This window comes from Polypterus senegalus, chromosome 11, assembly GCF_016835505.1.
Source record: "Polypterus senegalus isolate Bchr_013 chromosome 11, ASM1683550v1, whole genome shotgun sequence".
In the NCBI taxonomy this organism is placed as follows: domain Eukaryota; kingdom Metazoa; phylum Chordata; class Cladistia; order Polypteriformes; family Polypteridae; genus Polypterus; species Polypterus senegalus.
This window is the reverse complement of record NC_053164.1, coordinates 111954628-112026716: the sequence shown is the minus strand read 5'-3', so window position 1 is coordinate 112026716 and position 72089 is coordinate 111954628. Positions and strand designations below refer to the sequence as shown.

At 40.2% G+C, this 72089-nt stretch overlaps 1 protein-coding gene across 1 annotated transcript; it reads right to left on the bottom strand.

The window, feature by feature from the left end:
* Positions 1-31910: 31910 nt before the first annotated feature.
* LOC120539801 (uroplakin-3a-like) lies at positions 31911-61011 on the bottom strand. Its single transcript, XM_039770178.1, has 7 exons — positions 60824-61011; positions 60212-60379; positions 42445-42697; positions 38694-38770; positions 38096-38228; positions 33276-33419; positions 31911-32001 (listed from the first exon to the last, which is right to left on the bottom strand). Exons 1-6 carry the CDS (start codon positions 60879-60881, stop codon positions 33299-33301), a joined length of 810 nt encoding a protein of 269 aa, XP_039626112.1. The 5' UTR covers positions 60882-61011; the 3' UTR covers positions 31911-32001; positions 33276-33298.
* Positions 61012-72089: the final 11078 nt, after the last annotated feature.

Here is a 72089-nt window from a genome sequence, read left to right as displayed (position 1 = left end):
GGGCCTTACGAGGTTAAGGAGAGAAAGGACTCGCCGACTATTTGGTGAAACAGCCCAATCGCCGATCGAAAGTGAGAGGATCTATCATGTCAACCTGTTAAAGCCCTGAGAGATAGAGAGGAGCTCCCAGCCCCGTGAGGTCACTCTCCCTTTCGCAAGCACAACTGCCCTTAACCTCGGCGAAGAGCTGACCCCAAGCAGCGGCAGGAGTTAGCCCAAACACTCCGAGCCATCCCGAGGTAGTGAGCGAGTCACCCGCCGGACCGCTGATTGAGCACGATATAGTCACGGAGCCCGGGTAATCGTCCGGAGAGGCCCTACCGACTCCGGAGGCAAAACGCCGCAGAGGTCGAACTGGAGGTGAAACGTATGTTGGACATGGACATAATTGAAGAGAGCCATAGTCCCTGGTCCAGCCCTATTGTCCTCGCCTCCAAGCCAGACGGCTCCTGGAGGTTCTGTAATGACTTTAGACGCCTGAATCAGATCTCCAAGTTCGATGCCTACCCCATGCCCCGCATTGACGACCTCCTTGAGCGGCTGGAGTGGCTCGATATCTGACTACCCTTGACATGACAAAAGGGTATTGGCAAATTCCTTTAACGGCATCCGCAAAGGAGAAAACGGCCTTTAGCACCCCTAGCGGGCACTGGCAGTACAAGGTCCTCCCATTTGGGCTGCACGGGCCCGGCGACCTTCCAACGCCTGGTAGATAGAGTGCTGAAGCCCACCAGTCCTATAGTGCCGCTTACCTGGATGACGCTGTCATCTATTCCGCACCTGGGAGGAGCATCTACTGCAGGTCGCAGCTGTCCTCCTAACACTGGCTAAAGCCGCCTCCGCATAAACCCCCGGAAGTGTTTTTTTGGATTAAAGGAGGCCAAATATTTAGGCTACCTCGTGGGACAAGGACAGGTGCGGCCACAGAGCTCCAAAGTTAAAGACATCTTAGAATGGCCCCGTCCAGTACCAAGAAACAGGTGCAGGCTTTCTTGGGGCTTGCGAGGTTACTACCGCCGGTTTGTTCCTCGCTTCTCCAAAGAGCAGCACCCTTGACTGACCTGACAAAAGGGCGCCCCTAACGTGGTGTGGACCGACAAAGCAGAACACGCGCTCAGTGACCTAAAGAAGGCCCTAACGCCGGCACCTGTGTTACGGACGCCGATTTTGGGCTCCCGCTTATTCTCCAGACCGACGCCGGACACAGGCCTGGGTGCCGCGGCTGAGCCAAAGCGCCGATGGTGTCGAGCACCCTGTGATGTACCTTAGCCGAAAACTGATGGACCGGGAGACCCGGTACGCGGCAGTGGAGAGGGAGGCCTTGGCCATTAAGTGGGCAGTGACCCACCTCCGTACTACCTGCTGGGTCGCGACCGCTCTGGTGACTGATCACGCTGCACTTCAGTGGATGTCCCTACACAAAGAGTCGAATCCAGCTGGGTCACCAGGTGGTTCCTGGACTTACAGCCGATAAGTTCACTGTCACTTATCGGCGGGCACCCTTCAGGCCAATGCCGATGCCCTCTCTCGTATTCACGACCTCTCGGTTAGGTCCGCCCGACCTGACGGTCCTGGGCTAAGGGGGATCGTGGTCACGCACGCGAGTAGGAGGCCGCGGATTGATTCGATAGCACCTGGGAAACCACTCGCCAGGGAATGGTGGGGTATTAACTTTCTCCCTCTGCTTCCTCATAGAAAAAAAGACCTTCCTGCACCATAGGCCTGGATTGACCGCAGTGCGATACTTCCGCCCTTCCTCCGCCATCTTGCCCTGACGCCATCCTTCCCATCCTCCCTTGCGTCCTTCCCGCATTCCTCCACTTCCGCTCCTCCCCAATAAAATGGCGCGACGCCAGGAGTCGGCGCCGCGATATGAACTGTTTTGTTTATGATTTTGACCTTTTGTTTTTGTATTTTACAATATACGGGGCCGGAAAACCCCAACCCTTGCTACTGTCTCCTCGGTCTATTACAATATATATATATATATATATATACTCGTGCTTGGCAGCGGAGAAGTAGTGTGTTAAAGAAGGAAAGAGAAAGAAAAGGAAAGATTTTGAAAATAACGTTACATGATTGTCAATGTAATTGTTTTGTCACTGTTATGAGTGTCGCTGTGAGATATATATATATATATAGCAAAATACCAAGGCAGCAGATGTCATGTGTTTAAGAAGTTATGAAAAAGAAAAGGAAACATTTTAAAAATAATGTAACATGATTGTCAAAGTAATTGTTTTGTGTATTTGGCGGCAGCGTCACGAAAGTTGTTTTCGGTAGCTGCATCAGAAAATGTACCACATCGCCTGACACTCCTTTTAGTGTTTTCTCACAGCTTGGATTGCTGCTGTCATACATACACACACACACACACACACACACACACACACACACATATATATACACATACATATCTTCATATCTACATATCTATATACATATCTACATATACACATATATATATATATATATATACATACCTATCTACATTTATATATATACATACATACATACACACACACAAATTATATATATGTGTGTATGTATGTATGTATGTGTGTGTGTGTGTGTATATATATATATATAATGTAGATAGGGGTGTGTGTGTGTGTATATATATATATATATACATATACTTGTGTGTATGTTTGTATGTCTATATGTGTGTGTATAACTTGGTCACTGAGTGCAAGGGAAAAATAATAAAATATAGTCTATAAGTTATTAAACAGTAAAACATTAACGTTTTAAGAAGTACAGGTACACTGATCACTACTGGAGTGGTTGCGGGTAAACTACATTTTAAAGACTGTGTAACACAACAGGTAAGTAACTAACAGCAGCTAAAATATATATGGATCATCTCTCGGTAGTAGATCCCTTTTGAAAGGCGCTACACACTGCTGTGGTATAGAAATTACATTTTCTATGTGAACGTTCAAATTTGTGCCTCTGGTAATGTGCCTTACGGCATTTAAAGAAAATTAGTTTTGTGTCCTCTGCACTGTTAAGAGAGAAAGGCTTTGGTTTGGGATAAAAGGTGTAAAGAAAGGAAAGTTGCCTTTTTCTTTTATATAGTATAGAGAGATGTGTTCGCTGACGCTATGATCGCTTTTGGGACAGTCAGTGGGTCTTGTGTAGACTGGTGAGACGTCCTCGCCATTAATCGGCTGTGATGGCACTGTCAGTCCTCCACTCCTGTGCGTGTCTTCATAATCCGAGGTGATGACATCATAATCGTATACGTGCAAAAGATAGTGTGAATCGCCTTAATATTATTTTTCCGTGGTGTAGAAAAGGGGTCCCGTGGTTTGCACTTGTCTGGGCTATAGCGCAGGGGAGGATGAAAAATTAAAAGTGCTCACTTTGACTTAAGGCAGAAGCGCAGTCAGCGTCTCAAAGGCCGGCACAGCTATGCTGCAGCTGGCTGCTCGACTTTTGCTGGGCAGGAGACCCAGTTTTGCAGACACGCTCATGATATCAAAAGTCTCAGCTCTTTGGAGGTCATTCATATATTATATATATAGCAAAATCCCGCCCTCAGCGGAGAAGTAGTGTGTTAAAGAAGTAATGAAAAGAAAAGGAATCATTTTAATAATACCGTAACATGATTGACATTGTCATGAGTGTTGCTGTCATATATATGCCTGCCTAAATAAGTCACCCTCGCTTTGCTCTTACTTTATTTGCATCGCTCATTTAATCATGGCTATTGAAAAATTATAAAATGGAAGGAGGATGGCTTTACCAAAACAATTATTGATGGCTTAATCGATTATTCATAAAGCTTGAATTGGTGATCTGTTTTTCTGTGTTAACCTCATATTTTTCATACTTCTTCTCAAACTAAGGTGGTGCGAGGGTAAAATGAATCGGATGCTTGATCAATGTAATCGTGTACCAGGAAATCATGCATTGACAAAAGCTCCCCTTTGCTTGTAATGCAAAGTGTGATTAAATGCATTATTTTTAAGCGTTATGGAGCACATGCATCAAGCTTCTCAGCTGTGCTTGTGCTAAGAAAAGGAAAGATTTTAAAAATAACGTAACACCATTGTCAATGTGACCTTTTGTAAGTAGTGCCTGGAGGATTCAGTGTGGAGAAACTCTAGAGACAGCGTGTGTATTAACTTGTGGATTTTTCTGTGAGTATTTGGTGGCAGTCTGACAAGTTGTTTCGAAGACGGCATTAGCTGGAGCTCAGCTCAGACCGAAATTAGATGAATGGGAGGGGAGATGATGACGTGACTCCCCCACCTGCCTTAACTGTCAATCCCCCACAAACACAGTCAATTTGCATACCCCTTCACCTACAATTTTAACTTAGTTACAAAGTGATCAAAACTCTCGTTTATATCCCTGCCCTCTCATTAAACTTGTATCCCGCGATTACCTGTGGGCATGTGAAACGCCAGCGGTAGCCTGTCTATGAACTTAATTTAAAGTTTAGGTTTACACCTTTCTTTCTTTCCGAGGCAGCAACACTCATGAATATGGTAGTATATGTCACTCGCCGCTTCTTATTGTTTTCGCTGCCTTCTCAATTATATAATGCATGTTTTCTTAAGCTTTTGGAGGTCTTCCTGGTTTTCTACGCACTGCGGCGTTGACAATCAGTTCACGGATTGGCGGGAGGCGCGATGATGTCAACCAAACTCCGCCCCCACGCCATTCCAGCTCAACTCCATTACAGTTAATGGAGAAAATACCTTCCAGTTATGACCATTAGGCGTAGAATTTCGAAATGAAACCTGCCCAACTTTTGTAAGTAAGCTGTAAGGAATGAGCCTGCCAAATTTCAGCCTTCTACCTACACGGGAAGTTGGAGAATTAGTGATGAGTCAGTGAGTGAGTGAGGGCTTTGCCTTTTATTAGTATAGATTGTGAACTTGGACCCGGACACAGGCAGACGGACAACATAATTCCACCACACAGTATTTATTTACAACTATTATATACAATTTTAATGTGCACACAAACCCCAGTGCCTCTTGCACCGATTCCCCCAATGTCCAGGCCACACAGTTTCTCTGCCTTTCTCTCGACCGCATCCCGTCCTCTCTTCAGTTCTGTCCTCTTCCACCCGACATCCACCGCTGACTGGAGGGAGGCAGCCCCTTAAATGGGAACCTGGATGGGCTCCAGCTGCTTCCCAGCAATCAGTCCTGGCCACACCCCAGTGTGGGGGAAGTGCCGGCTGCGCACCCGGAAGCCATCCCGGTGTCCCCTGTCGTTTCCCAGCACTTCCTGGTGTGGCGGAAGTGCTGGGCTCCAGGGTTCCTCAGGCACCAGGGCGCCGCTTGGCGGTGGCCACGGGCCCCTACAGGGTTGGGCTTCCAAGCCCCCTACCCGTGGCCCCCAATACAACCAGGGCGATCGCCCCCTTGTGATCTGGAGGAGGCACAAGCCCTCCTCTGGTCCTCCTGGGCGTCCCGGCTGGGCTCCAGCCCCAACCGGGTCCCACACGGGATACTCTGGCATTGAGGCATTGCCTGGCGGTGGCCACGGGTCCCTACAGGGCTGGGCTTCCAAGCCCTGTACCCGAGGCCCCCAACATAACCAGGGACGGATGCCCCCTCGCGGTCTGGAGGAGGCACAAGCCCTCCTCTGGTCCTCCTGGGCGTCCCGGCCGGGGTGCCACAATATATATAATTACATACACATATACATATATATACACATACTGTTTTGTCTTGGTAGAGTATGATATTGCTCTACTTTCCCTTTTTGTATTATTAATAGGTAGAGAGAGAAGAACCATCAGCTCAGTTGTGATCACGTGATACGGACTACTCGTATTACAAGACCTTGTTTGTTTATTAAGTCAAAATTTATTAAAAATTTTAGCTTGTCTTGCAAAACACTCGTAAACCAAGTTACTCGCAATCCAAGGTCCCACTGTATTTATCAACTTGTATGCAAAATTTCACATCACAACACATACATACATATATACATACATATACATACATATATATACACACACACACACACACAGACACACGGGCCCGAGATACTGAATTATTCTCCACAGTAAACAAAAATTCCAGGTCAATACATAAATCAAAACAAATACATATGCACGACACCGAAAATGGCGTCGATGGCCATTTTATGAAGGACGAGTCGGAAGTGGTGGAATGCTGGGAAGGAACCGTGGGGGAAGATGGGATCGATGACGTCAGGAACAATGGAGGAGGAAGGGCAGAACTAACGTGCTGCGGGAAAATGAGGCTTATGGTGGCGAAGCGTCTTTTTTTCTGTAAGAAAGCAAAGGAGAAAGGTTAGTACCCCACCACTCCCCTGCCGGCGAATGTCTTCCCAAGCGCAGTTAAGGTCCGGCCCACGGTCTTCTATTTGTGTGTGTGTGTGTGTATGTATATATATATATATATATATATATATATATATATATATATATATATATACACACACACACACATATACACACACACACACACAGTGGTACCTTAGTATATGTCCGCTTTGGAATAAGTCCAACTTGGTATACGTCCTGTCTGAACGCGAAAAATTTTGGTTGGTATACAACCTTTGTTTGGAATACAACTTGCGTGCTAGAACACCACGCACTACCCTTGTTTACCTCTCTCGAGACAAAGCTACAACTTCCCACGAGCGTCAGTGTGCCAGTTGCTAGCATTCAGTGAACAACCCGTGCTATAACTCTGTGAATTTTCACGTGTGTGGTATAGCGGGTCCACAGCTCTTGTGAAAGGCCAGTTTTAAAATAAATAATCACGCGCTTGCGGCTTGGTAAGGGGGCGTGGCGGTTGTGTGGCTGAAGCGGTTCTCAGGGCAATTTGGGCTGCCGATTTCAGCTGCCATGCCCTCTTGATAAACAGAAGCGCGAGTCAGCTAGAAGGGGAGGAAAAAGAAAAAAAGAAAGAACAGACGGATGGGAGGTTTCAGGAGAAAGGAGGAAGCGAGAGAGAGAGAGCGAGCGAGCAAGCGCAGGTTCGCGTTGCAGCTGAACAGGGAGCCAGGGAATAGTAGTAGTTGTCACTCTCACTTCGCACTTTTTCACCATTCCCTTCTTTGTTGTGCCTCACTACAAAGCTCATCGGTAACATTATCAACGGTGTAGGGTTAAGGGATCCCGGACAGCAGATGGGAGCATACAGCAAACCTGCATCGTCACAACGCGATTTTGTGTTTTTTCACGTAAATTTAAATCGATTGTTGAAAAGAATGAAGGTGTCATGCGTATCCGGGACATGGCTGCTGCATACCGTATGCCGAGAACGACAGTATCTACGATTGTGAAAAACAAAGACGTTATTAAAAAGTAAAGTGAGGTTAAATTTTCATTTATTTCATCTAATTGCTTTTGTATTTATGTATTTTAGTATTAAGCAGTGTTTATTTTATACAACCTCATCAATGTATAATATGCCAATAACAATAGGATTTTTTTTCATGGGAACGAATTAATCATTTTCCAATTATTTCTTATGGGAAAAATTTGTTTGGTATACGTGGAACGGATTAAGGATGTATACCGAGGTACCACTGTATATTTTATATATATATATATACATACAGTGGTGTGAAAAACTATTTGCCCCCTTCCTGATGTCTTATTCTTTTGCATGTTTGTCACACAAAATGTTTCTGATCATCAAACACATTTAACCATTAGTCAAATATAACACAAGTAAACACAAAATGCAGTTTTTAAATGATGGTTTTTATTATTTAGGGAGAAAAAAAATTCAAACCTACATGGCCCTGTGTGAAAAGTAATTGCCCCTTGTTAAAAAATAACCTAACTGTGGTGTATCACACCTGAGTTCAATTTGCGTAGCCACCCCCAGGCCTGATTACTGCCACACCTGTTTCAATCAAGAAATCACTTAAATAGGAGCTGCCTGACACAGAGAAGTAGACCAAAAGCACCTCAGAAGCTAGACATCATGCCAAGATCCAAAGAAATTCAGGAACAAATGAGAACAGAAGTAATTGAGATCTAGCAGTCTGGTAAAGGTTATAAAGCCATTTCTAAAGCTTTGGGACTCCAGCGAACCAGTGAGAGCCATTATCCACAAATGGCAAAAACATGGAACAGTGGTGAACCTTCCAGGAGTGGCGGCCGACCAAAATTACCTCAAGAGTGCAGAGATCGACTCATCCGAGAGGTCACAAAAGACCACAGGACAACGTCTAAAGAACTGCAGGCCTCACTTGCCTCAATTAAGGTCAGTGTTCACGACTCCACCATAAGAAAGAGACTGGCAAAACGGCCTGCATAGCAGATTTCAAGACGCAAAACCACTGTTAAGCAAAAGAACATTAGGGCTTGTCTCAATTTTGCTAAGAAACATCTCAATGATTGCCAAGACTTTTGGGAAAATACCTTGTGGACTGATGAGACAAAAGTTGAACTTTTGGAAGGCAAATGTCCGCTACATCTGGCGTAAAAGAAACACAGCATTTCAGAAAAAGAACATCATACCAACAGTAAAATATGGTGGTGGTAGTGTGATGGTCTGGGGTTGTTTTGCTGCTTCAGGACCTGGAAGGCTTGCTGTGATAGATAGAACCATGAATTCTACTGTCTATCAAAAAATCCTGAAGGAGGATGTCCGGCCATCTGTTCGTCAACTCAAGCTGAAGCGATCTTGGGTGCTGCAACAGGACAATGACCCAAAACACACCAGCAAATCCGTTTCAGACTCTACCGTGATAAATGAATTTTCGTGAAGTAGGATTCTTTATTTATAAATCAAATATTTTCGCAGTTAGAGTATAGAAAACCTGTTTACGACCTTCTAAATACGTTTAACATTATTAGAGCCCTCTAGACATGAAACAACACCCTTTAGTCACCATTACACTCGTATTAATCAATATATTAGACAAAATAAGAGAAAATAAGACATATTAGACATTACAAATATCATATTATTAGGCGACTCGCTTTTTAAGGCTTAATCACTTATCTTCAATTATTGTGCGCTCCATGTGTACATCAGGCATGTAAGTGTAGAGAATGAGAACATCAAAGTGCCCATTCATAACATCTTTTTTTTTTTTATCCCCTCAAGTGCCTGTCCAAAGTCGTATTAAATGTCAGCCCGAATCTGTACGCTAAAGACGGAGTTTCATGCACTAAATAAGTTATAGATGAGAATAAGCAAGCACCATCTCCCCTGATATTTACTACGCGGTGAGGCAATTGTACTCCATCAACATTAATTATTTCCAGAGACATAATTTTTTCTATTTTTCCAGCACATCGCGCACAAAAGCAAGGGAACGATGAGAGCACCAGAACTCTGCTCACATCGCTTCGCTTCATATCTCAAGCCGCAAGTAGTAAGTCTGTAATAAGCGGAATACCGCTACGCTTTGCACTCACGGGATGGAAGAACAATCCCGAACGCTTTTATATAGTAGATTATTGTACTGTACATTTAATTACACACAACCACTAACCTATGAAGGCACGACCTCAGTAGGAGAGTCTTCAGAGGTGGTGCAGTATCTTCAGCAGGTGCGTTGTTGTCTTCAGTGAAGAAGTACTAGGAGTAGGCAGTGGGTGTCTGGGTGCGCGCTGAAGAACATCTTGATAGGCAGTTGCTGGCTGTCTTTTCATATGCGTGAGGAGGCTTTTGTAGGGTATTGCCATCTTTAATCATATCCAAGAGTTTCACCTTCTCCTGGATAGTAAGCATCTTCCTCTGGCGTTTAGTTTTATTGTCAGAAGGCTTAGAAAAAGCAGCATGTTTAGGAGCCATCGTAGGGCTTAGATAAACGTTCTCAGAAAGCGCATGCGTAGTGACGTAAGCGTGTATGAGAAAAAAAATCGCGATAGAGTGAAGCCGTGAAAGTCGAAGCGTGATATAGCGAGGGATCACTGTGTATATATATATATATATATATATATATATATATATATATATATATATATATATATATGTCACACACGCATGGGAGGCAGCTAAAGGGCTTGAGTGAAGGCAGTTCGAGGCATGCCGGGTGTGGCAGAGTGCACTGACTCTTTTCTCCCTTGCCTGTAGACCATCCCCGGGGGATTTCACCTGGATCTCCTGACATCACTTCGGGACTGAGCCAATGGAAGTCGGCCACACCAGCTCCAGTCCCTCTGATGTCACCTCCGACTCTGAGCCAATGGTGGAAGACCACGCGCCAGATCCATACGACCTCACTTACTGTCTCCCCTTTAAAACCTGCCCCTTTTCCTTTGTTTCTTTAGTCTTGTTTTGGACTCGGTTGTATGCACTTCAGTGCTCTGTATTTTGCTAAGAAAAACAACTTTGGCAGCCAGGATACCACAATATACGGGTGGCTGCCCCAACTCTTTATCTGTCAATGTCTCGTTCTTGTGACAATATATATATATATATATATATATATATATATATATATATATATATATATATATATATATATATATATATTGTGGAACTAACCCGGACACAGACAGACGGACAATGGTTTCTCACCCACCACACTCATTTTATTATATACACTACTTACAAAATTCAGTGCACAGCCCAGTGCATCCAGCACCAATTCCCCAAAGTCCAGGCCTCACAGTCACCTGACTGTTGCTGATGAATGAAGGGAGTTGGCCCCTTAAATACCAGCCCGGATACGATCCAGCTGCTTCCCGGCAATCTTCTGCGGACACACCCCCATGTGGAGGAAGTGCTGGCTGCGCACCCGGAAGCCCTCCGGGTGTTCCCAGTCTTCTTCCCCTCAGCACTTCCGGGTGTGGCAGAAGTGCTGAGGTCCAGGGTTTTTCAGGCACGTGGTCACCCCCTCGTGGTCTGGAGGAGGCACAAGCCCTCCTCCGGTCCTCCTGAAGTCCCGGCTGGGCTCCACCCCAGCCGCATACCACTATATTATTTATATATATATATATATATATATATATATATATATATATATATATATATATATATATATATATATATATATATATATATATATATATATATATATATATATATATATATATATATATATATATATATATATATATATATATATATATATAAATATATATAAAATGTACCAAGCAGTTACAGTATATGGGAGTAATGTATTTTTTTTCTTTTTAACAATATTTTCATCTTGATTTTCATTCTACTTTTCTAGGTGTTCTAATTGTTTAATTAATCCATTATTTACTAATTAGTACACTAAAGTACTTGCAGCCTTTGATTATTTAGTGTTTGCCAGTGTGTCTGCTCTGCTCATTTTTAATTGTCATTCATAAGATACAACGAAGGGAGAAAACTGCACAGAGAAGCAGCAAAATATAATGAAATCAACAAAAGAGAGTTAAGCATTTAAATCTACAGCAAAAGCAGAAATATTTCTTAAATGTCTTATAAATGTAATAATCATGCTGCTGTGGTTTTCTGAATGTCGAATAAGGTAAAAAAAAAAATACCAGCTAATTCAATGAGATCAGTGCTATCAGATGTTGTCACTGATAATGAATCTTGTTGGAACAAAAACCTGCAGCCACAGTGGGACTCCAGGACCAAATTTGAGAACACCTGTTTTAGAACATAAGGGAGCAAGGTTAGTGCTATAGGAAAGGTTTTCAATATTACTATTTCAGAATCATCTGTTGTTTTGTAAAAATCAGGATTTGCATTAAAATTTTCTAAATCACAACATTTGGATTTTGCAAACTTTTTCTCAGCTTCATGTCTTGGTTAATGTAGCTGGTGTAGGATAGACTAATTGGTGACTGTAAACTGGCTTGGCGTGTGTAAGTGTTCAAAGAGATGGACCCTGGTCTAGAGTTAGATTTGGCTTTCTGCCCGAATCTGGAGGATTAAGGTTTAGCCTCAATTACCTAGATTCAAAAATGGATGATATGCAGAATGTATATACAGTACATCCCTCAATCATTCTATGAAGACTTTCTTATTTTCATAATATCTGTTTTGGAAATAAATTTTATAACTTACTGTACAAACAAAATAAATAAAATGAAAGATCTAAATAATGCATTTAATACATTGAAGCCAGGAGTGATTCATCCCCCTGTACAACAGGAGGCAGTGTCCCTGTAAGTCATCCCAGTTTGGACACCTACTGGACTGCATGTGATTTGGAGTGCAAAATCTCTGCCCTGTCAGGGTCCACGGGTGCCGCTGCTATGACAGGACCTCCCTGGTTTCTAAATGACCTAGGAAAAGCCATGATACCGAAAGAGTTTCCGGCTCCAGCACTCCAGAGTTGGGAGGCAGCAGGCGATACTCACATGGAGGAGCGCAAGTAGAACAAGAGCATTCACATAATCTGGACTTGTGTTGATATTGGCTATGTTCACTTGGAAGGTTGTGGTGACTAAAAAAAAAAAAAATATTTGAACCTGGGACTATACTGGGTGAAACTGTGTCAGAGGTTTGGGGCTCAGTGGTGCTCTCTTGTTGTTACAATATTAAACTAAAACATGAAAACATAATAAATGAACACAAACAGAAGCCATGGAACACAGCCTAGCTGCATCAAAACAACACAGGTGTGGCAAATTTTGTGTTGAAGTTTGCATGACTTATTTTTTTTTTTTTTTATTCGTTTGTTCATTTTGGGCATTCTTTAATATTACCATTTGTTACTTTTACAATATAATTTTGGATTTTTTTTTTCTTAATGACTGTCATACTGTTGTTAGTAACAGTATTCCACTGGACACTATTTAAGGTGGTAGACTGAGTGGGAAACCCTTCTGTGTATTTAGCTAATATTTAAACCAACTGAGGTAGCCAGGGTTTTCCTTGTTGTGAGATTACGATTTGGGTTTGCGTATTGGACATTGGTATTTGGGTTCCGATTATTTTTTTGGCTTTATCCTCAAGTTTTCTCACAATGATTTGTAATCTTCCCTTCTATTCTTAACTCTACCTTTGTAGTTTACCTTTTGCACAAGTGGCAGTCTAACTTGATTTGTCTCCCTATTGCTCTATTTGATGTCACCTGAAAAAGGCATGCAGTTTCTGGCATGTATAGCATGCATCTTGAAGTGAACAGCCAAAAAAGTTTTGTTCTAATAAAAATACTGTAAGGCCTTCTGTAATACACATTTATAGGAAAGGACTAATTCTTAAGGGTCAAAACTATCCTTTTACCATCTAACCAAAATGTCTAAACTATGGGAAGTTTATAAATGTTACATTCAAAGACATAGCAGATACGCAGGCAGCTTTAATTTTCACTTGCTATTTTTTTGTTAAGCAGCAAATCTATAAATGCAGTCAGCTATCGCATTTGATGCTCCTGGGTGCTAAGTTACCTCATAAAGAAGAAGAGATATCATGCTGACCATCTGGCACTTCTTATTCCTGCACAGCCTGTTCCTTGTGGATGTCAGCACTTATTGGTCTATACAGAAAATAGCACAGCCTGACACTTTCCCACAGCTTAAGCTCAGTCTCGAGCATTTCTCTTCATGTTAGAATGCTTTCTAGCCACATAACATACACAGGATATAATATATATGAAAACTTTCCAACCCTTACTTTACCAATGCAGCTGTAACATTTTAGATTAAAAAAAAAAGTTAGAGTTGAGCTTTAGGTAATGAGCCCTTTGGCAGAAGACACATTCTGCCTGCCTAACAGGCCTATTTAAAATTAATGCCAGTGGAAACTCTACTTCAAATTATGTTTGCGCTGTATGTTCAGCAGAACAGAGTAGGAGAAACTGTACAGTACTTTGCTACCTATATTCACTACTCCAACAAGTATTTCTCTAATATACCTCTTATTTTCAATATGCTGTGCTCCTTGGCATTAATATTGGTTTGGGTCTCCTCATTTACTTGGTGCAGTCTCACAGAAACATTCTGAACTAGGAAGTAATAGCTACAAATCAGCACAACTCAGTGTCTCCTGCAGCAAGTGTCTGCACAAAATGCTCACTATTGATTATAATCCACTCCATCTCCAATGAGCATAAACATGTCTTAACTGAAATTGCTCTTTCAGTGTGCCTTCTAAGTCAGGGGTCTCCAACATGCCGCTCGCGAGCTACTGGTAGCTCGCAACCCCTTTCCAAGTACAGTTGTGCTTGAAAGTTTGTGAACCTTTTAGAATTTTCTATATTTCTGCACAAATAGGACCTAAAACATCACCAGATTTTCACTCAAGTCCTAAAAGGAGATAAAGAGAAACCAGTTAAACAAACGAGACAAAAATATTATACTTGGTCATTTATTTATTAAGGAAAATTATCGAATATTACATATTTGTGAATTTGTGGCAAAAGTATGTGAACCTTTGCTTTCAGTATCTGGTGTGACCCCCCTTTGCAGCAATAACTGCAACTGAACATGTCCGGTAACTTTTGATCATTCCTGCACACCGGCTTGGAGGAATTTTAGCCCATTCCTCCAGGCAGAGCAGCTTCAACTCTTGGATGTTGGTGGGTTTCATCACATTACCTGCTCGCTTCAGGTCCTTCCACAACATTTCAATTGTATTAAGGTCAGGACTTGGACTTGGCCATACCAAAGCATGAACTTTATTCTTCGTTAACTATTCTTTGGTAGAACGACTTGTGTGCTTAGGGTCATTGTCTTGCTGCATAACCCACCTTCTCTTGAGATTCAGTTCATGGACAGATGTCCTGACATTTTCCTTTATATAATTCAGAATTCATTGTTCCATCAAAAAAGGCAAGCCATCCTGGCCCAGATGCAGTAAAACAGGCCCAAACCATGATACTACCACCACCATGTTTCACAGATGGGATAAGGTTCTTATGCTGGAATGCAGTGTTTGCCTTTCTCCAAACATAACGCTTTTCATTTAAACCAAAAAATTCTATTTTGGTCTCATCCGTCCACAAAACATTCTTCTAATAGCCTTCTGGTTTGTCCACGTGATCTTTAGCAAACTGCCGAAAAGCAGCAATGTTTTTTTTTGGAGAGCAGTGGTTTTCTCCTTGCAACCCTGTCATGCACACCATTGTTGTTCAGTGTTCTCCTGATGGTGGATTCATGAACATGAACATTAGCCAATGTGAGAGAGGCCTTCAGTTGCTTAGAAGTTACCCTGGGGTCCTTTGTGACCTCGCCGACTATTACACGCCTTGCTCTTGGAGTGATTTTGTTGGTTGACCACTCCTGGGGAGGGTAACAGTGGTCTTGAATTTCCTCCATTTGTACACAATCTGTCTGAATGTGGATTGGTGGAGTCCAAAATCTTTAGAGATGGTTTTGTAACCTTTTCCAGCCTGATGAGCATCAACAACTCATTTTCTAAGGTCCTCAGAAATCTCCTTTGTTCGTGCCATGATACACTTCCACAAACGTGTGTTGTGAAGAGCAGACTTTGATAGATTCCTGTTCTTTAAATAACACAGGGTGCCCACTCACACCTGATTGTCATCCCATTGATTGAAAACACCTGACTTGAATTTCACCTTCAAACTAACTGCTAATCCTAGAGGTTCACATCCTTTTTCCACTCACAAACATGTAATATTCAATCATTTTCCTCATTAAATAAAATGACCAAGTATAATATAATCTACAGATATATATAAGTAGATATATAATTTATCTACTTTTAGGACTTGACTGAAAATCTGATGATGTTTTAGGTCATATTTATGCATAAATATACAAAATTCTAAAGGGTTCACAAACTTTCAAGCGCAACTGTAGCTCGCCAAAGGTTTAATGAATCCTGCATAAATTTGAAAAATTGATTCATCAAAAAGGGGTGGGGGATCTTTCCAAAAAAATCATATCACGATCCATAATCTGAATTGCAATCTATCTTTTCAACGTAGCATTCACTTAAGAGAATATCCGGACTCAAACTCATCAAGACCTAAGTAACACTTTATTTTAAATATCAAACAATTCGCTAGCTAAGCGGAGTTAAGGACCACGCCCTGAAGCTGGTGAGTGAGTGAGGAAGGCTCCTCCCCTCGGCCTGCTGCGTGTTTCTCGGATTCGCACAAATAAATCGGTACCACAAGCGAACTATGATACATAGCGAAATGAGAGAAGTCGCAAAATCAACTGGAATGTTCAAGCAAATTATAGAAAAAAAAAGCCGATCTAAATCTGTTAAGTAGTTCTCTCGTGAAAAGCGGGCAGACATACAGACAGAGAGACATTGGATTTTATATATTATATATTAGCAAAATACCTGCGCTTCGCAGCGGAGAAGTAGTGTGTTAAAGAAGTTATGAAAAAGAAAACATTTTAAAAATAACGTAACATAATTGTCAATGTAATTGTTTTGTCACTGTTATGAGTGTTGCTGTCATCAAGGATTTGATTATCATTATTTGCTTCAATCAGGTTCGTATTTGGAGGATGTGTTGTGTTCAAGTTACATTCCGTGTTTGTCTAGTCTATCCCTGACCATCTCATCTTTGTTGTTAACCGTTGTAAAGATAACAGGTTTCATTCATTAAACTTGTATCTCGCGAATATCGTATTCGTCGTAGGCATGACAATTGCCAGCAGCAGCATGTTTTCAAGAACTTAATTTAAACTTAAGTTTTACACCGTGCTTTGTTTCCGCAGTAGCTGCACTTATGAATATGCTTGTATGCGAGACTCGCTTCCTATTCTTTTGCTGCCTTCTCAATTGTGTAATGCGTTTTTTGTTCAGCGCCTTTGGAGCTCTTGCTCGTTCTCTGCGTACTGCGTTCACAGTCAGTTCATGTGAGCCGCTCGGAGTACATGCATCGAAGGTTCTCAGCTGTGCTTGTGCTATCTCATGTGATCTTGCGATGTCCATGGCTTTATTTAATGTTAGCTAAGACCCGGCACTTAAAAGTTTCTCTTGCACTTTCGCCGAGTTTGTGCCAAACACTAGTCTATCCATGACCATCTCATCTTCGTTTGCATAAGCACAGTCCTTCAACCGCGAATATTTAGCGGCAGCATGTCTAATGGATTGCTGCTGACGGACGGCCTTATATGGGCAGGCACTCAATTACGTGGGAGGCGTGATGATGGGGGACGCAACTCTGCCTCACACGGCGACTGAGCTGCAGGCTATGGCCGTATATATGTACGTAAGAAGGTTGCAGTTATGACCGTTACACGTAGAATTTCGAAATGAAACCTGCTTATCTTTTGTAAGTAAACTGTAAGGAATGAGCCTGCCAAATTTCAGCCTTCTACCTACACGGGAAGTTGGAGAATTAGTGATGAGTGAGTCAATCAGTCAGTCAGTGAGAGCTTTGCCTTTTATTAGTATAGGTTAGTAAACCTTAAAAATAATGTACAGTTAAAGTCTCAATAGCATTCTCAGCATTTCTGGAGCTTAGTAGAGCCAGAAAACTATAAGAATCTTCACCAAGCAGCTCTGAAAATGTCTGCTTTGTTTACGTCAACATACCTCTCTGAGTCTGCCTTTTCTGACATGAACGTCATGAAATCAAAGTTCAGAATAAAACTGACTGATGAACATTTAAATGACTCCATAAAACTCCATAAGAGTGAACCTAAGTGGCTACTCTCCACCATACACCTGCCTCTCTTGCTGACTCCATGCAGTGCCAGTCATCTGACTACCTAAAAAACACACCACACTGGACATGTGAATACTCTTGTGAAGTGAAACAGTGACATGTAACAAATATCTGTGTATTTGGAATTGCATTGTTTTGTTGTGACAGCATTCATGTTTTAATTCAATAGTGTAAGATATACTAGAAAATGCATACAGACAAACAAAATGCACTTGCAGGTCAACTAAATATTTTTGTGATGTTTTAATACACAATGTGTATTGTGGACATCAACATTTTGTAAATGTTCAGGCAAAACAAGCTTATTCAGTTTGTTTGGGTTGAAATAAGCTATGAGAATAAGCGTTAGAAAACATGAGTAGCTCTTGGTCATTTTCATTTTGTAAAAGTAGCTCTCAGGGGAAAAAAGGTTGGAGACCCCCTGCTCTAAGTGTAGCCTAATTCAGGCAGATGAGTACATTCCAAAGAATTACAAAGCGGAAGCTCAGAGTCTCCCCATACAGAGTTAAATCATCCAGATCGACATAAACCCTCTATAAGTCAATAGAAATATTCGCTAATTGAGGCAAAATAAGCCTTCATAATAAAAATCATCTCACTCCAGGTTTGTAAATGCACTGGAACTTGATACTATGTGAAATACAAGTATATTGATTTGTGTGGGATTGAATCTTTTGCAAGTATAAAAATACTTGATTTTTGTGCCAGAGGCATGGCTAGCATCAGCACAGCTATAACAAAGGAACCCATCAAACATGGTGTCCCATTTAACAGCTCCAATACTTCCTCATCAAAATGGACATGCTTTACTGTATGTATACCCACCTAACCCGGTACAATCTACCAGACCATGTGGAGGGAAATGGAGGGGGAAGGCAATGGAGTGACAATTTACCTAGTAACAGCACCTGACAGTTAATTGCAATCCTGGAATTTATCCTACTAGCCTATTATTATAAAAGAAATTTTATGTAGGAGTTGACATTTTCTTGCGATGTGTGTACAGAATTTCATGCTCAATTAATTAAGTACAGGATGTTCTCCAGTGTTTGCTGTGTACCATTTTAGCCCATGAGAAGGGCTGATACCATTCAAGTTGTCTTCCTACCTCCACCTCCTTTATTACCTAATCCTGGTAAGGTAAACATTCTTTTGAATTTAGGGGAAAGAGCAGTCTTATTTTGCTAAGGTGTTAGATTGGAGGTTAATTGTCACCTCTGGAAGCCACACATAATATCCTTCACAGCATCTTACCCTTACATTACATTCCATATTCTGGACCCCAAAATCTTGGGGAAACCTATAAAACCACAACTAAACTTTCAGATTTATATTCTCTCAAGAAGGTTTTTGGGAAAACACTGCAGTTTTGTGATACAGTATATGACAGTTTTTAAGAGGCTTAGGCAATTATAAATTTTTGTTTCTGGTGTGACAAGAGACCAATATACTGTATTAGTGAAATGGCCAATTCAACTGACAGCCTTTCCAAGAAAAATGAGAATTTCAATCTTAAAAAGCTGTGTCCATTTCTATAAACATTGTAAGCAATTAACTCATCAAGTGGTTCCTTTTGATATGACAAAAAAAAATGTAAATACTGCAGTAACTGAAATTTAATAAGAAAACATGCCTTCTTTTTTCTAGAAAACAAAGAAAAGCACAGCAATATAAATGAAAATACACAAATGCACAGGTCACTGAAAGATCAAGAATAATCAAATCAAGTAATGAAAATAATTACAAAAAAAAAGAAATATCTATGCGTTGTACGCACACACGAGTAGAAGGCAGCTAAAGGGCTTGAGTAATTGTAATAAAAAATCTGACCAGGGGGCGGCAGAGTAAGCGGACTGTCTTTCTCAGTTCCCTACAGACCTTTCCCGGGAAAGCCTGAAAGGTTCCGGCGCCGACCCCTTTGCGGACATCACATCCGGTCCAGAAGACATCATTTCCGATTCCGGCACTTTTGATGATGTCACTTCCTTTACGGGCCTTTAAAGCTTCCATCTTTGTCTGTAATGATCGGTTCTGTTTTGGACTCTGTTCTATGCACATCGTGCTTCAAAAAACTCAGTTTGCAGCCAGGAAAATTATATACGGGTGGCTGCCCCAAATCTTTATGATGTCTGTGTTGTATTATTATCACAGCATCTAAACAAGAGAAGTGGATGGTCAATTATTTTATCATTCCTTTTGGATTATAAATAAAATTCTGCAGTAGGTCTATGCCACTCCTTTACAAAGAAGCAGTATGGTCCCTTTTCTGAGTAAATGAAGATAAGGATACTGCCACTTTCTCACAAGAAAATGCATCTTGTTCCTTTAAAAGCTTTTTGCACATTTAGAGGTTCAGGTACTGAGAACAACAGGCTATGCTTTGCAATAAATGTAGCAATATATCCTTTGGCAGTTGTGACAGATATCCAGGGATCTTGCCCCACCGGGATGCCGGAAGAAGGGAAGGACCGGGAAAATGGCAGTATCTTTCCTGGACAACAAAGGGGGCAACCTCCCTGGATTACATGGGGACCACAGAGCTTGGGAGCTCAACCCTATGGAGGGGTGTGAGCATAACCAGGGGGCCTGTACAGCTCCAGAACTGTGGTCTACAGCACTTCCGCCATGCCTAGAAGTGCGGCTGGATGTTAATTAGGGGGCACCTGGAGCACTTCCGGGTGCTGTATAAAAGAGGCCGCCTCACTCCAATCGGGGAGCCGGAGTCGGGTGGAAGTGGATGGAGCTTGCCTGGGAGGAGTTGGAGGCAGTAGTGAGGAAAGGAAGAAGTCTGAATGGCTATTGCGTGGCGATTGGTGCACTGTGTTCATTGGTGGTATAATAAACATGTGCTTTGGGACATTCTTTGTCTGCCTGTTTGGGTCCGGGTCTGAATAGTTCCACACAGTATATACGGTCTGGCATAGATGCAGCCACAGTTGTTACTCCTGGCAAGGTCAATGTAGAATTGGACAGCATGAAGCTGCTCCACTCATTGCCCCTGTGTCATGCCACAACAGTAACCATATCCCCACCTACTCTGCCCCTAAATGTATACTGCAGTGCACAGACCAACATTAGATTCTTTTAATTAGTGCTATCTCATGCTAAGGCAGTGTTGTTTATCCCTATTTATTTTTGGCACCTTATTCTCTTGCACTTACATCTTTCCCAGTCTTAACCAATGTGGATTCTACATTGAGCACAGTCTTTGAATCATGGCTACAGTATGCATGACTGGTTATTAGACTACCCTTCTCACATACTGTACCACTGTAAATTGCAAGAATACTTGTACAAAATAAGTTAAAATGCATAAAAAAAAATGTATTGCTTCTTTAATACACTGGCAAAACAGGCAGTGAATATTTTTATAAATCTGAAAAATCAGCCATACTATGGAAATCCAGCGTGTTGGCATAAAATGTTAGAAACTGCAAAGTGTAGCCTAGCAATAACTACTACCAAGTAACAAGCTCATATACACTTATGCTGTTTAATTAAAATTCATATCATTAACTTTAACAAATAAACCTCACATCTCTTGAGCCAATTTCAAAATCTGCCTCACCCAAATCTTGATAGCTTATGTCCCGCTTATTTAACAGAACTTGTTAATGCATATGTGATGTTCACAAAACATTAGCCTCCTAAAAGTTCCAGTAAAGAAATATATTTTGGAGAAACCAAACCTTAAACATTGGGCCCCAAAACAGAGGAGTGAACAGCCTACTTATTGTATATGTGAAACACCTTCTCAGTCAGTGTATGAAAATCCAGGCTGAAGACCCAGCACTTTAGTCTAAAATACTCGGGTTAGAGCTAAAGATTATATTGTTCGTTGTTTTCTCAAAAACAAAACCTAATCAATCATTATAAACTGTTACAGAGCCTTTTCTGTTTGGTTTTTCCTCTTGGTATCATGCTGTGATATTGGCTGGTACTGCTAAATTTCAAGGTAAATGCTGGTGTCTATTAAAAGTGGCAGAGATATATTAGAATTGTGAGTTTTAATCTGCTATAGTAGAATACCCTGAGGTGTGAAGGCAGCCATTTGTGTTTTATTAAAATCACCATGGCATCCTCAGAAGTTTGTTTTCTGTAGGAATGCTGTTTACCGAGGAAAGGAAAGTGAATGTCAGTTAATTGACCATACACAAAATCACTGCAGTACAATCACAGAGATTCAGTTCTGATGTACACAAGTAAATATTGTATTGTTTATTTTAAAAATAGTAGCACTACTAAACACTGTACTCTATCAAAAAACCCAGCCCCAGGGGATGCACAAACCAGTGTGTTTCTTCGTGCTGGTCCCAAGCCTGGATAAATGGGGAGGGTTATGGCAGGAAAGGCATTCAGTGTAAAATTTTGCCAAATCAATATGCGGACAACAATACAAATTTCCATACCGGACAGGTCGAGCCCCGGGTTAACAACGATGCCAACAGGGTGCTGGCGGAAATCGGGCTGCTATTGGCCGAAGAAGGAGAAGAAGAGGGGGAAGACATTTCTGGAGGCAGGAGGAGAGGAGGAAAGTAAAGAAAGTGAAACTGAGGGTAGGAACTTTGAATGTTGGCAGTATGACTGGTAATGGGAGAGAGTTAGCAGATATGATGGAGAGAAGGAAGGTTGATATATTGTGCGTGCAAGAGACTAAATGGAAGGGGAGGAAGGCACGCCAGGTTGATCGGAGGTGGATTCAAATTGTTCTATCATGGTGTGAATGGGAGGAGAAATGGGGTAGGAGTTATTCTGAAGGAGCAGTATGTCAAGAGTGTTTTGGACGTGAAAAGAGTGTCAGACAGAGTGATGATTATGAAGCTGGAAATTGGAGGTGTAATAATGAATGTTGTTAATGCATATGCCCCGCACGTTGGGTGTGCGATGAAGGAGAAAGAAGAGTGAGTTGGATGAAGTGATGAACAGTGTACCCGAGGGACAGAAAGTGGCGATTGAAGCGGATTTCAATGGACATGTTGGTGAAGGGAACAGAGGAGACGTGGAGGTGATGGGTAGGTATGGAGTCAAGGAGAGGAATAAAGAAGATCAGATGATAGTGGATTTTGCCAAAAAGGATGGACATGGCTGTGGTGAATACATATTTTAAGAAGAGGGAGGAACATAGGGTTACATACAAGAGTGGAGGAATATGCACAAAGGTAGATTACATCCTATGCAGAAGAGTCAATCTGAAGGAGACTGAAGACTGCAAAGTGATGACAGAGGAAAGTGTAGTTAAACAGCATAGGATTGTGGTCTGTAGGATAACGTTGGAGATCAAGAAGAGGAAGAGAGTGAGGGCTGAGCCAAGGATCAAATGGTGGAATTTGAAAAAGGAAGACTGCAAGGTTGAGTTTAGGGGGAAGGTAAGACAGGCACTGGGTGGCAGTAAAGAGTTACCAGACAGTTGGGAAACTACAGCAGAAGTAGTAAGAGTGGCAGCAAGAAGAGTGCTTGGCATGACATCTGGACAGAGGGAGGAAAAGGAAACCTGGTGGTGGAATGGGGAAGTACAGGAGAGTATACAGAGGAAAAGGATGGCAAAGAAGAAGTGGGATAGTCAGAGAGATGCAGAAAGCAGACAAGAGTACAATGAGATAAGGCGCAAGGTGAAGAGAGAGGTGGCGAAGGCTAAAGAAAAGGCGCATGATGAGTTGTATGAAAGGGTGGACAACTAAGGAGGAAGAAAAGGACCTGTATCAATTGGCTAGATAGAGGGAGCTGTGCAGCAGGTTAGAATGATAAAGGCTAAAGATGGAAACGTACTTTGCAAGCGAGGAGAGTGTATTGAGCAGATGAAAAGAGTACTCTGAGAGGCTGATGAATGAAGAGAACGAAAGAGAGAAGAAGTTGGATGATGTGGAGATAATGAATCAGGAAGTGCAAGGAGAGCTATGAAGAGGATGAAAAATGGAAGAGCCGTTGGTTCAGATGACATACCTGAGGAAGCATGGAGGTGTTTAGGAGAGATGGCAGTGGAGTTTTTAACCAGATTGTTTAATGGAATCTTGGAAAGTGAGAGGATGCCTGAGGAGTGGAGAAGAAGTGTACTGGTGCTGATATAGAATAAGGGGTACAGGACTGGAGTAACTACAGGAGAATAAAATTGATGAGCCACAGCATGAAGTAATGGGAAAGAGTAGTGGAAGTTAGGTTAAGAAGTGAGGTGATGATCAGTGAGCAGCAGTATGGTTTCATGCCAAGAAAGAGCAGCAGAGATGCATTGTTTGCTCTGAGGATGTTGATGGAGAAGTATAGAGAAGGCCAGAAGGAATTGCAATGCGTCTTTGTGGACTAGGAGAAAGCATATGACAGGGTGTTTCGAGAGGAGTTGTGGTATCATATGAAGAAGTCAGGAGTGGCAGAGAAGTATGTAAGAGATGTACAGGATATGTACGAGGGAAGTGTGACTGTGGTGAGGTCTGCAGTAGGAGCGACAGATGCATTGAAGCTGGAGTTGGGATTACATCAGGGATCGGCTCTGAGGGCTTTCTTATTTGCAATGGTGATGGACAGGTTGACAGATGAGATTAGACAGGAGTCCCTGTGGACTATGATGTTTGCTGATGACATTCTGATCTGTAGCGATAGTAGGGAGCAGGTTGAGGAGACCCTGGAGAGGTGAAGACATGCTCTAGAGAGGAAAGGTATGAAGGTCAGTGGGAAGAAGACAGAATACATGTGTGTCAATGAGATGGAGGTCAGTGGAATGGTGAGGATGCAAGGAGTAGAGCTGGTGAAGGTGGATGAGTTTAAATACAGTAAAGAGTAATGGGGATTGTGGAAGAAAGGTGAAAAAGAAAGTGCAGGCAGGGTGGAATGGGTAGAGAAGAGTGACAGAAGTAATTTGTGACAGACGGGTATCAGCAAGAGTTAAAGGGAAGGACTACAGGACAGTAGTGAGACCAGCTATGTTATATGAGTTGGAGACGATGGCACTGACCAGAAAGCAGGAGACAGAGCTGGAGGTAGCAGAGTTAAAGATGCCAAGATTTACACTGGGTGTGACGAGGATGGATAGGATTAAAAATGAGTACATTAGAGGGTCAGGTCAAGTTGGACGACCAAGTCGGAGAGGCGAGATTGTGTTGGTTTTGACATGTGCAGAGGAGAGATGCTGAGTATATTGGGAAAAGGATGTTAAGGACAGAAGGTTTATGGGTGTGGTTAAAGGGGACATGCAGGTGATGGGTGTAAAAGAACAAGATGCAGAGGATAGAAAGATATAGAAGAATATGATCCGCTGTGGCAACCCCTAACGGGAGCAGCCGAAAGAAGAAGACTGTACTCTATCAAAAGCACAATACAGGAATAAACAGAATTGAATATTCATGTACTGTATTTCTGCATTTTATTGTATTTACTTTAGGTTTGCTCTTAGAATTTGAAATAGTGGTGCAAAACTATATATGAACAGGCTGCACGGTAAGAAATCATATCAATTTTATCCAATCATTTATTTTCTTAACTTGCTTATAAAGTCAAGTTTAAGGTGTTAAGGATGCAGCTGAAATTTTCTTTTAAAAATGTATGATTTTTTTTTTTTTTGCTTATTGATGTCTTGATAGGGGCGGCACAGTGGATAGCGCTGCTGCCTCGCAGTAAGGAGACCCGGGTTCGCTTCCCGGGTCCTCCCTACGTGGAGTTTGCATGTTCTCCCCATGTCGGCGTGGGTTTCCTCCGGGTAATCCAGTTTCCTCCCACAGTCCAAAGACATGCAGGTTAGGTGGATTGGCGATTCTAAATTGTGCTTGGTGTGTGTTTCCTGCCCGGTGTTGGCTGGGATTGGCTCCAGCAGAACCCCCTTGACCCTATAGTTAGGATATAGCAGGTTGGACAATGAATGGATGTCTTGATATCATTATGTTGTAACCAAGGATGCTTTCTTCCTCAACTAACATAAGATACACCATATTGGAGGAGTATGGCTACAGAACAGACTGTGTACATACATGGAATATAAAAAATGCACCACCAACAACAAAAAACCACACCACATATTCTAAAAGAATTCAAGAGTAAGGTATTGTTTTATAAGCGAATTACAGACTTCCAAGTTGGGTCTAAAGATGATTATTTCTTGTTTGCTTCCTAAATAAAATTGCTTGATGCAATGAACTTTTGTTTCAAGACAATTATTTCTTTTAACAGTCTATCACTCAAGAAACAAACAATTTAACCTTGCATCCAAGCTATGATAAGGTGTGGGTAGAAGAAGAGCTTAAACCTTACTGTGATCATTGTCAGAGACCACGATAACACCTCAGTACTCATTTGCAGCTTCAGGTAGCATTGAACCTGGTTTTTAAAATAGTCTATCACCTTCAGCCAATCCTTGTTTGTCTGTCTGCTAAAATTATAAGTAGTGTTTTAGTACTGTTTACTAGAGCTACTAATGGCTGAAGTGTGAGGCATGATTCTTGCCCCTAACGCCTCTCTCTCAGTTGGGTGTCCCAGTTATATTCTACAGTTCCTCCCATTTTCTTACAATGATTATTAATAATTATTTACAATTTTAGAGCGCTTTTCATAGTGAGTGTGGAGCCTCTTCAACATCCACCAACATTTAGCATCCACCTGGATGATGCAACGGCAGCTTTTTTGGCACCAATACACTCACTACACAGTAGCTATTAGGTGGTGAAGACGGTTAGCCAGTGTGACAGATAGGGGGGAGCTGTCATCCCCTTGAACCCTCAGACCAGACACCAGATAAAAGTCCAATAATAATATTTATTCGGACCAAAATGTGCACAAAGCACCCTCCACTCCACAATATTCATAAACAATAAACAAATCCACAATAACAATAATCCTCCACTCTCCCAGACGTGTTGCCACCCTTCCTCCTGACTCCGCACGTCCGTTTGGAATCTCTCACAGTCTTTTATAGCCTCAGCCTATGTGAGCTTCCCTAGCACTTCCTTGTCAGATCAAAACTACTCTTCATCCGAGAAGTATGTCATTTCCCCTGTCGCTGTGACTAAGACGTACTTCCGGGTTATAGGATAAAATAACAGTCCCTCGGCCTCCCCTGGTGGCCCCAACTTTATCCAGCAGGGCTGTACAGGAAAACTCCATAGTCCATGATGCCCTGCTGGAATTCGGGGCATCTCCATGTCGCAGGGAGGGCTCCCTCTGCCTGCCTGGGGGTATTGGCCGGGATGAACGGCCGGCCATAGTCCACACCAGTTACAGACAGGGATTAGGTGGGTACAATGACTAGTTTGAGGTGGGCAATTGAGCCAGGACATCAGGTTACATCCTACTTTTTACGAAGGATGCCCACTGTGTCAGGATCTTGGTTTTATGTCTCATCTAAAGGATGTTGCCATTTTTACAGCACAATGTCCCCATTACCACACTTTGGCTTTGGGATCCACACACAGACCACAGGGTAAGCGCCCCCTGCAGGCCTTGCCAACATCTCTTCCAGCAGCAACACAACTTTTTCCTGGTTGGTCTCCCATCCAAGTACTGGTCAGGCCTAATCATGTCAAGGTTCAGGTTGGCCTGTTCTGAAGTGCATGTGGTATGGATGCTGGATATTGACAGGTCTTTTAGTTCTCATTCTTGGCATCATGTAGTCCAAATAAAACAAATTTGATAACAGGCAGTGGATTACCAGCATTTAAGCAGTAAGTATTATAAAAACATTTTTGGCATTAGCAAAATGTTTAACTTCTCTCTAGCTTTTCCCCCCCTCAATATCTTGTTCTTCTTCTTTCGGCTGCTCCAGTTAGGGGTTGCCACAGCGGATCAACTGTCCGCATATGGATTTGGCAAAATTTTACACCGGAAGCCCTTCCTGATGTAACCCTCCCCATTGATCTGGGCTTGGGACCGGCGCAAAGAAACACATCGGTTTGTGCATCCCCTGTGCCTGGGTTCCCCCGCAATATCTTGTTAAACAATTATATTTAGACAGCAAATTGTAAAAAAAAAAAAAAAAAAAAAAAAAAAGGTGAATCACTTTTGGTATGAAATTGTAGGAAGAAGGTACAGTATATTACACCAAACAGTACAGTACTTGAAATTATCTTACATATTAGCTGCAGTATGAGTAGATGTGAGAGACTACACAGTACCACACCAGTACAGGCAATACTTTCATGCATGAAACCCTTACCTATATCAGACATTGAACTAGAATGCACTTTTAATTACTATAAAATGATTTAGAGATAGATACTTTATTAATCCCTAGGGGAAAATTCACATAATCCAGCACAAGTATACTGATACAAAAAAACAAAATTAAAATTAAATAGTAATAAAAATGCATGTAAAAGCAGACAATAACTTTGAGTAATGTTAGCATTTACTCCGGGTGGAATTGAAGAGTCGCATAGTGTGGGGAGGAACGATCTCCTCAGTCTGTCAGTGGAGCAGGACAGTGACAAAAGTCTGTCACTGAAGCTACTCCTCTGCCTGGAGATGACACTATTAAGTGGATGCAGTGGATTCTTCATGATTGACAGGAGTTTGCTTAGCGACCATCGCTCTGCCACAGATGTTAAACTGTCCAGCTTCATTCCTACAATAGAGCCTGCCTTCCTAACAAGTTTGTCCAGGTGTGAGGCATCATTCATCTTTATGCTGCCTCCCCAGCACACCACCGCATAGAAGAGGGCACTCACCACAACCGTCTGGTAGGACATCTGCAGCATCTCATTGCAGATGTTGAAGGACGCCAACCCTCTAAGAAAGTATAGTCGGCTCTGACCTTTCTTACACAGAGCATCAGTATTGGCAGTCCAGTCCAATTTGTCATCCAGCTGCACTCCCAGATATTTATAGGTCTGCACCCTCTGCACACAGTCACCTCTGATGATCACAGGGTCCATGAGGGGCCTGGGCCTCCTAAAATCCACCACCAGCTCCTTGGTCTTGCTGGTGTTAAGGTGTAAGTGGTTTGAGTCACACCATTTAACAAAGTCTTTGATTAGCTTCCTGTACTCCTCCTCCTGCCCACTCCTGATGCAGCCCACAATAGCAGTGTCATCAGCGAACTTTTGCATGTGGCAGGACTCCGAGTCATATTGGAAGTCTGATGTATATAGACTGAACAGGACCGGAGAAAGTACAGTCCCCTGCGGCGCCCTGTATTGCTGACCACAATGTCAGACCTGCAGTTCCCAAGACGCACATATTGAGGTCTGTCTGTAAGATAGTCCATATCCATACCACCAGGTGTGAGTCTACTCCCATCTCAGTCAGCTTGTCTCTAAGGAGCAGAGGTTGGATGGTGTTGAAGGCGCTAGAGAAGTCCAAAAACATAATTCTTACAGCACCACTGCCTCTGTCCAAGTGGGAGAGGGATCGGTGTAGTCCTGGTATGCGAACTGCAGAGGGTTGAGGGCGTGGTGGACCTGTGGCCTCAGGTGGTGAAGCAGCAGCCGCTCCATGGTCTTCATCAGATGTGACGTCAGAGCAACAGGCCGGAAGTCATTCAGCTCACTAGGACGTGATACCTTTGGGACTGGGGTGATACAAGATGTTTTCCAAAGCCTTGGGACTCTCCCTGTTCCAGGCTCAGGTTGAAGATGCGCTGTAGAGGACTCCCCAGTTCCAACGCACAGGCCTTCAGCTTGGGATACTCCATCTGGACCCACTGCTTTGCTGGCACTAAGTCTTCTCCGCTCTCTGCTCACATGGGCTGCTGTAATAGTGGGTGGGGATGTCTCACCTATGCTGGTATCAACAGAAGGATGGTTGGAGGATGCAGTACTCGAGGTGAGAGTGGGTTAGGGTGATCAAACCTATTAAAGAAGTTGTTCATTTGGTTTGCTCTCTCCACGTCTGTCTCGATGGCGGCACCCCGCTTTGAGCTGCAGCCAGTGATAATCTTCATCCCATCCCACACTTCCTTCATGCTGTTATTCTGCAACTTCTGCTCCAGCTTTCTCCTGTACTGCTCTTTCGCTGCCCTGAGCTGGACTCGGAGTTTCTTCTGCACACACTTGAGCTCATGCTGATCACCATCTTTAAAAGCCCTTTTCTTCTGGTTCAAAAGGCCTTTGATGTCACTTGTAACCCATGGCTTGTTGTTAGCATAGCAGCATACTGTTCTTACTGGAACTACAATGTCCATACAGAAGTTGATGTAATCAGTTGTGCAGTCAACAGCCTCTTCAATGTTCTCACTATGTGACCCAGCAGTATATCCCAGTCTGTAGTTCCATAGCAGTCTTGCAGAGCCTGCTCTGCCTCAGGGGACCACTTCCTGAATGATCGTGTGGTTGTAGGTAGCGCCCTCACTCTTGGTTTGTATTGAGGCTGAAGCAGAACCAGGTTATGATCTGCTTTCCCAAGTGCAGGCAGCGGGGTGGCGCTGTATGCGTCTAACTTTTGCATACAGTAGGTCGATAGTCCGGTTTCCCCGGGTGTTACAGTCCACATACTGGGAGAAGGCAGGTAATGTTTTGTCCAGCGTCACATGGTTAAAGTCAGAGATTAGCACAAGTGCCTCAGGGTGCTTTTGTAACTTAGCAACTGTGGAATGGATGACGTCACTCGTTATCTCTGTGTTCGCTTGAGAGGGGATGTAAACAATAACAACAATCACGTGTCCAAATTCTCTGGGCAAGTAATAGGGACGCAGACTTTTGGCCAACAGTTCGATGTCCCTGCAGCAATTGGAGATTTTAACGTTTACATGTCCTGAGTTGCACCATCTTTGTATTGACATAGAGAGTGAGTCCTCCTCCTTTCTTCTTCCCACAGGTATTTGCATCTCTGTCCGCTCTAACTGTGCTAAACCCGGGTAGCTCCGCGTTAGCTTCTGGGATGGTAGTTAGCCACGTTTCACTAAAACACAGCAAGCTACATTCTCTGTAGGTTCTGAAATTTTTCACCGGCACAGCCAGTTTGTCGATCTTATTTGGTAGGGAGTTCACATTTCCCAGGATCACAGAAGGCACCAACGGTTTAGAACGTCATTTTCTCTCAAGTTGCCTGGCTTTTATCTTATATCTTTGCGCCGGCTCGGCTGCCCCGATATCGTCTTCTTACCTCGTCAGGTAAATAAGGAACCACACCGGCATAAGCATTTCTTCTCAGTGCTTTAAGCCGACTACTTGAATAGGCGATTCTCGGAGTGTAAAAATCCATGTCAAGTAGTAAAAAGTGTCCAGGGAGCGATTCCAAGTCATACACGGAGCTGCTGGAAAGGCTGCCACTCGGATGTGGCGCCGGAAATGAAATTCTTTCAGAAAAAATATTGAGACCAAATAATGAAACATTTCAGTTTAGCATAGGAGCCAAAATAAAATAGAGCTTTAATAATGCTTTATTGAGTTGTAACTGGAATTCAGGATTATTACAGCAAAATAGTACTTGGACTGTTCTCCTAATCTACCACTCAAGAATGCCAGGAAAGCCAGAAGTGGCAGGAGAGACTTAAAAAGGGAAAAGGACTTTGTATGAAGTACTTTATTTAAAAGGTGAGGCACCAACACAACAAAATGTAGAAGTCTGATCAAAAGAAGCATGGTGTGTCTCAGTCAGAAATGTGTCACATTCAATTACTGGACAACCACAATTGTCTGTAAATCAGTTCATCTCCCTCCTGAAATTCATATTGATTCTCAGTTTAGCTACCTGGCCATTAATATTGATCACTTTTTTAAATTGAATCGTGTTAATCTATTATCAAGCAAATCTCGCTCTGCCCATTTAATAGCCATTTTCTGGTTTCACTCAGGTTTGCAGATACCCGCACCACATCCCCCCAAAAAGCTTGTGTATTAAGACAGAAATTTATGAGCAGATACCCTTTACAAACATGCAAAAAGGATTATAAAACTGCATCACCAACACACAGTTAAAAAAATAAACTAAACTAATCTAATGAAGACTTGGGGAAAACTAAACTTTTAGGCAGAGCCCCAAGGTGACATCTTTCCACTCCTATCTAAATGGCATAACTCAAAGTTCTCACTTAAAATAAATAAAATGATCAGATCTGAAATATGATGCCTTTACCTGCTCCAAATATCCTTTTGGATTATGCCATTCGGATTTACACATGTAACAAATGGGCATTCATTATAAACTTCATTCAAATTTGGATTAACTATTATGCATCCCTTTAAAGACTCTTTTCGAATAAATTCAATGATTTCCCACCGATTCTACTAATACTAAGCTCTTAGTCCCTTCAAATCATATGCAGTTGATACTAACAGTTGAAAAAGTTGGCAAAGTCATTGGAATGTAATGGATTTAATTTTTTTTTTCCTTTCATTAGTATGAATTCTGCTTACTGCCTTAAGTCTTCATAATGAAGCAAGGACTAAACTTGGGATACCATCTCTGGAACTTTTTATAAGCAAAAAAAAAAAACACACCACACACACATACTCAGCTTTAACAGATATTTAGAGGTCAATTCCAACCTTTAATTTCAGTCTCCTCCTCGGGCCTCTTTTACAGTCGTCTAAAGAGGCATCTCCCCCACACTTAATATGTAATACTGAGTGTTCCTGCCTGGATTGGGATACAAGGAAAGAACGAAAAGAACACCTGTAAATGTAACTTGATTGAACTGCTGAAAAAAATGTAAATATGACTAACAACCCACATTAAATTAATAATTTGTAGATCAATTAGTAAATATGCATCTTTAAAGACACAGATGAAAGAAAAAAAAAAAAAAAAGTTGCATTATTCAGTAATGTAAGGGCCAGAACGTAAATTTATATTAAGAATATCTTGGCATCATCACAAGAACAAAGTTAATATTTCCTAAATAAAAGCTATCTTAACTTTCCTGAAAATAGGATTCAATGCTCACTCACTTAGCCCGGAGTCAGGTATAGATTACTAAAAGCTACTGAGGACCAGCAGTTCAATGCCAACACATTTGATGGATTTTAAAACTTAATTTTCTGAAATATAGTGGCAGTCTTCATAGAGATTTACATGTTATAATCTGTGAAGAGAAATTTAGAGAAAAAGTCTAAAGATAAGACCATTCGTTTATAATGCCCTATTACATTGGGGAATCCTTTTAAAATCTACAGTTAAGATCCAAAATTAAAAATAAGAGACTTTCTTCTAGACAGAAATACCTAGTACTTATTGGGCTGAAAATAATAATGGAATCAAATTTTCTTCTAACTTGGAAATGGGTATTAAAGACCAAAAGGATTTTAACAAAACAGAGAAAGAAAGAAATAAAGAAAGAAGTAAACTCAGAAGTAATATAGAAGGGAAAAGAAAAATCATTTTAAAAAAGTTATTGCCCCAATTTTCATCTTACTTTCAGAAACCTATTTTACTGTCTTTACCCCTGAGAATGTATCTTGGCAAACCTGACCAAGATATATAGAAATATGAAAGCAATAACACCATTTATAAATATGCTAGGACAAAATCGTTATAGCATAATTATATAAATAGCATAGTGAAATGCCTATTTATTAAAATGGGTACAAAAATGGTACAACATTAAGTGCGTCTCTTTCGATCATATTGCGCATTTAGGAAACACTGTTCAAGCAGTATGCTAGTCCTTATGTCTTTGGCTTCTTGTTGCCTTTGATCATTAGCCATAGGTACCCTCTCATGGGTAATAGATAGACAGATACACACATGCTCTAGATTAAGCATTGATCCTAATATTCAAATACTGGTCTCTAGGTTATGTACTGTATATGGAAACTTTATTAGCCTGTACTGAAGCTTTTATGAATGCCTAAACACAAGATGCTTTTTGACATTTCCAATTTCAAACATCTTGAGTTTAAGAGTTTACATACTTTGTCTTCAATGTTTTGCTTCTTTATTGCTGAGCGTTTCCAGCTTCACCCAGTGACACTCTTTTATTAACCATTGTGAATGTGGTCTCTACCATTTGAGGTTTGTTGGTTACATCCTGAGAGCCACTTCCCTTCACACGATGACTTTTAAAATAAAATAAAAAAAAAAAGAAAAAAGAAATATTAATCTCTGCAAAAGATAACCTTTCATAATAATCATGACTGACCACTCAGTTCTGCAAAGGATATACATCTACACATTACTCAGTGCACAGAAAATTAAACCCCTCATATAGGTTATAGCCTTGAAATGTATCTTAAAACATGCAAAAAAATACTTCAGCGGGTTCTTATCACCCTGTCACACAATTGGAGGATTTGGCACATATTGAACTAGAGGATATTTTATGGATGGCTGAATATAGATATACAGTAGATGCAAATCCATTATCAATACTGAAAACTCTTAAAAGTTACAATCCTTATGGTCTTTCATGGATTGACTACTGCACAGATTAAAGGCGGCTGACATCAGTGACTGCTAAGTACAGGGACAACACATAAGAGCTTCTTGGCCCTAATGTGTCCTGCATTAGTATGACATCTTTAGTAAAATGGTAAAACGCTGGGTTGCTGGTAAATGAAGGATAATTAGTGTTGACTGGAGCATACAAAGATTTAAAAAAGTATTTCATTTCGATTGCAAACCATGAAGGTGTAAATATAAACTTCTACCAATTTTATACCAAAAGTAAGAAGTTATCCTGACTGGTCTGAGATGCTAGACAGTTTACAGGAAAACAAGCATTTACACAATAAGGTAAATAGATACCCCCATTCAATTCTATGGTATCCAAGGGTTTTTCTGTATCCAACGATAGCAAAACCTCTGGAAAGTCAGATTCTGTCGGCAATTAAATGGCAAACATTGGAATTTAAGATATATATTGGCAAGCATTTCAAATTCCAAAAAGCAAATTCCATAAGTAAGAGTACTTCCAGCCTTCTTTGTTACAATATTTGAGATGGACAAAAATGTCCCTCAAAGTCAGCTGCTGCGATCCTTTCTAAAAGTTACATACAGGGATATAAACAATATCAAGTGCACTATGGATGTATACACAAGGAGGTATACAATGAAACATCCCTACCCAGAGTCATTTCCAGGTCTTGTGTTTTGCACAGCACTGCTGTGATAGTCTTTACCTCTTTGAGGAAACAAAGATACAGTGGCTTCCTGTTTCAGTAACAGAAAAAAGGTACAGTATGCATGTACATGCCTGGGGATATATTCCCAAACTTGACAAGATTCAGTCAGTTCCACAAATGCTACATTTTTCTCAAAAAAAAACCCACAACCACACCACATCAGTGGGAATATCTTTACCCTCAATTAGACCTGGAAAGTACCTCTCTGCTGGAAGGCTCTCCCTTTGAGAGACACCGTTCCCCATCACAGAGAGGCAAAAGCTGCATTCATAACTTTACCATTTTGTTTATTTATTATTACTAACTTGACTTGAATATTTTTCACACACACACGCACAAAAGTCATCCAATGCAAACTGACCTTTTGTGGACAAAGTAACTGCTCCCTACTGATTTCAACACACTTAAAAGGGATACCGTAGATCCCGGTATACAAGCCGACTTGGTATATTAGCCGACCCCCTTCTCTACCTACTAAATGACATGTATTTGCTGATGATTGGTATTTAAGCCGACCCCCTTCTCCAAGCAAAATTTTCTAAATTTCCTTAAAAGTGTCTCTTCAGGTATATCTATTACGTTTATCGGCGACAATTTGAGACTGCCGGCATTTTTGATGGAAACCAGGAAGTGATTGCGGAGAAGTTTGGTAAAATGAAACCTTTGTGTTGAAACTATATACGCAAATACGGTACATCGGCGAGTGGATTTCCGGAGACTCGTTATAAATTTGATTAACTTAAATACGCAATGCAGTGGACCCTTGACTTACGAACTTAATTCGTTCGCGAAGTCTAACCCATAATGCGTTCCGAACCTCCCACTGCAACACTTAACCTTTTCATAATAAAAAAGGGTTGTATAATGTGCACAATTTACCAAAACACCAATAATTTTTCTAATGTGCTAACCAAAAAGTTATAAAAAGTGCCTAGCCTACCAGAAGTAGGCTAGATTAAGCTAGGAGCATAGCGGCGCGCATGGTTGCAGCGGCTCAGGGCTCTCCTTTTCAGTGCACTTTTTTCTACTTTTTTTTCCCCCCTTGTTTGTGCACGATCGCTTCAGCAAATATCCGCTACACCCGTCAGAACCTTATAGACATCGGTGTCCTGAGCCAGACATCTATTTCGAGCGTATTTCATCACATGCACAACATCCCAGACAACATAGCGAGACCAGTGGGCTCTCCATGGATTGTTGTCGGGTCTAGGAGACGACACAGACGGAGGAGGGAAAGAAAGCAGAAGCAGGGCCGCAGATCCGGCGTTATGCTAAGGCTAAAAAAACAACCATACAAGCCCTATACATAACTTTTTTTTTTTCTGCACTGAAGGAGCTGCTTTTAATCTCATTGTAGATGTGTATAGTGACAATAAAAGCTATTCTATTCTAGAAACAATTTCATACTGTACTCACCATTTAATTTGACATCTTTGGGCTGCAGGAAGGGAGGAGGAGGAGAATGAAACGGAAGGTGGTTATTGTTTAGAAGGAGCCTCCTTATGCAAATCTTCTCTTTGTAAAATTGTCGATATGGTGGATTTCGACATGCTATACATATTATCGAGATCGGTCACATGAACTGCACTCTCATATTTCCACACAATTTCCATCTTCGTTTCGATTGTGATCGCTTTCTTTACCTTCTCTTCCTTAGCAATTATGTGTCTTGCTTACATGGTCTTAATTATATACTGTATATAGGTAAATCACTGCAATGACCGAAATTACATCCACAAACACATGTATCTGGGCTCCGACTGACGCTACCAACGCTCTCGGTTGTTCGTTTACAATGGCGCAAGCGGATACACGTGACTGCATCCGGGTTGTAACGCAAAATGTTGATCATAAATCAAAACAAAATTTTTTATTTTAAACTTCCCGATAATTTATTATAAATTTTATTAATAAAATTAAACTAATTCACTTTTTTGAATAAATTCTTTATTTAATTTAAAAGTACCAGCATGCAAAGTTACGTCTTCATCTGAAAGATGGCTCTGTGGTTTCGTCATTATTTACTTCTGTATTCATCGGCAAAACCGGCATTGCGCTGGAAATCTTGAATCTGAAACGATACTCGTTGCATAAACCGACCCCCAAACTCCAAGCCAAAAATCTAGGACGAAATTCTCGGCTTATATAACGGGATCTACGGTACATAAATTCAGCACTTCTAACATCTACAGTACCAATTACAGCCTGTCTTGACTGATGGTAAGGTTTATATGAAGCAAATTGTCATTGTCAATTCTATCATCAAAAGGATTCCTGAATAGGCAGGTGTTCATATCTGCAGGTAGGGAAAGGACTACAAAGCCACTTCTGGGATATTATAGCACTCATATTGATTTAGTAATCTGCAAAACTGAACACAACTGGAAATGGAGCTAGTCTTCTCAGGAGTGGCCAGCTTGAAAGGGCACAGAGTAAAATCCAAAATGTCATACAGGACCCAAAAAACAATCCAAAGAGACTTCTCTAGCCTCAAAGTTCAATGAGCAAGACTGGACAGTCAGAAATATATCAAGCAATAAATTGGCTTCACTGGAAAGTGACAAGGCATAAACTGCACTTAAAGTACTTCTTTCATTTGCCAGAAAGCATCTTAATGTTCCTCAAAGCTTCTGGGAAAATGTTCTATGGATAGAAGAAACAAAAAAATGCAACTTCTGAATGATATGGATCCTATTTTATATCCAGCATAAAGCAAACAATGCATTCAAGTAAGAACATCATACAAACAGTGAAACATGGTAGTGGTAGTGTGACATAGGGATTTTCTGCTTCAAGGGCCAGACAACTTGTACTAACTTAACGATCCACAAGTTCTACTCTGTATCTAAAGTTTTTATGGCAAATATGAGCTGAAGTGTAATTTGGTCATGCAGCAAGATCCGGAATTCCAAACACCACACCAGAATGAGGCAAATATAAAAGGTTTTGGATTTTTTTACTCATTAGGAATGCTGCGACTGGGCTCAAAACAAGTAATTCACGCCAATAACCCTTTCAAACATTCTGAATTAAAGCAGTGGTGCAAAGTGTTTGATTGCAGTCACTGTAACTAAAAATGGTGAAACCAACATAGAGTAAGGGGCAATACTTTTTTGGCTTACAAAAGAGTATGTAAAAATCTAACAAACACATTTACCTATCAGTACACAGAACAAAATGTCCTTCTCTTGTATATGTCAATTAACATTAATGGATTACAACATAGGGCGGCACGGTGGCGCAGTGGTAGCGCTGCTGCCTCGCAGTTAGGAGACCCGGGTTCGCTTCCCGGGTCCTCCCTGCGTGGAGTTTGCATGTTCTCCCCGTGTCTGCGTGGGTTTCCTCCCACAATCCAAAGACATGCAGGTTAGGTGGATTGGCGATTCTAAATTGGCCCTAGTGTGTGTGTTAGTGTGTGTCCTGCGGTGGGTTGGCACCCTGCCCAGGATTGGTTCCTGCCTTGTGCCCTGTGTTGGCTGGGATTGGCTCCAGCAGACCCCCGTGACCCTGTATTCGGATTCAGCAGGTTAGAAAATGGATGGATTACAACATAAAAGCCAAAAATTAAAGAATACATTAATTTGTCATAAAACTTCACACAGACGACTTACACTAATTCATATATAGACATTGGAATAAGCAGGCAAAGCAGAAGAAAGGTGACTGAACTAAGGACACTAGCAATGACCACTGTACTCCCAGTCCTTTTCCCAATCCAGGTGTCCAAGTCCACAGGATCCAAAGCTACAAGCACAAACAAAAGGAATTAAATTTAAAGAAGCTTAATGTTGAACTAATTTTACAAGTAGTAAACACAGATCACTACAGTGACATACACAAGCCTTATCATTTGCACATCTTAATGAATCATATACAAATGAGAAAGCAAAGGTTTCTTTCAGTATGTTGTTGCATTATGATAGCTAAAGGTCATCAGAAATGAAAAAGTATAAATAAATCAGGGCATGGCTCAGTGACTGCAATTCTGATAAATCATTTCATCACTAGAGAGAAATGAACAAGTTTTCCCCCCATCTGGATCTGAAAATAAATACAATTCCACCTGACTGAGACACTACTTCACCATGCCACCCACCAAGACTGGACTGGGTCAGAGACGTGGGCTGTGCAATCTGTCATGAAAGGCAGGATGCCTCTCTCAAGAATTGATATGGTTTTTTGTAGGCAATGGAATAGGAAACAACTCACCTTGCCTCGTGAACACAGGCTCAGACCACGATGTCTCTCCTTTAACTGTGGCACCATCGATCAGCAAGAATTTAAACCTAACAAAACAGACTGGTTCAGAATAAAAGTGCCTTTATGTTGCACAAACAGCAATGCTAAAACTTATAGGATTTCTCAAATAAACTAATCAAACAGAAAAAAACCTTGCACAGACCAGAAAATAGTACAAAGTATTATGAAGTAGAAAGACAATTTGCACAGGATATAAAACTAACACAAAACACAACACAAAAAAGTAACTTTCAGAATCTGTCATCACTTGTATCATATTCAACATCTATAGGCAGCTTTGGTTTAATCTGGGATGACCATACGGAATTTACAGCATCATTCAGGAAGCAGTGTAAATTAAAAAGGTTCAAGAACTATACCAAACATTTAGGAGTTGCCTGAATTATACCGCTGTTAAGAATAAAAACAATCATATCCCATACACGACCACAAAAACACAACTCGGCCTCAACACTGATAATAGTCCTCATAAGAACATTTTGGATTTTTGTTAAAGAATTGTCTTACTGCAATACTGACTTAATATTTTTATTTCATTCAAACACAGGCTCCATACATAGGATGCTTCCTCTAAGAGAAAAACTAAAATGTATCATTAATACTTTATTCTTTCTCTCTAAAATAAAAACAGCCATGTTCCACTTGATGGATATAAAACACAATACAGCATTCTTCAAATGTCATTCAGTCAGTCAGTCAGTCTTCAAAACATAACTCTAAAAAAACGACTAATGGAACTCTGTCATTGCCATGAAGCTGAAATAGGTATACAATTTCAGGATATAATTCACAAAATAGAAACCATGCCTTGGCTTTCTGCCAATGATGCCAACCATTCTAGATTTTTCTTTTAATTAGCTGGGTTGGAGAAGGAGGGAAGAAACAAAAAACACCAAACAGATTTTCCACAAAGGTAAAATAGTTTCATCTTAAAGAAGCAATGTTTGCAGATGATCAATATTTTACTTAAGGTGGAAGTTAATATTTAAATAAATAAAAAAGTGATGCATGATTGCAAGACCCATCAATACTTTGTGTTGAGAGACCATTCAATTATTGTGGCTGCACTGGGGACCACGGATGCAGAGCTTGGAAGCTTAACCATGTAAGGGCCCGTGGTCACCGCCAGGGGGCACCCCGGTGCCTGGAGAGCCCGCCTAGTGTGGCGGAAGTGCTGAGGGGTGGCGGAGAGAAGAAGAGAGGGGACACCCGGAGTACTTCCGGGGATACAGCTGGCACTTTCGCCACACTGGGGCGTGACGGTGAGAGGTTGCCGGAACACACCTGGAGCACACCCAGGTGCTTATAAAAGTGGCCACCCTTCAGAGTCGGGCGAGGAGTGGACGAAGTCTGGCTGGAAAAGAGTGGAGGTGGCCTGAAGAAGGAAAGGCACTGAGAAGAGAGGCCTGGACTTTGGGGGATCAGTGTTGGAGGCACTGGGTTGTGCACCCTTGTAAATATCAGAACTGTAAATAAATGTGTGTGTTGGGTGAACAAACGATGTCTGTCTGTCTGTGTCCGGGGCTCATTCCACATTATAAAATGAATACAGGAAAACAAATGCGTTTACGGTCATGCAACCATTTCATCTTGTTAGCGCTACTCAGTTTCCATTGCATACTGGCAAAACACTGCACTATCAAAACTGTCCTGTGGACCTGCAATGGTAAAACAGGGGTCAGAGAGATATAGCATTGTACTTTGTTTAAAATAAACTTCCAAGGAAAGCTAAACAATATGCATGTTTTACCAATAACCTAATGACATCCAATATAAAAGACCAAACAAATGTGGACACCAAGAAATGCTCCTTGAGATCTATTAAAATTGACCATTTTGGAAGTGGTATTCCATTTCATGAAATTAATCTTTGTCATTCTTTAATATCTACCCTTCACAATTTCAGTGTAAGCCTACAGTCACAGATTCTAAGTAGGAGAACACCCATGTAGCAAAGTGTAAAAGAAGAATATATACACTAGTTTAGTCTGTGTATAGTACTGGGAGAAAAATCTTTACATTATATATCTGCTTTGGCCCAGTTGGGGCAAGCTTCCTAATTTTTTATTTTTTTTTGTTCTTTATTTTGCCTTATAGCGAGGGATCACTGTACAAGAAATTGTATATCGCGCTTCGACTTTCGCGCCTTCACTCCATCGTGGATTTTAAATGCAAGCATATCTAAATATATATTACGGATTTTTCGCTGGTTCGCGGATTTCTGCAGACAATGGGTCTTTTAATTTATGGTACATGCTTCCTCAGTTTGTTTGCCCTGTTGATTTCATACAAGGGACATTATTGGTGGATGGCTTAGAAGCTACCTAATTAGAGGATGTATTACGTATTAACTAAAACTCCTCAAAGATGTACGATATGCTTCCCGCGCGGTGCTCGATTGTTTGCTTTTCTGTGTCTCTCTCACTCTCTCTGCCTGACGGAGGGGGTGTGAGCAGAGGGGCTATTTGCACAGAGACTGTTTAGAGGATACGGACGCTCCTCTAAAAAATGCAGCTTTATCACGGTGCTTCGGCATACTTAAAAGTACAAAAGCACGTATTGATTTTTTGATTGTTTGCTTTTCTCTCGTGCGCTCTCTCTCTCTCTCTGACATTCTCTGCTCCTGACACACATTCTTTGAAGAGGAAGATATGTTTGCATTCTTTTAAATTGTGGGAAAGAACTGTCATCTCTGTCTTGTCATGGAGCACAGTTTAAACTTTTGACTAAAGGGTGTTATTTCATGTCTACAGGGCTCTAATAATGTTAACAGTGTGGGAGAGTTTATAAGGGCTTAAAATATATAAAAATAACCATACAAACATATGATTTCTACTTCGCGGATTTTCACCTATCGTGGGGGGTTCTGGAACGCAACTCTCGTGATACAGGAGGGATTACGGTATTAGGAATTTGTTAGTTTTCGCATACCCCTTGGGGTCAGAGCACCGTGTGAGCCATTGTACAGCACCCCTGGAGCAATTGCAGGTTAAGGGCCTTGCTCAAGGGCCCAGCAGAGTAGGATCTCTTTTGGCAGTGATGGGGATTTGGACCGGCAACCTTCGGGATACCAGCGCAGATCCTTAGCCTCAGAGCCACCACTCTGCCCAGGGTTTTAAGCAATACTATGCAACCATTTAGCAAGAACAGAACTTACAGGCAACATAACATGGTTAGTAGTAGTTCAGCTTCAGTTTCAGGTTTTGTTCCATTAAGTGCAGCAATATAATGGATGGATGGAAGCAAAATTAAAATTGCTTTTAAATTGCTGTTCAGCCTTTGCACATGCCACCTGATGAAATACTAACTTGTCTAAGTAACCTCCAAGCTAATCTGCATCAGAGTACACCATAAAAACGCTAATTCTGAGGGAATAATCCCAGATTCATGATTTTCATGGACCCTTAATAGGCCTGACTTTCTTTAAACAGATAGCAATGTTTAGGCAACCTTCTGAGAAAAACACAGCCTTGATTTTGCAGGACATAGCAGGATTTGTTATGGCCAAACACCCTTTTAATAATATCTTCTAAATCTACCATATCCCACAGAAGGCTCCACTTATTAGTATCCAGGATATAACAGAGTGTTAACGTTTCTGACAACATGTTTACCCTGATTGTACAATGTGCTCTTTAAAGGAATCTTGAATCAAAGAAGTTTTAACTTGCACAGTACTTTGCATTAAGCAACTAGTTACCTATAAGCAGCTCCCACACCAAGTGGACCATTGCAGAGATCTGTGGCAGCAGGATCATTAACACAGACAGAATTATTTCCAATCTGGATAAGGTACTCATTCAAAGTACTTAGCAATTTACTAGGAATGGACAGATCTGAAAGCTTTGGTGGAGATGCACAGTTGGGAAGATTGAAAGACGCAGCTCTGTAAGGTCCTGTGCTACCACCATTGGTCTCTTTATAATTCTTCCATGGCATAAACGTTGAAGAAGCTAGAAGAGGCAGGGGAAAAAAAAAAAAAAAAGTCTGGTGAGAATTTTGTAAATTAGAAGTCCCTCAGATTGCAAGGACACTACCTATTTAATTGACTTTGTTAGAATTGCTTGTGGTTTTTAGGTCACGACTGTAATTCGTTCCAAAACCCTGGTTGCAACCCGATTTGGTAATGACCTGAAGTAATTTCCCCCACAGGATTGTATGTAAATACAATTAATCCATTCCAGACCGTATGAACTGTATGTAAATATACTTTTTTTTTTTTTTTTTTAAAGATTTTTAAGCACAAAAATAGTTAATTATACCATAGAATGCACAGTGTAATAGTAAACTAAATGTAAAAACATTGAATAACACTGAAAAAACCTTAAACAGAGAAAACATCGCAAGAATTCATGCTATAGCCTTACGAACCGCTTGCTGTAAACAATTTTTTTTTTTAAAATGAATTTAAGCACAGGGGAAAAAAAACAAAAAAAACAAAAACGAACATTTGAAAAATCCTTAATTTATACAAAAACTAACCAACCAACTACTAAACCACCAAGAAAACTAACCTTGCATGAATTGAGTTCTGGCATGAAGGAAGTGAGAAGAAACTAGGTGGAGAGGAGATTACAGTTTTGAGGTAAAGTCTGTGACAATGCGGGTTTGCTGCATGCTCCCATCTCGCTTCCGGGAGCCCTTAAACCCGTCACCGTTGGTAATGTCACCGAGGAGCACAACAGTGAGACACTAAATTGGAGCAAGGGGATGGTGTAAAAAGTGTCAAGTGCTTTTATTAAAATCAACAAAACAACAAATCAAAAACAAAGTCCTAATTTAATAAAGTGCAGTGCTTTCAGAATCCTTCAATAAAAATATAATCCCATAAAAACAGAAGTGAAGTGGAGGTTAAAATCCAATAGAAAAAAAGTCTATTAAATACTAGGTTAAAACAATGCTGGAAGCAGTCTCTTTAAAAACAAGCCCGGTGCATTCTATAGCTGTGGACCCGCTAAACCACAAAGTCCCTCTGCCCTATGCACGTCTGACCGTGAACAATGTACTGTACAGGGAGAGACTGAACAAGTGCGTAAAATCACCAGCGCATACAAACCGAAATGGAAATGAAATAGAGCACAAAGAGTTCACAGCGAATGCACAGTGAGAGAGATCGAACACGTGCGGAAATCATCGGTGCATACGAACCGGAAGGGAAACTGGCTTGTTCGTCACCCGAGTGTGTGGTCGCAAACAGATGCAATAGTTTGGCGAAATTTTTCGGCGTAAACCGATTGTACGTGTTCAGAGACGTTTGTGACCAGAGGTTCCACTGTATTCAGAATCTGGACTGTTATTCTGTGCCCCCCACCCCAAACTATAAAAGGTATATTTCATCTAATGCATCACATAAAAGGGTGGGGTGGAGGATAGGGGGAGTCATTCCACATTGTTGTCATTTTGTAATTAAGTGTACTGTTATTGGAACCCATGTACTCAGAGTTACGTCACTAGTCTAGTGTTTCGGCAGTGGTTACATAAAAGTACACCATCCTGGGAGGCAGGGAAGGAAAGTCTCAGGTTCCTCACCAGGTACTCTGCGTTATTTAAAAAAAAAAAAAGTCTTATCTGGTTTATTAAAGTTTACTACAAAAAGTGTGCTTCCAATCCCTTTTTAGTTTAATCCAATTTTCACATGCTGAAATGAGGCCAAAGAGCTAAGATCCAAAACATAAATCAGGCTCATGTCACTCACCTTGTGTCCAGTGTGCTGCTTCCAAGAGAGAGAGAGAGAGACACACACACACACACACACACACAGGCATTCTAATAGCAGACGGGAAAACCATGCTGTAATTTTGAAATACCCACTTCCCAAATGGATAAGCAGCAACAAGTATAAAACAGGGAATGCATAGCATTCTTGCCATGACAGACATTGTAAAGCAGGAGTCAAATACTGTAGATGTGATGTGAATTCTTTGGGACAAATCCCACCCTAACAAAGTCCATCCCCTAAAATACACATGCCTTGAACACTTACACTCTGATCCAATAACCCATGTATCATCATCACACATACACGAAGTCCACACAAGATAGAGAATGGGGGGATTCAAAGAATATTATGATCATCAGGAACTCTCATCTCTCATGTTTTTGCAACTATTGATTTCCTTGCTTTTTCTGCTCAATGACCAAAAAGAAATACTGTTTAAGAGAATGTCTTAATCCAAGGCTCATAATACGCTAGTTGAAAGGAGCGACATCAGACACCATCGGCATGAGCTTATCCGCCACTGCAGCAGCTACTCCCCGTGTAGGCCTGACACCATGCCGGTTTTTACTCTTATGGGGGATGAGGTTCCTAATGACTGTCTCTTCATAATGTGAGCAGCCATCATTTCGGTGGCTGCAGCAGAGCAACTCCTACAGAGAGCAGAAAGGAGGCATGTCTGCCATTACAGAGCTGCATGAAGTTTACAGAGGCTGGAGTGCCAATCCTGCATCTCCACCAAGACTAGTAAAAGTTGGAGGACCACCTGCAGGGTCAGATGCAGTTTAACAAGATACCCAGGACATTTGCTCAGATGAAATTTATGCTTGGATCAGTATATGTAGGAATTAAACTATTTCACTGTGAATTCTCTCCCACACTTTAACTTTAGGAAAGCCTGTCATTTTTAAACTTTGCATTTGCCTACTTTTACCAAAGCCTTGGATTTACAAATTCTACATAATTTTAATATAAGTAAAAAATGAAATAATGACTTCGAGGATGACGGGTTTGGTCCTGAGAAAAATTGCACACAAGATGATTTTGGCCCATGGCCACCAATTGATGATCCTGCTCCTAATATGGGACATATTAACTTCCAATGCTCAGCAGAGTATGCAAATACTATTTCAATATTCTACTCTACCAATTTTGAGCTGCTGTAATTTGACATTAAATTCAGAATTCTGTGTAAAGTTCTATAGGTTTCTCATGCTTTACACAAAACACACCCACTATAAAAATCACTTGGATTTTAATATTCCTAGTGGCGTCCTACCTTTTATATAATCTGAGGTATAGAACCATTTTCATGTTTCAAATAAAAGCAATGAATCCACTAAATGTTATCATCATCAGGGAGTGCTTCCTCAAATTATTCTAAAGACACAGTTTTTCATTAATAAAACTAAAATAAAAAAAGCCTGAAGAGAAAAAAAAAAAAAAAAAAAATGAAAATGAAAGCGTGATGTAATTTAAAATTTTCACCATACTTGACTTTGTGCATAATGCATTTGTAAGCGTGCAGTTGCCGATATATTTAAAAACCGCTCAGCTGTAATCTTGGAGAAGAACATTAATGTGCAAGTACCCCTCACTGCACCAGTCTCGACCTCACCATCAGCCAACTTATTTTGTAGATATCATTGGTCAATTTTATCAGTCAGTTTTCCTCTCCAGACCAGAGAGAATACTGAAGCCCCATCACTTGCCAAGGACTTATTCTGTGGATTTCATTGGCCAAAATGGACAGTTCGTCAGATTTTCTAATGGTCATCAGTGAATGACAAGGATAATTTACTGCCCATCCGTACAGGTGTCAAGTGTGCATAACTGCAGATCTTGTTTAACAGCTGAATATTAAAAGTGTATTATTAAGCACATTCAACTACCATACTAAAGTTAATTTCTACATGTGCTCTTAAATTACATTCGCTCTGCTTAGGCTCACAGGGAGCTACCTTGATTTTGCATGTTTCTTATTGAGTGAATAATCTGAGACATTGCTGTAACAGAAGTTCAGTATTTGATGTAAATGTGCTCATAGAAATCCACTATATGCATGGACAAATCTCTATATTTCCATTATTAACACAGTTCAAGTAGCAGCAGTGGTTATTTTTTTGGAACAATGTCAAAGTAAGAATTCCCTGGAAGAAGTTGGCCTTTGTTTTTCAAATAAATATTCCTGCTGCTTGACTGGCAGGATAAAGTGGACTCAACCCATCTTGTTATTTTCAAGATAACTTGTTGGTGGCTAGCCACGCATACACTATCATCCCCAAAGAGGTTGGCTGTTGGAATCTCATTTGCAGCACCAGGAGAGATTAATAAGGACTTTTAGACACAAAGAACATGAAGAGGAAAGCAATTTATTGTGTTATAATAGTGACAGTTCTTCAAAAAGGCCCATGAGAGCACTGTAGTTACTAGTTCTACATACAACAGTGGCGATTTTGCACAAACTGTAAACTGACACCACTTCAACACCTGTATGGTATAACAAGGCCACTTGGCAACTTTATCCTGTCTTGTGCTCTGAAGATCATTGAAAGAGCAGATACAGATGATTCCTTACAGAATTTCAGTTGGTTTAGAAGTGATGGCATATTAGATGCATTCTGAATGAGCCCAACATATACGCAAAGAAACTGATCCAGCAACAGACACTGAAACCAAGCTACATGTGCACATGTGGTACTGTGTCAGCCATGACAATATGCTGGCCTTCTTTGCTCTTGCTTAATAAAATTCAAAATTCAGATGTTGAAACATACAAGGCATTTTGAAACAAAGCTTTACTGTGTACACTTCTCAGGGATTTGCATTTTATTACACATGACTTTGCACAGTAGAAAGAAAACCTTTTCAAAAATAAAATTGTTCTTTGATGCACTGATAGAAATTCTCTACACTTTATACTTGGGCACAATGTTATTATCAAATCACTTGTGACTTGGAAAGGGTGTTTGGCAATTAAACAACAACTTTAAGATTACTGAGGCTGTAAGATCTTTACTGAGCAATCTGTAAATTTTATTGGGTAGCGTGGGAAACAAATGTGACTAGAGTCTGCAAACTAAAACGAATGATATTTTTACTTTAATATTCTCGTTTTTCTTACTTTTACCTAAACTGCTAAAATACTGAAAATTAGGTGTCACAATAATGTTTTTAAAATAACCCAACCTCCAAATATGCACACATACCTTAAGTTCTCATACTAGTTTCACTACCATGATGAATTCAATGTTCTTCACTGGACTTCCCTGTCACCCGATCTGAACCCAATAGAACACCTTTGGGATGTTGTGGAACAGGCAGTCACAGCATGAATGTGCAGCTAAGAAAATGCTGAAAGTGCACGATATAATCATGTCAACTTGGATCAGAATCTCAAAAGAATGTTTCCAACACCTTCTTGAATCCATGTCACAAAGAACGGAGGCTAGTTTTGAGATCAAAAAGGTGGCCCTACTGGTATTTGTTTAGTGTTCCTAATAAGTTTGCTCAGCAAGTATATCAATCAGTCTCAGAAACTGTTTATATGGGTTTTTGATGTAACCCAAACACCTATTACATACTTTCATCCTACTTGTTCTCGTGTAGTTGTGTAGCACCCATTTAAGGTTAGACAACTCCACAGCTTTGACATTAGATACTCATTTTTCCCAGTGTTCCCCTAAGAACACCTAGGTGGGTCCCAAACAATGCTTCAAGGCCAGACGCTGCCAAAAAAACATCCACTCCAGATCTTGCTGCTCACAAGCTAAATCTCACCTCAGCACACAAAAAAAGCAGCATTTTTTTTTTTTAAATTAAATAACGGATTGATTATTGCATCTTTGATTATAGTGGAAACCTTGAAATATCACAGTAACATGAGAAAATCTCTATATATAATCTTCATTTGGATCTTGATCTTTGTCCGCGAATGAATTAAAAGAAGAAGCACTAGATGGCAGTAGAGAGACAGCTAAAACATAGGCATTGCATTAAGAATCTCCTCCAGGCTTATACTACTGAAGACTGTAGTACTCCAGTCACACCTCAAAACGCAGACATTCAAACTAAACAAATTGTTGCGCTTTAAATTAACTAATCTTTTCTTTATATATAATCTTCATTTAGATCTTGATCTGTGTTTGTCCGCGAATTCCATGCATGGACCACCTTTCAGTTTAGTATGTTGTTGTTACTCACGGATGTCAACAATGTGCTGGAATAATGAAAGGGTTGGTGGACAGTGTTATGCTGGTTAGCTCCTGAGGCCTGCTTAGAGAATGATTGCCGAAGATAAAAAGGTACGTGCCTACATAACATATGAATGAAATAGACAGTGGGTAAAAATGAATGACAACGTAACCGCACGTTCCGGAAATTATTGTTACGTTGTAGCCGGCGAGTGCTGGGCGTCTCACAGTTGTACCGTGGCTTGCTCACATGTCAGTGAAGTGATCCCTATTTATGCTTTAAAGAGCATGTATCCCCCTTTTATAACCATTGCTCCAAGTATATTGCCTCACTCTTTGAATTGCCACAAAGCAACCTGCGTGATTGGAGAAAGGTTGAGAAGTTAGTGAGAGGAAACGACAGTGTCATGAAAACGACATGGACTGTGAACGGACAGAAGCAGAAATGCTCCTACACCACCACATAAATTACTATTCGGACAGTGATTCCGAGTAGGCCGTTCCTATTTAATCAATGTCCAACGGTTTTCTTTTGTAATTTTGTTTCCCTTATAAAAAAAAAATCATAATGCTGTGCGACGAAGGGCCCAGTTCACGACTGGCAGCTGCGTTTAAACAGGGAGCCCTTCACAGACAACTTTAACATGCGCAACATAGTTGGGCGCACATGGCTAGTAAAACTATGATTTTTAGAGGACTGGCACAATCTGGACGGTACAGAAATTGTCTTTATAGGTGTTAAAAACAGTGATGCAAAACAGTGTCCATGTGGACATTTTTAAATGCACACTAGACAGCTTTACCTAAAAGGAATTAAAAGATGATGTGTAAAGAGAATATGTGCAAGCATTTAACATCCATCCATTATACAACCCGTTATACCCTAAATACAGGGTCACGGGGGTCTGCTGGAGCCAATCCCAGCCAACACAGGGCGCAAGGCAGGACACAAACCCTGGGCAGGGCGCCAGCCCACTGCAGAAGCATTCAACAGGAAAATACAAAAGTAACATTATACAGAATGTTATTTTGGGGTCTTGTTCATGAGCGAGGGAAGAATGGAGTGCGAGATCAACGGGCGGATCTGTGCGGCGTCCGCAGTGATGCAGGCTCTGTTTTGGTCTGTCGTGGTGAAAAAGGAGCTGAGCCATAAGGCAAAGCTCTCAGTTTACGAGTCGACCTATGTTCCTACTCTCACTTATGGTCATGAGCTTTGGGTAGTGACTGAAAGAACAAGATCGCGAATACAAGCGGCTGAAATGAGTTTCCTCCGCAGGGTATCTGGGCTTTCCCTTAAAGACAGGGTGAGAAGTTCAGTCATCCGGGAGGGGCTCAGAGTAGAGCCACTGCTCCTCCACATCGAGAGGAGTCAGATGAGGTGGCTCGGGCATCTGATCAGGATGCCTCCTGGACGCCTCCCTGGCGAGTTGTTCTGGGCACGTCCAACCGGGAGGAGGCCCCGGGGAAGACTCAGGATACGCTGGAAGGACTATGTCTCCCGGCTGGCCTGGGAATGCCTCGGGATTCCTGCGGAAGAGCTAGGATAAGTGGCCAGGGAGAGCGAAGTCTGGGCATCTCTGCTCAAGCTGCTGCCCCCGCAACCCAACCTCAGATAAGCGGAAGAGGATGGACGGACATTATACAGAATAAAATTCAGAGAGAGAGAGAGAGAGAGAGAGAGAGAGAGAGAGAGAGAGAGAGAGAGAGAGAGAGAGAGAGAGAGAGAGAGAGAGAGAGAGAGAGAGAGAGAGAGAGAGAGAAAAACCCTGCAGTGCTGCATATTAAAGCAGGCAAAGAACAACATGTAAAATGAATTTAATCAGAGTCTTAAGAAGCACTTCCTCCCCTTTATATAGTTAGAGGATAGAGTGGTCTGAATGATCTTTTAAGTTACACCACATCAATTTTAAGCAATGTGTGTTGAAATGGCAGCCAAATAAGATGAATGAGAATACTCCGAGTTATTGCTGGGATGGTGTGAAACGATGTGTTAACAGTGCTTTTTAGCTACATCAGTCAACAATGAAAACACTTTTTAAAATAGAATACCAACAAAGCATGTTGATGAAAAAGAAACCAGCCACTGTCCGTTAACTGTGTTGGGTTTTTCCAATACAAATGTCTTCATTTTTGGTCTCGCTTGGCAAATTGAGCATGAATATCGAGGGCATGGGAAAACCAAGCACAATTGCCAGAGTGCAACCCACTACCAATAAAAACAATGGCAACTTGCAAACCACCAGCAACAGCCCCATGACCGACTTTTAGGACAGTGGTAAAGAAATACTGTTTTAACACACAAATGAACAGATTTAAAGTGCTTTCTTTTGTTAGTTTAAAACCAATTATCAAGTGAAAAAAAGGTAAATGTAAAACTTCAACCCATTTCCTGCATGCCCCCTAACTATGAAAATAAAGAAATGAGTCAACAATATACATGAGTAATTGGAAAGCCCACTGTGAACTAACCATCCATCCATTATCCAGCCCGCTATATCCTAACTACAGGGTCATAGGGGTCTGCTGGAGCCAATCCCAACCAACACAGGGCGCAAGGCAGGAAACAAACCCCAGGCAGGGTGCCAGCCCACTGCAGTGAACAAACTAAACCTGTAATTAAAAGAACTACAAAACTGTCTCAGCATTTCATTGTGGGGTTTATAAAGAGTATGATGTGACCATGGACTACTATGTTTACTTTACCATGTACACATTCACTGGCATTTCCTGTTTAGCAACTGAAAAATACTGCATAAAACCAATACTAAAAAACTGAAATTCAAACATTATAGTGCCACAAGAATCAGTAAAGACCAAGGTTAAGATTTCATTTCAAAGAGCTCTTTAAAGCCACTTTTGGAACACACTTTTCAAATCTGATTTGTCAAACAGATCATCACCTATAACATTTAAGTTTCCATCAGTATGCGAAGAAAAATTACACTTACTGAAAAGTAACATTAATGAACAACTCTAGTTGAAACTACAGATATCACGAAATGCTAATGTGTTCATTTATTTGTTTTTCCTTGTATTGCATAAACACAATTCACCTTTACTATATGAAATCAAACTCACCAATTAAAGATTAACAGGAATTCTGAAGTAATGGCTTGCTTTCAGGCACTAGTGTGTATACATGGGGAGTGAGTGTGTGTGGGTGTGCATGGGATTGTGTATTTTTCCTGTGATGAACTGGTGCACTGTCCAAAGATTGTTCCTGCCTGGTGTCCTATGCTTGTTGGGATAAACTAACTTTCCCACAACTCTGTTCAGGATAAAGTGGGTTTAGAAAATGGATAAGATGGACAGATATACGCAATCAGACCTTTGCTACTTCTGGATATGTACACAGGCATAAGCCGTAGCAGATACTCCAAACATATGTTCTTTAATTTCTGTGATAGCAATTGTAATTGGTTTTCTGCAATGAAGTATGCCGTTTTAGCAAGATTGCTAACAGCAAATCTGTTTGTCCATTAATGCATTACATTTCATTTTAGAAAGAGAATTGCATGGTGCTTCAAAGCACTATGAAATGAGCCACACAGATGCCTCGCAAACGTTTAAGTATTTAAAACACAACAATTTTGGAGCATCTTTTTTCCATCGTAATTGTAGACCTGCCATGGATACACATAAGCTAATAAGAGAATGAAAAACTTCTGCCAAGTCCAAGTGATAAATACAAAGCCTCTGCTGCTTTACTGGGGCTATGTATAGTAGTGTATTCAAGATCATTAATCTCTTTATTACAGTGCCTTTATAGAAAGTATTCACCCCCTTGGACATTTTGAGATTTCATTGTTATACAACATTGAATCACAGTGAATTTGCCTCTTAAAACGTCAAAGCGAAAACAGAACTCTGCAAGTTGCTCTAACTTACAAATATAAAAATTGTGATGGTGCAGGTTAGTTCCATGATCCTACTGCTATTTTGGGAAACTGTTGAGCCCACCACCGTTGATATTGTAACTGAGATGAGCTGGGTAGATAAGGACACATGTAGCGTGGGGTAGGTTCAAAAGTGGCAAGTACACTTAAAATCCAACAGTCAAAAAACAAACACCGTCCAAATAAATTGTGCAGTGCAAAAGTTCAATAAATAACCCAATTTAAAAAAAAAAAAAAAAAAAAAGCTACATATTAATCCAATAAATACTTGATAAAAACAAAAATTTCCTAGGCAAAAAAACTCCTTTAAAATCATGTCCCTGATGCACAACTTTAAAAGGGATGTCTACTCAGCTTACCTCCAAAATGGGACCTTGCAGACGAGGAGACACCTAACCAACAGTTCAACCAACCTTCTCTGTCAGGTTCAGGTCCTGGCAGTGCATGGCTTCCAGCAGGACACCACACCAAAGCACCTTGTTCTTGGGCTTGGACCCCTGCAGCCATTTGACTCCTACTACCAGGCTCACTACCCTGCAATCCATGGCTTCCACCACAGGACATCATACAGAGCCTTCCTTCCCCTGGCACTCATGCTGCCTTTCTCTCGGACATAAACAGCAAGTCACTCCATCAAGCACAGCATCACTCCAGCTCCCTAATCGCTCAGCTGGAGTGACCTTCTTCAGCCCCAGAGTGTCAGCCGCACACTCCCTTAGGGTCATCCTACCGGCTGCCTTTCTCTCATCTACCTTCTCTACTTTAACCTCTGCTCTCTCTTCTGATCTTTTCTCTCATTCAATTTCTTGAAACTTTGTTTCCTTTTTTCCCCCCGTGCCGGCTCATGCCTTATTTGCCTCAGTGGGCGCAGCTCTTCAATTGCAAGCAGCAGAAAGCCAATGCATCAATCAAGATAGGCCACACCCTCACGCACAGGTGCACTCCACCTCAATCTCCACACCAACCTCCTACAGCCGTGCTAGCATACACACCCACAGAGATCGAGCTGGGTATTTAATTATTTAAAACAGACTCCATGCTGCTGAGCAATAGACCCACTATTCAACAAATTGATCACATAAGTATTCACCCCCTTTAAATATGACATACCAAAATTTTTGCTGGTGTAGCCAACTGGTTTTAGAAGTCACATAATGAAATCAATTGCTACAACAGGTTTGTAGTAAAGGGGCTGGGTTTCAATTGACTGCAGCATAAAAGCATTTCTATCCATGAACAAAATTGACTAAAAAGCATTATGAAAATATCCAAGTCCCTGAATAGCTCTAAGAGTACAGTAGAGGTCATTTATAAATGGGGAATATGACAGATATAAATCTTGAAAAAGCAGGACATCCACAAATCCTGAGTGATTGAGCAACAAGATAACTATCGAAGGAGGCCACCAAGAGAACTATGTATACAACTGTTGCCTGGGTCCTCCACTAGTCATAGCTTTATGGGAGGCTGGAAAATAGCAATTTTTAATTAAAAAAAAAAAAATTAAGGAAACCAAAATTGAGCATTCTGGCAAATCATACTAAAACAGCATGTCAAACACCACACAGACACACACAATTCTCACCACAAATCATACAGAGGGCATCATGCTGTGGAGATGCTTCTTTGCTGCAAGCCCAGAAAGGTCTGTGAGCTTGGAGAGTTACATGAACACAGAAAAATACAAGTAAATCCTGGGAGAAAAATCTGATGCAGGCTGTAATATACATGTATCTTGGGAGATTGGGACTAGACCTGGGAGACTCAAATGGATGCCATGGCTTCCAAAAATACTTGAATCATGTGCCTACTTATGTGATGAATTATTTGGTGTTCTACATCTCTAATTTACACCACTTTGCAGAGGCCGGTTTTCACATTAAAAAGTCATCTGTTGACTAGTGTCAAAATGGCAAAATTATATCCACTGTGAGTCAATGTTGTTCAATAAAAAGTAATACATGTATACTTCGAAGGAAATTAACACTTTTTAAATGGCCACTGTATTTCTAACGGCTCTATTCAATAAGGGCGCGCACAAAAAGGCGAGCTTCAAAAGGGCGACCTTAATTGAGCGCGGTGAATAAAGGCATTCGTAGATAATTTAGTTCAAATGTCTCAGGAATATGTGAAGAGCAACAAAGGTGCAGATCTACTCGTAGTCGAAGGCTACACATTCAGAAAGGAGAAAACTATCAACAGGAAACACATCTGGAAATGCACTGAATATAGGATTGGAAAAGGTTTGTCTCGCTGTCATACCAAAAATGGATTATTTGTCAAGAGACCATCTACGCAAAACCACGTCCCAGATGTGATGAAGATCAAACAAGGTAAGCAATAGTGGACATCAAACAACTTCTACTGACGAACCACAGGAACTCGTGGCTACAGTAACCCAAGGTCTGTCATCAGCGGTTGTGGGACAACTTCAAAGGCCAAGGAAGACCTACAAAAAGACACTTCGGAGTGAATTAAATCAAATTGTCCTCGATTATGCTAATAGACCGCATTTCGAATATCTACATGGCAGTGCACATAATCTACACCTTCAAGTGTAACACAACAATGAGTAAGAGCAGAAAACAATGAAGTAGAGAGCTTTATAAATAGTTCGTTAGAAGTTCATGCATTAATTAATTGGATGTTTTAATATTCTTGCTTTCGCCTTTTTATACGTTCAATCATTGCCTTTAATAAATTTTCTGTAATAATTTTGTTGCGTTTGCCTTTATTCGCTGAGCCCAATTGAGGTCGCCCTTTTGAAGCTCGCCTTTATTTACATGCCCTTATTGAAGGATACCATTTCTCTAACTACCACATTCAAAATGTGCAATACTAACTTGAAACTAATGAACCACAGCGAACTGGTCAAATCATTTTGTCAAAGCAATTTCATATTTAATTTTTGTTTCTGAACCAGTTACATAAGTGGCAATAAAACAGTTTCTTTGAAACACCAGCAGTATTTTACACTTTATTAAGTTAAACCATATGAGATCTTTATGTGCTTGAAACCAACAAGCCCATGCTGAAATTCAAGCCCTGGCACTTTATTTCCTCATTCAAGATCACAAATTAAATCCTGTATCTAATCTAAGCCACTACTTTTCTAGTTACTGACTCTTTTCAGAATAGATGAAGGGAAAGGATGCAACCTCTTCAGAACACTTTCTGGTCATCCAACAGTATTTATACAAGTCAATGAGTGACACATTTATTGCAAACACAATAAATGAGGCAATGCTAATTTCTTTGGTTGCATGCACAGTCTGGCATTGAAGCAGCAGCAGCTGTGATGGCAGTCACTCCTGGCAACTGACAGGAGCTGAACATTACTTTTAACACGTGAAAGGGAATAAAATTGTTCAAAAGTGCCTTGTGGAAGGGCACGATTCCCTAGAATGTGCCTTTCAGTTATACTATAAGCTAACCAAACCAGATCGGAAGACATACCATAAAGTCACATTGTGTGACCAGAGTTATACAATACTGAAATTACCATAATATAAAAAGGTCAATACCTTTCTTACATCTTCAAATGACAGTTTGTCTTCAAATAAGATCATAAATTCAAATTATAATCTGCTAGTGAAACAACAACATTTATATAGCACATTTTCATACAAATAATGTAGCTCAAAGTGCTTTACATGATGAAGAAAAGATAAATAAAAGACAAAGAAAGAATTAAAATAAGACAACACGAACATAAAATAAGAGTAAGGTCTGATGGCCAGGGAGGACAAAAAAACTCCAGATGGCTGGAGAGAAAAAATAAAATCTGCAGGGGTTCCAGACCACGAGACCACCCAGCCCCCTCTGGGCATTCTACTAGACTTCTGGCTTTTAATCCATCAATGTAGGAACATCACGGAGCTTTGATTAGATGGTGGTGGTGCAGATCGCCACCATAGAAAGCCGGGAAAAGAAACAGAAGAGAGAGTAGGGGTCAGTACGGATTTTAGAGCCACCATGAATAGTTATTATAATGAACTGAATATACAGAGTATCAGGATATAAAAATTAAGGTGAAGTTATGAGAAAGCCAAGTAATGCGTTTCCAGCCATTTTGTTTTTGTTTTTTTTAAAATAGTGCTCCACTGTATTAGCCTGGCGAATTCCTTTCGGCAGGCTATTCCAGATTTTAGGTGTATAACAGCAGAAGGCCACCTCACCACTTCTTTTAAGTTTTGCTCTTGGAATTCTAAGCAGACAATCATTTGAGGATCTAAGGTTATGATTTGGAATATAAGGTGTCAGACATTACAATATACAAGAGAGATTATTTAAGGCTTTATAAACCATAAGCAGTATTTTAAAGTCAATCCTGAATGACACAGGCAACCAGTGTAGTGACATCAAAACTGGAGAGATGTGCTTGGATTTTCTTTTCCTAGTTAGGATTCTAGCAGCTGCATTCTGCATTAGTTGCAGACGATTTGCTTTTTTTTTTTGGGTAGTCCTGAGAGGAGTGCGTTGCAGTAATCTAGAGGACTGAAAACAAAAGCGTGAACTAATTTCTCAGCATCTTTCAAGGGGTCTAACTTTTGCCGTTTAAGTGAAACAATGCTGTCCTAGTTGGGCGATTAATATGCGATTTAAAATTCAGGTTACAGTCAACAGTTACCCCCAAGTTCTTTACCTCCGTCTTGACTTTTAATCCTAATGCATCAAGTTTATTTCTAATAATCTCATTGTATCCATTATTGCCAATCACTAAAATTTCTGTTTTCTTATTATTTAACTTGAGAAAATGACTATTCATCCAAATAGAAACACAAGACAGACATTGTGTTAGTGACTAAAAACTTCTTGGTAAATATATACATAGCATCTGTTGTTGGAAACATACATTTATACAATTTCCATGTAATGATTTAAAGAATGTAGTAAGATGGCATCTACCCCAGTCCCTTTCATAATTAACATTTAAACCATGTTTCTTATTTTTTATTTTTTTTAAACTTTAAAAAGTAGATGAGTCAGTCTTTCCATCCAACTCACTCATCTTAGTATCACTCAAACAGTTAATTTCTGACCTTGTTGTATAGACTTTATGTAGGTATTTATATGGAGAAAATATTCCTGAAGAGGTCTCACAAGTTGTAAATGTTAATTTCCCATAATGTATATTTTAAATGTGCCTTGCAAGCTAATTGCCTATTAGTAGACATTGTTTACCCGGTCCGGTTTTCCAAAAGTCCTTGTAATCCATATGGTATACTTGTACATTTATTGCAGGGTTTACATTTGTCTAATTACTACTCCCTCTGAAAAATGTATACTTACATGAAGCCATTTGCCCAGCTCTGAATCCAAAAGTAATAATTTGCCAGATGGGTGACATTAAGAATACTAGCGGATAACTTATGGTTCACTGGCAACCGTCTGCAACTACTTACTGCTGTAACAAAATGCTTTGTAAGTCAACTGGAGAAAACCACTACAGTGTTACGTATGGATTTTGGTGCCCATGTGTTATATCAACCTGTTATTCTGCCTGCCCCAACAAAACACATTCATCATGCTATTCAAACATAAAAAACATACCACGCTTTAAAAACATGAAACTTCTTCCACATTGCTGAGAGTGTACATTTCTTTTAGGGATCATACCCTAAATTAGGTAACATAGCAAGAACAGCTTGATTCTACCCAAATCTGTGTTTCTGGCTCAGAGTAAGCCAGTATTATGCAATTCATGTGGCCAAAAGATAGATAATTAGCAAACCCTTCTTTCTGGAATGAACTCCAAGACCAAGTAGGGCAATCAAATTTACACAATTATGGCATTTCTGAGCAATAAACTGATAATAGATGTGCTTTTGAAACAAATGACCCACATTCATCCCTTCTGTGAAGACCCTTGCCTTTAAAGACTTTCCCAATCTGCAAATATCTACGTACCCGTATTAATGCAGTTTCTGTAATGGAATAAAGCAACAATAAGACTTTTGTATCGTATCCTAGTTCATTAATGTGTCAGCTTTTACTACGGATGTTGGCTTTTACTATTGCTTATAGCACTCCGGACTACTAAATTCTTGTTGCCCCTCTTGCTTTTATCAGTTTAATTGACTGTTTGGAGAAAACACACATCTTTATCAAAGCAGCACAAACAGAATCAGGATGGAGCTCTCAACTTGGTCTTTATTATGCGTTTCTTATTTTAAATATTGCAAAAACAGACTACAATGTTTACTTTAAGGCATATACCAGTTCTAGTAAGGGAAGATCATTAGTGATACATTTTTGAAGATCTGCTTCTCCCCCTTCAATCATCGGTCAAGAATTCTGAGCATGCAAATGGATAACTGACATGTGGATTATGCTACATGAGATGTGTTAGAATCCCCTCCATTGTGTAGCGCTGGTCACTATTCAGTCCTTTTCTGTAATCTTTGGTACTTACTTTCGCCATGAAAACAGGACTACATTTTTTCGGCTGCCATTACAAACTACATGGGTTAACTTTTTTGGGATTGAGTATTCCTTAAAATTAAAATTTACTAAAACACTCACACAAAATACATACAATGCAATTCACACATATGGGCAAATACTCTGAAGCTTCATTCCATGTAGGATATCAAGCACTTCAAGTAGAGTTGCTTCATCTTTAAAAGTGGCTTCATTTGACATTCCAAGTCTGTTGTCAGATCACCAAAAGTTATTGATGGCAGCATTATACAGTACAAACAATGGATTTGTGCAGAGATTAAAAGGACCCCAGCAAGCCCAGCTCCCAGTACAAACTTTATTTTAAAATTTATCTACTACTGCTAATGGAGCATCCTCTAAGCGATTAAACTAGCAGCCAAAAGATTGAAGTCAAGGAAAAACACACACACACACACACACACACACACAGATGCAAAGCTAGCATATGACCAGCTAATTTGTGGTTCTCAAATTCAGTACCCAGATAACCACCATTTCTGGCTGCAACCAGTCCCTTATATAGAAGTCTGTTCATGGATCACATTAATTCAAATGCATAATATTGCTGTCATTCTGAAATACCACACATTTCTCAACATATTGCTTTTCTTTTTTCTTAAGACCACCAATATGTTTCATTGCTCCGGGCTAATAAATATTTCTCGGACCGTCACTCACCTACAGGGCTGTCTTAACAGTATTATAGGCTCCAGGGCAAAGCAGTGCACTGGGGCCCCTACCTACACTACCACTCAGCAAGTCACAACATACATACTGTCCACAACTGCCCAGCGTGCCCATGCCTTAAGACGGCTCTGCTCACCTCACTCCAGATATTTTATTGAAATACAGTATATATTGTTATGGACACACAGTGTCACATGGGATCATGTTAGCTGGTTATCGATTGGCTCACTTTGGATCATATTCTTGTTTGGCTGCTGGAAATGTACTACTCCTTAACATATAAATAAGATCTTTACTGGTTTTCCTCACGAATATCTTTATATTCATACATTCATCTTCCAAACCCGCCGATCCAGAGATGGCAGACTGGAGCCTATCCCAGCAAGCATTGGGCTACTCGTGCGCACGGCTGGAACAATCCCAGTATAAGGGGGGGATCAGTGCATTGTAAGGTGAACACACAAGAACCAGTTTAACACCAGTTCACCTAACCTTTATAGTGACTCAGTGCTACGTGAAATCTGTACTTACCCGCCGAACTCAGCACGACGTACACGTCCACGTTGGCGCTACTTGAAGGATTCAGAGTGTCGAAGACGCAGAAGGGCTTCTCCAGCGACACAGTGGTCTGCGTTGGATTGTAGGGCAGCAGGAGCGGCGAAGCCAACTGCGGTTGTACCAGCACTACCGGGTTATTTGCTAAAAGTGGGGGTTAAGAAAAAAGGTAAGAAATTACTAAAATATGATTTAACGCCACGAATTGGGGAAGTCTTCGAAGTACTGGTTTCTGGCTTTACCTTAAAAGCGTTTCATCATTTGAAAACTAACGTGATTCACACGGGCGGCTTTATTCAAGTACCAGTGTGAGTAGGAGGCCTATCATGTGCCCACACTTTACTTTGACCGTCTTAAAGTAGATTAACGCCGAGGATCCCCGTCCACATGGCTTAAAGTAGATTAACGCCGAGGATCCCCGTCCACATGGACGCGTTCTTAAGTCTTTCAGTCTTTGTTGGCACCCCAAGTAATCGGCTCAGGTCAACCGAGATCCAAAAACAAATTACCCAATAAATGCAGCACCGTGCAATAAAATGGTTAAAACCATACCTCGAAAGCGCTTAAAATATAACAAAAAGATTTTACCTGAATGGGAATCCTGACTAAACCATATCAGAATGATTCCGCAGATCAATAGTTGCATTTTGTTTAATCTAAATAACGGGACCAGCCCAGTTAAACAGAAACGAATTTCAGCGTACACATCAAAATAACAAAACTTCACTTGCTTTTGTTATAGTTAGGACTACGAAAAACATTGACGCTTACTTGTGTAAGACACTCAATGAGCATTTATATTAGTCGCGAATAATTACACTGTCTTATTGGGCACTGCGAAAGGAGACACCGCCTACTTGATGAATTGATTGCACGATGATGATGATGCTCTCTTGGCTGAAAGGTTTCTGTGACTTGCCTGCCTGAGGTATCGGTGTAAGTGTACCTCAGCAACTTAAAAAGATTTGCGTGTGGTTTGTGGTAATGTAGTACCCATTTACTATGTTTTACAGTTGTATCGTGATTATAAAGAAAAGTAAAAGAAAAACAAAAACTGCTGATTATATTTTAGTTTGTAAAATGATCGATTTTTATATTAGTCACCACATTTTTTAGACAAATATATTTTGAAGAACAAAACATTGTATAATATAATAATAAAGGTTATGCAGATCACAGAGCAGAACATTTTCATGTACTATTTCCTAGGTGGGGCACTTGTTAGAGTTAAACTTTTGTGTGAGTCTACACATGAGTGAGGTGAGCAGGCTAATCCCCTCCCCATCAGTGCTGCCAACATAGGCTCCAGCCTCCACATTCCTAAACTGGAGAAGTCCATCCATTGTAACCCCCTTTTCTTGAGCAGGGTCACATCAGACACAAGCCAGGAGCAATCCCTGGACTGGATAGCAGTGTATAATGTGAATTGGGTAAGTGGGTTATAAAATAGATGAGTAGATGTATTAATTTCCTAGATGTTAATCTAGAATCAGCATATTTTCTAGGTGTTCTACAAAAATATTTTAGGTTCACTTTGGCAACATCACAGAACCATAATCAGTTGCAGCACTAATTTCAGAGATGGTTTATATCCTTAGGACATGAGGTTACTCAACAACCATTCATACTGAAAATGGCATGAGTGCTTCTTGTATATACAATATATTGTATTGTGTCTGTATAGTTACAGTGGCACGTAAAATTATTCAATCCCCTTAAAAGTCATCATAATTTTCTGCAAGGCAAAAGATTTGTGATGTAAGTATTCTTAATGTGATCTCTCACGCTGTAACAATATTATTTTCTGTAGATATTTAACTTTGGAGTTTTTCTTTTTTAGTTAGTATTTGCATAAGTATTCAAACCCTACACATTAATACTTTTTATCAAGAACCCTTTTGCTGCAATAACAGCCTCAATTGTTTTGAGGAAGATTATGTACCAGTTTTGCACATTGTTCAGGAGTGATTCTTCCCCATTCTTCTTTGTTCATGAGTGATTCTTCCCCATTTTACTTGACAGAATTTGTAGAGATCCTCTAGATTGGTGGGGCAGTGCCTCTGAACAGCAGTTTTCAAATAGTTCCACAGATTCTCAATAGGGATAAGATCAGGGCTTTGATCTGGCCATTCCAAAACATTCACCCCTCTGCTTCTGAGCCATTCCAGTGTCGCTTTGTCCTTATGCATAGGGTCATTGTCATGTTGAAAGGTGACTCTTCTCCTGAGCCGTAGGTTCATAGCAGACTAGAACAAGTTCTCCTGCAGTATTGTGTGGTATTTGTGTCTATCTACTGCCCCTTCAGCTGTGACAAGATTCCCAGCCCCAGCACCTGAAACACATCCCCATAGCATGATGCTGTCACCGCCATATTTCACTGCAGTTATGGTGCTTCTTGAGGCATTGGCACTGTTAGTTTTATGCCACACATACCTTTTTGAAGTTTGGCCAAGAAGTTCTATTTTGGTCTTATCTGACCATAAAACCTTCTCTCACACTGGGTCTTTCTCATGCTTTGTAACAGATTCTTAAAGAATGTTTCTTTCTCGCTACCCTTCCATATAGGTCAGTTTTATGGAGAGCTCTTGAAATTGTGGATCCATGCACCCTCTCTCCAGTTTCAGCCAAAGAGCATTGCATACTTCTGAGTAGCCTCTCTCACCAGTTGACGTCTTGCTGTGATTTTTAATTTTGAGGGTCAGACACCTGTTCTAGTAAGGGTCTGGGTGTTGTGATGAACCTACTACTTTCCGGTGTTGGATCCAACAGGGCTTAAATCGATATTCAAACTCTTCAACATTTTCTGTAGCCATTCCCTGCCTGTCTGCATTTCAATGACTTTATTTCTCACATCAGCAGAATGCTATGGCCCTTATAATGGGTGCTTGTGATATACAGAGAGAGATAAAGGACTCACAAGTAGTACCTAATTATGTTTAGTTTTCATCAAATGACTGCTACTGTGATTAATTTGTCATTTGTATAACCCTGAAGCTTCCAAAGCACAGAGATTTAAATACTTATGTAAACACTAACTTTTGGGTTTTTCCTCTTCAGTTAAATATCTACAGAAAATGGTTTATTTTGATTTTGGAAATGTATTATTACAACATAAGAGTCCACATTGAAAGTACTGAATGGATAAAGATGTGTACAAATCTTTTGTTATGCAGAAAATCATAATGAATTTCAAGGGGATTGAATACTTTTGCACGTCACTGCATGTGAAAAATTAAGTACACCCTATGAATTATTTAGATTTACCTTCATTTTAATAACGTGACATAAATAAAGGGTACATAACAATTATCATGGCACATTTAAATTTTTTATTATATTGTATCTAAATAAACAAAAATTTCAAATTTTGCATGTGGAAAAAGTAAGTTTACCCCAACATTTGTCACTGCCTTCAATATCTAAAATTAAAATCGGGTGCACCAGATCAGTTTGTCCTTGAATACCTAGCCAAAGACCCGGACTTTTGGAACAATGTGCTATGGACAGGTGTGGTAAAAATAGAGTTATGTGACCACAGTACCAGAAGGCATGTCTGCCAGAGATCAGCAGCAGCAACTGATCAGAAGAATGTGATACTAGCCGTAAGGCATGTTGTGATTTGTGGTAACTTTGCAGCAACAGGTCCTGGGCAGCTCCCTATTATAGAAAATCTACAAGAATTCTTCATTGTACCATAGGATGCTTGGGAATGATGTGAGACCACCTGCCATAAGACTGAAGCTCAACTGAAAGTGGACCTTGAAAACATAACAATGACCTTAAACATAGCAGTACCTCCACCAAGGAATGGCAGAAAAGAAAGCAATAGCGGGTTCTGGAATGGCCAAGTCAAAGTCTGGGTGTGGATTTCATTGAGATTTTTTGGTGGGATTGAAATGGGCCCTGCACAAAACCCATCCTCAGACATCACACATATAAAAAAAATTCTGCATGGAGGAGTGGGAAAAACTTTCTCCAAGATATCAGAGACAGGTAGCCAGTTGAAGGAAATGTCTGCTTGAGAGGGCAACAACATTTATTTATATAGCCTGTTTTCATACAAATGATGTAGCTCAAAGTACTTTACAAGATGAAGAAATATAAATGAAAAATATAAAAATAAGACTAGGTAGTACTAAGTAACAAAGAATAAAGTAAGGTCAAATGGCCAGGAGTGCTGCTGTGGCACAATTTAAGCAGGATGGGCTAGAACCTGTTTCAGGCAAAAGTATGGAAGCTCGTTGTGTGAATGTACAACATGCATGTACCTTAAAGCTGATGTTGTCTGCATGGGTTGAATGAGAAGTGAGGTGCTTGCATGCGCCATCTCATGAAGTGCAAGTCACACATTTACAAGGTTCTAAATCTTCTGTAAATTTACACCAACACAACTGCTGGTCAGGGTGACTTTTTCATGTAACTACTTTTTTTAACATTACAAAACAATAATTGTGTGTACCTAAAGAATTGCATATACGGTGGAACCTCGGTTTGCGAGCATAATTCGTTCCGGAAACGTGCTCGTAATCCAAAGCACTCGTATATCAAAGCGAATTTCCCCATAAGAAATAATGGAAACTCAAATGATTCGTTCCACAACCCAAAATTATTCATATAAAAATGATTAATACAAAATATAAAGTAAAAATACATAAAACAAATTAACCTGCACTTTACCTTTAAAAAGAATCATGGCTGGTGTGAGCGAGTTTCTAAACTGGGATTCCACCCAACGGGACGACATGCGGAAGAGTGTCCCAAAGCAATCGCAGTCTCCCAGCGCTGTAGCAGTTTGCCGTATAAGCGCATCCAAAAAGATCGCAGACTTGCTGTAAGCGCCTGCCATCGATGGGTGATACAAGGAACATTATAAAGATCCCGCTACAATAAATAACAGTGCTTTTACTGTTTCAAGCTGAATAAAGGTGGTGTTGTTAAAGTACTGAGACTCAGCTTCATGTTTTGGGGCTCAAGACGGGGACTCGCATTTCACAGCACACAAGTGTATGCGCGCTCACACACACACACACACACACAGTCACAATGCTGTAGTAAACAGTATACGCTCATACGGATGTTGGCTGTATGAGTGAGGCACACAGACTCAGACGGAGAATAGGAGACAATTGCCCTCCAGAAGAGAGAGAGAGAGAGATAAGGAGAGAGAGAGAGATGCGGGCGAGCACGCACGCACGCGAGAGAGAGAGAGGAACCATCAGCTCAGTTGTGATCACATGACGCTCAGCAGACAAAGTGTATCCATACTACTCGTATTGCAAGACATCGCTCGTTTATCAAGTCAAAATTTATTAAAAATTTTTGCTCGTCTTGCAAAATACTCGTAAACCAAGGTTCCACTGTACATCCTACATCATTTTCTTGATTTATACGTACTGACATAGGTGCATTGGAGTGAGAGGAAAGAAGGTGGGTAGTTTATGGTAATTCTGGTGCAATAGAGAAAATTACACTTTTTTATTTTGTTTCATGTTTCTGTAAGAAAATCAAATCAAAGTCATATCACATAAGTACTATATAAGTTATATTTGAGTGGCAATAAAACCCAAATAAGTCTCTAGTATCTCTGTATTTAACTTGCCGGTCTGTCAGGTAGCTTACACTGCTGACTGCCCTCATATAGAAGTGTAATGATTATCTATACCCATTATTCCAGTTTACAGTATCTTCGCTAATTTATGCAAAGCATGCAACATATCCATCCAAGTAATGCACAATGTCATTTTTTAAGTGAGATTTCAGCTATGGAGATCTTTTTTAGGTCTTTGTTTGTAGGTACAGCAGTGCTTTCCAAAGTTTTTTCTGTTTTGGCCACTTTTTGTAACCCAAAAAATCCCAAGGCACACCATGATTCTGCTAACTAAAAAATCATTATATATCTTAGATCTGCTAAATTGTCCAAATGGTTGGGACAAGGGGTGGCAAAAAAAGCAGCTAGGAAATTGCCATTCTCAGTCACAGCACTTAGTGAGCACTTTGAAAGACTTTCCCAGCTGCTTCATCCCTTGTAAACGTATAGAGACGGTCCTCTCTCTTCCTCACTCCACTGATCCATGGTCAGAGGCAACTTGTATGCCCACTGGTGCTCGGCATTGCGAGAGTCTCTAGTGAACATGCACCCAGGCAGATGGACCCCTGACACATCTCCTGACTGCTAAAGTGCTCTCTAAATGCCGTGTCTGCAAAATTGTTGATCACAGACCTGCTTTTATGTTGGCTTCTCCAGGTAGTCCTGTCTCACTCGGACATGTCTTGACCACCTGAGGAGCGTGTCTGGACTTGTGTAGAGTATAATTATCAAGTCATTGATGGTTATGAACAATTGAGGAACATATTATTTCTGGCAACCGGAAGTGGTGCTTTACCTGAACACATTTCAGATTTTTTCAAGTAAACTATGGCAATAAATAAAGGTATATAATTCAAATTTTGTGTGGATATTAGACATGATGAAAAATAAGTAGATATGAAATTTGAGAAAAAATTACTCAACCGGAAGTATTATTTTATTTAAACAACCACCTGCATTTTTTGTATCATGGAAATATAAATTTGTACATTATATTAAAAACTGCATTCAATATAATGCATATTCTTTCAGTAACTTATTAATTTTATTTTAATTTATACATCATCAATTTTACAGTAATGTGTAAACGGTGATCATGCCATATAAATTTAAAGGTGTAATGGCAACAATCAGCTGTTATGTCCCCATTGTGTTCCTCGTAATACTTTTAATTTTGATTTTTTTTATTTCCACCAGCATTATCATAATTATCATAAATGTAGCTGAATGCAGTTTTACCTATAGCAATTTATGGCAACAAATCTTATATATAAATGTCTACATGTAGAAGTCTGTTCAGCCCGGAAGTGTGAGGCTACAGCATGAAGCTCAAAGAAAGTGACTCTGTTGCCAAATTGAAACTGCCGAGAAAAGATAAACTCGCTTAGCCGCTAATACATAAGCAAGATGAGCACATCAGCAAAAGGAAATCTGAGGAGAGAGAAACTCGCTTAGCCGCTGATAGACAAAGGAGGTGAACACGTCAGCAAAATGAAACCGATTAGAAAACAGAACCTTGCTTAGTCACTAATGCACGACAGATGCGATTGATTGACTGAAGCGTCGGAATCCATGGTTTCTAGGAGCACGGGCTTTTTAGAGCACAGGCTTACACAGCTACTTTTTCTGTTTTTAGGTGACTATAACTCTTTTTACTTTGCACGTAATCAAAGTAATGTATATGTAATTATGAAAAACTTCCACCACCTTTTTTGACCTCCCTAAGTGCGAAAATATCATTTTAATATAAAGTTTGATTATAAATAGAGATAAAAAAATGTGTATTGATATTATCAGTTATGATGAGAAACAAAGATCTGTGATATTTGAGAAATATGTCGCAACTGGAAGTAGTTCTGATGACGTTTTCTTCTATTTCTGTATACGAGAAAGTCACGGGGAGCATGCTCCCGATTTTTTATTTTTTTTTTAATTACTTTGTGTTGATTCTACCTTCATTTTTTTGATTCAGTATGCATTTTCTTCATGATTTATGTATTCATTTTCTAATCACGTTTTAATGTCAGATACGATTAATTGTGATTAATTATAAACATTTATGTGATTATTATTTTTGTTTAATCAATTCAATGCTTTAATATTCATGTTTCTTTTTAGGAGATATGCAGGATACAACTATCCAGCTAAATCTTGGGTTGTTTTCAATGAAACTTTGGTGTTGTATGTATTAAAAAATATGTAGAAACTACCTGAATCATTCTCACCTTCAAGTCAACCTATTCTGATTTCAACTCCAAGCATTCTTGAAAATGCACATTTTCCCATAAGAAAAGATAGTCACTTTTAAATTTCATAGAAGAATGCTGTCAAATAACTTTAAGAGGTCATGGACATGTTGCTTCTCAACCTCCTGATGGCACGTAGTGTACATTGTAACCCCAGGTTTGACTCCAAGTGAGCTTGATTCTCAGTTTTAATTCCAGGTAAGATCAGTTTAGGACATGCACTACACAGTGATGTACATATGATGTACTGTATCTACATTTGTTTGTTATGTTGTTTGAAACTGAAACGGGCAATGGTGCATATCAAGAAAGTGTTTACAGAAAAAGAAAGTAGAAAATATCTGTTTTCCTGATGGCGAAAAGTTTTGGAACCAACAAAATGAAATGTGTGTAAATCATTTAAATTCCTCAATTCATTTTCTATGGTTTGCAACAGATAGTAATTTAAAATTCTTCAGTATTTCATTGACTATTAATGATTTTGGCCTGAATGACTATACACTAAAAACTCTTTTAAATAGTCAAATAATCAGGTCCGGCAAAACTGTTGTGGTTTTATAACAAATGTTTCATTAAGATATGCCTACATCTTTTTTTTTTTCTGCCCTCATTTCTCTTTAAACTCTGTTGTCTTTGTGGCCATCTTGAATATAGATGAGTTTAGTGCACAGTTAGGTTTGAACTGTTTTACCAAACCTGATGCACCTGCCTTGCATGGTATGCTTTTAATCACGAGCCTCAGGTTTGTTTTGCTCTGTTTGCTTGATGTTGTAAACTTCACTACCATACAGCATGTGTGAGTGAGTGTGCCCTGCATTGGTCTATCATCCCTTCTAAGGTTTTAGTTGCTGCCCTGCCAAACTGTAATAGAAAAAGAAGATTCACAGAATGAATTAGTGGGTTATGTCATGTCAATAAGCAATTGTGAGCAACATATACGGAGAAGTCAGGTGGAGAAGCTTTCAGACATAAAACACATACTGCACACTGTGATTTAACTTTGTCTGTTTTTATGCAATGTGATCATTGGTCTGAAATTTTGTTCCTATCCTAGAAAAAAGCCAAGACGATAAAAACTGAACAAAAATGTGTCTCGGTTATATGAAGAAAGCATACTGTACAGGCATGGGTAAACAAAAAGAATAAGATGCAAAAGAAGACTCAAACCCTGCTGCTTTTTTAGTCTGTTCCAGGATGGCAGCTGTAAACAACTTTCTGTAGACCCTAGCGGTCTACCTTAAACCATGTTCAGGGCAGCTGTATATCTGTAGCAAAGATGCCAGGTAAGAGCTCTCTCTAGGATTCTGTGGTGACCCTGCATTCTTGAAACACTTAAAAACCCTTACCAATGGTTGTGGGCTACCCTAGGTTATATGCTCTTTAGCAGGTAGGAAGCGTGTCTTTGCTGTTTATCTGCAATCTATAATGTGTAAGGAGTATGGGAGTCCGTAACCCAACATTTCTGAGTTTTCTCAGATTAATTGTAAGTACTGACTTTTATTTGCATACCAAACAGAATTTATTTTTTTATTGGGAAAGCCCCATCTGACGTCTGTCAATGTCTATCTATTAGGACAGTAAATGATAAAAATTCTACTGTTTATTGTGCTTGATTGTGCCTGCAATACCTTCAACATGCCCATAGCAGGTGGTGCCTATTCAGTTTAAGAGTCACAGATGATTATACTGAACAATGAATACACAATGGGAGGTCTGAAACTTGAAAATACTTTTTGTGAGAACGACGTATGAGACATAGTGAACTCCTCACTATCAACATCCAGACAGTGTGCATAAGTCAACAAAAAAGCTAACAGAAAGTTAGGTTATATAGCATGATGTGTAGAGTACAAGTGAAAGGAGGTTGTAAGCTTTATAATGTACTCCTCTCATCTTCTATGTGCAGTTTTCATCTCCAGGCTACAAAAAAGACATAGCAGTGCTAGAGAAAGTCCTGAGAAGAGCAATTTAGGCTGATTTAAGGACTCCAGGGTATGAATTATGAGGAAATATTAAAGAAGCAAAAGAAGCTTAACACATGTATTGATTGAAGAGATTCAAATTATGAAAGGAATAATTACAGTGTATCCAGGCTATTACTTTAAAATGAGTTCAACAAGGATATGGGTGCACTTGTTAAGAGTACCTTTTGCACAAAAATTATAAAGTTTTTCTTTTTGCACAAACATTTTCATCACAAAGAGAATCGTAGACACATGAAATAATTGACCAAGTTGTGTGGTGGAGAGTAAGACTTTTGGCAACTTGAGCTGATGTTATTTTGGAGAAATTAGGTAGATTGGATTGGTGTGTTTTGTTGGGCTGAATGGCCCGTTCTCATCAAAATCTTTCTAATGTAATAATTTGTTTCTTTCTTTTTCACTCTTTGTTTCATTATTTCTTTCTGAGATTGTTTAGGTTTTTGTTGCTGTTTTTATTTCTTTTATTTTGATAAATAACTGGATTTGTTACATGTTTATATTTTTCTTAGAAAACTTACATTTAAGAATTTCACATTTTGATTTCTGAGTTTAAATTTTCCCACTACTGAGAAAGATCATCCATTAGAGTATACCTAAGCAAGTTTTAACAAGAATTGTACTTGCACTATTCAAACCGCTGCCATTAAAACTAACTTCATCAGCAAATACTCTTTCGTTGTAATGAGCAAATTTACCAATTGATCTCGGATAATTTGAGCTATTTTACAGCCATATAAAAGGACATTGTCAGTGCTCAAATAAAATCTAGTTTATCAAGTGCCTACTGCCTTTCCATTTCTGACAAATTAAAAAATATAGGATTATGGGATCCACAGGACACTGGTATAAAAGCATAATTGTTTGTATTTCATTTATCAATGTTAAATTCCTTCTGCACTTCTAAGATTTTTGTTATTTCTGCCCAGGTAATTTTTAGTTCAGATCAGCTAATTTATAAAATTTAAATTGATGGACATATCAATTATTTCAGACACAAGGCAGAAACCAGTGCTGGACAGCATACCCATACATTGAAGTGCACATTCAAATCCACATTCAATCACAATACAGTGATCCCTCGCTATATCACGCTTCGACTTTTGCGGCTTCACTCCATTGCGGATTTTAAATGTAAGCATATCTAAATATATATCACGGATTTTTCACTGGTTCACGGATTTCTGCGGGCAATGGGTCTTTTAATTTATGGTACATGCTTCCTCAGTTTGTTTGCCCAGTTGATTTCATACAAGGGATGCTATTGGCGGATGGCCTAGAAGCTAACCAATCAGAGCATGTATTACGTATTAAATAAAACTCCTCAATGATATACGATGTGCTTCCCGCGCGGTGCTTGATTGTTTGCTTTTCTCTATCTCTCTCACTCTCTCTGCTTGACGGAGGGGGTGTGAGCAGAGGGGCTGTTTGCAGAGAGGCTGTTTGCCTAGAGGATATGGGCGCTCCTCTAAAAAATGCCGCTTTATCGCTGTGCTTCGGCATACTTAAAAGCACGTATTGATTTTTTGATTGTTTGCTTTTCTCTCGCGCTCTCTCTCGCTCTCTCTCTGACATTCTCTGCTCCTGACACGCATTCTTTTGAAGAGGAAGATATGTTTGCATTTTTTTAATTGTGAGAAAGAACTGTCATCTCTGTCTTGTCATGGAGCACAGTTTAAACTTTTGACTAAAGGGTGTTATTTCATGTCTAGAGGACTCTAATAATGTTAACAGTGTGGGAGAGTTTATAAGGGCTTAAAATATATAAAACTAACCATACAGCAGGGGTGTGGAAATCAAATTTATTTCTACTTGTCCACGGACAAGTAAACTTAGAAAATCCACTTGTCCGCCAGTTAAATTCAATTGCCCATAAACAAATAACAAAAGTGAAAAACAGTTTTTTTTCTGATCTCTTTTATTGATACCAAAACTGCCTTCCATTTTAAAACTGAAAAAAGTTCTTTCAGGGAGCAGGTCAGGGACCTTGCTCTAGAACATTATATAAAAGATTCCCTTATTTTAACTAGCTAATAAACAAT

Bases quoted from the DNA above. Each gene is read 5' to 3' on its own strand.
- LOC120539801 (XM_039770178.1), bottom strand. From the start codon at position 60,881: ATGCAACTATTGATCTGCGGAATCATTCTGATATGGTTTAGTCAGGAT. The intron at 38,229-38,693 runs GTGAGTTGTTTC...TTGTGCTTGTAG, and splicing joins GCCTGTGTTCACGAGGCAAG to CTTTGGATCCTGTGGACTTG. The intron at 33,420-38,095 runs GTAAGTCGTCTG...TTATTTTAAAAG, and splicing joins ATGTCTATATATGAATTAGT to TCATCGTGTGAAGGGAAGTG.